At 38.8% G+C, this 72,089-nt stretch overlaps 2 protein-coding genes across 3 annotated transcripts; both read left to right on the forward strand.

Moving 5' to 3' along the window:
• Window positions 1–33,563: 33,563 nt before the first annotated feature.
• Window positions 33,564–36,754, forward strand: LOC147530678 (large ribosomal subunit protein uL3). 2 transcript variants are annotated; one of them, XM_086648177.1, is made up of 6 exons: window positions 33,564–33,788; window positions 34,326–34,419; window positions 34,587–34,697; window positions 35,065–35,369; window positions 35,781–36,190; window positions 36,317–36,754. In XM_086648177.1, exons 2-6 carry the CDS (start codon window positions 34,335–34,337, stop codon window positions 36,573–36,575), a joined length of 1,170 nt encoding a protein of 389 aa, XP_086504303.1. In that variant the 5' UTR covers window positions 33,564–33,788; window positions 34,326–34,334; the 3' UTR covers window positions 36,576–36,754. The 2 variants fall into 2 exon arrangements, with proteins under 2 accessions (XP_086504303.1, XP_086504304.1); XM_086648178.1 differs by having other exon boundaries at window positions 33,785–34,132; window positions 34,222–34,419.
• Window positions 36,755–47,582: 10,828 nt separating this feature from the next.
• On the forward strand, window positions 47,583–48,185 carry LOC147530679 (uncharacterized). The gene has a single exon (XM_086646953.1). It carries the CDS (start codon window positions 47,583–47,585, stop codon window positions 48,183–48,185), a length of 603 nt encoding a protein of 200 aa, XP_086503079.1.
• The last annotated feature ends 23,904 nt before the right edge of the window (window positions 48,186–72,089 follow it).

The raw sequence follows: 72,089 nt of genomic DNA on the forward strand, positions 1-72,089 counted from the left end.
AAAACCATAAATTAATACTCATGCTTAATTAATGGATGCATTAATTATTTTATTTATAATGAAATAATCAATTTATAGACACCTTTCAAACTTTCACTTAATTATTTAGAATTCACGTGCGTACATTTATTAAATGAAGGGCTCGATGAGATTTGAACACAAACAAATCATACACACAACATGACTTCACATCTAAAATGTGTAAAAGAAACAACAATCGGGTGCTTCTAAAGGCACCGGGCCGAAAGACTGTAAGCATCCATCTCTGTTACACCAGGCCCAACCGCTCATTTCCCTATTAGCACCAACCAACTATATAGGCACCGGTTCCTTCTCAGTTAACCCTAACCCCTTCATCCATCTCTCACAAAACTAACCAGAAATCCCAATTTTAAACTTTCTCTCCCTAAGCAAACCGAACTCTAAGAAGAACAAGAAGAATCTTAACAAAAAAAAAAAGAATCAAAAGCCAAGATCAAGCTCTAGTTTCGGAGATCAACCATGACTTCTTCTAAAGAACGTGACAACTTCGTCTATGTAGCTAAGCTCGCTGAGTTGAGGCTGATTTATCACCCACACATCCAATTCGATTGGGTTTAGCTTTGAATTTACTCATGGGAGAGAAACAGAAATCTTCCTTCTTCTCCTCTTCTTCCAACTCTCTTTACCTAAAACAAAAACCCGAATCTTCGATTCTCAACCTGACGAATTCTACAGTAACAAAATCAATCAGCAAAACCATATTTCTTCCTTAGTTTTCACTTCATTTCTCATTCATAGAAACATCAGGGCTATATAGAGATTAGGTTTGTTCTTAGATTCGGTTGCACCTATCATCTTCTTTATGATTAACAACTACAACGACAACAATAGCATCAGCAACGGGAAGATGTCTTCATCTTCTACAAACCCTCAATTACCAGGTTTGAAAACCTATTTTAAAACAGCGTAAGGAAGCTATAAACTCCAATTTGATAAAACCCATCCTTCTAGTTTCCTTCATTATAACAATAGCAAATCCATAACCCAGGTAACAGAAAAATTATTTCTTATTACCCTTTATTTATATTGTTTAATTGACACCAGAGTATTAATTATGAACTCCCCTCAAAGGGCTTGCTACCTTGCTAAGCAAGCATTTGATGAAGCTATAACAGAGTTGGACACCCTGATTGAAGAATCTTACAAGGATAACACTTTGGTTCTGCAACTTCTAAGGGACAATCTCACCTTGTGGACCTCTAACATCCCTAAAAATGGAGACGCCCAAAAATTGGACGGCTCCACTAGAACTGGTGCAGGCGATGATGCAGGAGTGATAAAGCAAAAATAAGTTTAAATCTAGCCAATGGTGCAAAACGGTAGAGAGAGGCTGCGTAAAACAGGGATTGAGATTGGCTTCTTATTAGTGAGGGAGATAAGAGAAGGAAGAAGCAAACGAAGGTGAATGTCACCCACATTAAAAACCGGTGCTTATAGAGAACTCGGGTCAATGACCATAGTCAATAAAATTTCCGGATGCTAACGGCCTTTTGGCCCGGTGCCTTTAGAAGCACCCGAAACAACAATGACCGATGAGATTCGAAGAGCATTAACAGTAAATCATTCATGTAATATGGACTATATAAGGAATTATTAATTTATATTTTATATTGAGTCAATAGAAATTATCAAAAGTGTATTATCTTATAATTTTAGTGAACTTCTAATTTAGAACTCTATCTCTGAATTGGGAGAATGTTTAGAATTTTAGTGAGGGCTAATTCTATTTTGACTCTTAATTTGTGACTAGCTGACCGTTTTGGCCCTCATATGCGTCCTAATTTGTGACTAACTGACCGTTTTTACTCCTAATTTGTGACTAACATGACTTCACATCTAAAATGTGTGAAAGAAACAACAATGGACGATGAGATTCGAAGAGCATTAACTGTAAATCGTTCATGTAATATGGACTATATAAGGAATTATTAATTTATATTTTATATTGAGTCAATAGAAATTATCAAAAGTGTATTATCTTATAATTTTAGTGAACTTCTAATTTTGAACTCTATCTCCGAATCGGGGGAAAGTTTAGAATTTTAGTGAGGGCTAATTCCATTTTGACTCCTAATTTGTGACTAACTGATCGTTTTGGCCCTCATATGCGCCCTCAGTTCGTTTTGGGGAGAAGGGGAGAAATTGTAGACATTGATGTTTTGAAATAATTTAAAATAATTACATTTTCGCCCTAAACGGTGTTCTCGTAAAATTCGAAAAAAAAATTTAGGGGCGTGGCGGGGGGTAGCAAATTGAATTATCCAACTCTAATAGTAATAAGGGCTAAAACGCTCCCTAAGTCAGAAGTTGGAGGGTCAAAACAGAATTAACCCTTTTAGTAATCATTGTTTCATCACAAACAACTAAAAGTTCCTTAACAAGGTATTTGCCAAATTGACCTGGCATTAATATAGCTACACGACCTTTCAATTCCAAAAAATCATATTGGTTTCTTCTTTCTATAAATTTATCTGTATTGACAACTCATCTACCACAATGTGTTCGAATTCAAGCAATGAAGATTTTCATCGTGAAATGGGGGATTTCAAAGAAGTGATAACTTTGTGAGTAGATTCTCAAATTGAAATGATTAGTCTCTTCATTTCTCTTTCTTACTAGGTGGAAGAGATTAATCTGAAAGCCATGATTGACCATATAATCGAGAAAACGCTAAACTGCCAAACCCTAAAGAGTTCACATTTTTTAATTAGACGATATTAAATCGATTCTCTATTAAACGCTTGTCTATAACTAAATTCAATTATTGAAAAAGCCAAACAAAATAGGATGTAAGGAATAAAAGTTAACTCGAAAATGAAGTCCGTCGATTTTGTGTAGCCGTAGAATAGACCTTGGCTTGGAGCCTGTTCTAGCCTTCCTCTAATATTTTAGTGCTGCAAGAACTAAACTTTTTTGCTTAGAATAAATATTTTTCATTATAGCATGAATAAGCATATCATAGAGACCTAGACCAGAAACCAACTCTCTCAACAAAAAAAAAAACCAGAAACTAACTACTACACTAAGACAGAAAACCATAAACCCAGACACAACAAAAACAAAAAGGAAACAGTAAACTAAAAAAAACTCATAAGAACCATAATCATCTTCAAAACTCATTAATGCCATCTTCTTTTCTCCCACATACCTTGATGAATATCACATCTTCATTCTTCAAATCTTCAAGACATACTTCAATTGGTAGGGTTTTTTCGTAAATCATGCCTACAAAGAGGACAAGTTAGTTTTTGTTTGTACCACTCAAATAAACAATCGAGGTGAAAAATATGTGAACATTTTGTAATTATTCCATCTTCATATTCTTTGATTTCATCGTAACAGATCGTACAAATCTCTTCACAATCTATTATTATCATCTTTTTTGTTAAGTACCATGCCATATCAGATTTTTCCGTTTCCAAAATTATTGACATTATGCGTTGCAAAAGACTATTACCATCATATATATCAAAAGAATTTTGTATCATTGGACCTCCTGATTGCAGCGGCTGATCATTGTTTGAACTCATCATGCAGGTGTTAAGGCTTCTTCTTCTGCAATATGATAGCGTATGACGAATATTTACTTATATGGTTATGGGTAATTTAGACCTCTCTCTGTCTATATATATATATATAAATAAGTTTCTCTCCCTAACACTCTACTTTGTAAATTTTGATTCAATGAATACTTTTCGTGAATTGAAAATGCCCTTCAATACGTTTTTTGGAAAACAAAAATTAGAAACTGATGAACTTCCAAGAAGAAAATGTAGGCTTTACTAACTGTACTTGTCCCGTTTTAATTAGTTACTTATGTAATAAGTTAGACTTTAGGGTTTGGCATTGGAATAAACTTAAATTACAGTATCTTGGAGTTTGGACAGTCTGATAAACTCATGTTTACTGCTAGGAGTTTTTACTGCTAGGGCTAAACTCATGTTTCCCCATCAATTCCGTAAGGCAACATCTAAGGGTTTGTTTGTTTTTTTAATTTTTTCACATTTAAAATCTCAAATGTGTGTTAATTTAGATTTCAAATAGTATATGCTTTTCAATTTTTTTTAAATTTGAATACATCAGGTTGGGGTCTTAATGGGATGAAAAGGATGTTCTATATTTTAAGTCTTCAAAACAAGTACTGTATGAAACAAAGGCTCAAATGGTAAAGTGGGTCAAATGACATTTATACCCTTGTGATTTAGAATTTTTTTTGTCTCATCCAAAATATTTCACACAGCCACCATAAACCAGACTACAACCACCGTCGTTGCCGCCACCGCCATAGATCATTTCACCACCTCAGACCACAATACCACCACCAAAGATCCAAAGCACAATCAGACCACCACTATCAAAGAGCCATAACAGAGTCAGACCACCAACACCAAAGACCCATAGCAAAGTCAGACCACCACCACCAAAGACCCATATCAGAGTCAGACATTCGATTAGAGAGAGAAAGGGAGAAAAGGGGACCCTCGCTAGATCTGTCACGTGTTTAGCTTCTTGACCTTCGGTTAGAAAGAGGGGGGAAAAGGGAAAGAGAGAGATCTGTCGCGGGTAGAAAAAGAGAGAGACAAAGAGGGAGATGGAGAGGGAAAGAGAGAATCATTCAAAAATCTGGTTGTTAGGTTTAGAGTTCTTTTGTTTTTATTCAGAGAAAAGAAGAAAGTAAATTAGGTTTTCTTTTTTTGTCAATAATTTTTTAGCAGACAAAATCTTAGATATAATAACAATAGTCGGAAAAACCAATGACCAAGATTTAGATTGGGAGATTTAGTTATTGACCCCATTTATTTAGCGATATTAGGACCTAGGCGTTAACACCCAATGACATATTTTCCGTCAAATGCATGTTACATAAGAAGTGTGCGACTCACATGCCTCTTCTCAAACGAAATTACCCCCTCTAAATCTGACAGACAACAAGTACCTAAGAAAATCAGCGACCAAATATATTCTACTTGGAAATCAGTCCAGTGGAAGCAGTTGAAAGAGAAGAAAACCAACTCATCCGCCATTAAAGCTCTGAAGAAAGCTTCCTAAGATCTCTTTACCAAACCTAATTAGAGACAGGAAAATGCAAGAAACTCATCTGCCATTAAAGCTCTGTTAGAGCTCGAAACTTGCAAGGTCATCATAGTGTTCAATCATTTTTTAGTCGTAGAGTTTCAAAAGACGAAATTTCTTGAGATAAGCAATCAACTGACAGAGATTCAAGCACGGATTAATAGAGAGATTGTTGAAAATCTCGTTAGGGTTCTAACAAAATCATCAGTTTATGAAGATGAAAGGTAAGACTTCTTAATCAATTTGAAAATCGAATTTTACAGGGTTTAGTGACTCGAAACAGAAGGTTTTAGTGAATCGAAACCTTGCTAGATGAGGGTTTAGTGAAGAAATAAGAATGGGTTCAACACTTATAACCCTAATTTTAATATCTTCACTGTCTTTAATTCAAGTTCTCTATAGTTTAATCAGATCAATTAAAAGCCTCGTTGATGAACTTGAAGCAAATGGTGAAATCCGTAAAATCATTAGTCTTTTAAGCTCTAAAGATCAATTAAAGTTATGGTAATGGATTGTGCTCTTGAAATTGGGTATTATGGAAGAAAAGAAGCAATGGAAGCTACGGTAGAAGAGGGTTTAGTGAAGAAAATTGGCCCTTCAGAGATCTGAATTGGGTGGGTGCTTTGTTGAAATGGGTAGATTAGAAGGTGAGGAAATATAAAAACAGTGGAGTTTGTGTTGGAGAGGTAGAGATTGAAACTAGAAGAAGAATATAGAGAGAACATTCTTTAAGAATCGTCCATTTGCAAGCTATGTAGCTAAGGTCCTGGATACAATTAGGGTTGAGACAATGAGAGAAGAGCACTACAAAACAAACGCCCAATAGGGACAAACGTTTTTACGTTTGTCCCTACAAAATCAGTAATAGGGACAGTTTTATTATATGTCCCTAATAGAATAACAATTGGGACAAATTAATCATACAGACTAGTTTTTTCTCAACCAGTTAGGAAAAAATTAGGGAAATTTTACACCCCAAAAAAGACGTGCAAAACGTGAAAAAACTTTTTCCTTCTTCCCTCCATTTTTTTTCTTTCTCTGTTTTTCCCCCTCTTCTCTCTCTCTCTCCCCTATTCTCCACGATTTTCCTCCATGATTGTCTTCTCTTGCAGAGTAAGCACGATTGATCTTCTTATCGTTTTAGGGTTAGTCGTTCTAGGGTTTCAGTTGGTCCATCTTCTTCTTTCCTGCTGCAGGTTTAGGGTTTCGGTTCCATTTTTTTATAGGGTTTTGAGTGAAGAGGGTTGATCTTCTAGGGTTTCTGTTACGAGGCTTCACATCCAGGTGTTTTACTTGAAAGAAGGGTTTTCCGAGGCGCGTCTGGTCTATCGTCTTTAATGCTGCTGATCTAATTCGCGAGGTCTCCTGGTTATCCTTTCTTACTATAAATAGCTTGCTTTGGCCTCCTAATTCTTTTCTATCGAAAAGTTTGAAAAACATTTTTAGATCTCTTTCCTTCTGTTGTTGCTTCGTTGTTTCTTCCTGTTTATTTCCCTAAGGTTCGGGATGAAGCCTATGTTTGAGTTCATGCCAAGCGTTCGCCTTGATGGATGTTGTAGACGGTAAAAATGTCTACGGGTCGGAAAGTCTGATAGTCAATGGGTCAACGGTCAAAAGTCTTGTCGGGTCGGGTCAGATGCTTCGAGGACCAGCTACGTGTCGAAAATAACCTGCACACAGAAAGAAAGAAGAGATCGTGAAGCCTCGGAGACACCGGGATGGTGCCGGCCTAAGGGGGCTCCGACGGTCAAGTCAGATACTCGATCAAATATAAATAAAGTGAAAGTGGGCGATAGGGAGGTAAGCGTCGTCGGAGTGCTTAGGTGTCACGGCTCGTGGAGTTGTCGGAACAGATCTCCACGATAGTGATATCGTGCCGATAACCTGCTGGTCGTAAATGGATTTTGCAATAAGCCGCTAGTCGTACGTGGGGTTTGCGGTAAGCCGCTGGTCGTAAATGAGCCTTGCGATAAGGCTCTGATCGTAAGTGGATTGAACGATGATGATTTGTAGGTGGACGGTGTTGATGCGCTTAGCTCCTTGTCGCTAGATGAATGAAGTAGTAAGAGGGTGGTCGTATAAGGATGGTGTTACCACCAGCTAGTTACTGTCGGATGGGTGTCACGGTCAGCTAGGTACTGCTGGAGGGGTGTTACGATCAGCTAGTTACCGTTAGATGAGAGGTATATGAGACCCGAGAGCTTTCTTATGCGATAAGGTGGTGGCGATAATGGTGTCGATACGGCTAGCCAGTTACTGTTCAATTCGGGACTACCAAGCTCTTATCTCCCAACTTCTAAGACGATGAGTCAGAGACTTTGGAAAAGTAGAGAGCTCTTTGAGAGGCTTATCGAAGAGAATGGTAGTGAAGATGGATTGAATTACTCGAGTATTGCTGTCGAATATTGGATGCCGTTGTCTGAGTGTCGTTTCTCGTATTTATAGTGGTGGAGAGGGATTACCTTGATGACGAACAGATAGTAACCGACGTACTTATTCCGTGTAATTACTCCTGAGAGATACGTTAAGGGCTAGAGGATCTGACCAATAGATGAGTATTCGAATTTCTCGAGGGACGGCCAGGATATTACCGCGTGTGCGGTAAGCTACTGGCCGGTAACGCCCGTCTTTAAGTGGCAGATACGGATTACTTACCACTAGTGCGGTTATGGATTGCGCAATAACCTTTTGGCCGTTAGATAGCTTAGTACTAAGAGGTGGCTATCGCGTGACACGTGTCAGATACGCTTAGTGTTAAGCAGGTATGGATTTGGTGACCGGAGTAGCGACTCGGGCCGTTACCGGGCCTTCTTATCGAGCCTCGCGGATTTTATCCTTACGAAGCGGTTGTTCTTTTATTATACAGGCACCTCGTGGGGCGAGTATTTGCCCATACAGATGTTTCTTCATAATGACCCTGATAAAGGATGGGTTTCTTCATAATGTCCGTGATAATTTCACGCACTGTTATGTTTGAGCTCGGAGGAGGGTAAGGATCACTAGTAGTTCCTCCCGCTTAAGTGTTCAGGACAAGGTGATGATGCCAAGAGGGTTCTTTTGTCTTTGGTTGTCTTCTGGTTTTGCCTGCACTTCTGGGAAGGGGTACCTGGTAGACTTTCGTTTCCTCTCCAGCCGAGACATGTGATGTTTTTGTGGCTCACGTCTCTTGGTTTTTTCTTTGCCCTTCAACTATTGAACTTTTTGTAGTTTCTTCTGTAATAGACCCAAATGCCAGTGGTGGTTTTGGATGTCCTTTTCTGTAATTTCTCTGTAATAGCTTCTTCTTATGGATTAATAAAGAATTACCTTTTCTTCATTACTTTTGTACTTTCCTTTATTTCCCACGCTTGGGTCCGCTAGTTTCCCACGACTGCTCGCCGCGACTCTTCGTTGATCACGCCCTATCATCATTGCCCTTTTTGCCCTATAAATAGATGTTTTAAGGCAAGAATAATTTTTCCAAATCTCACCATGTCTCTTTTAATGGTTAGCGGAGCTCTCCCTGATAGTGATGTTAGGGTTGCCTTCTACATGGTTTTGAACCGCGATGATTTTTCCATTGAGCACTTATGCATGGAAGTGGCTGGTGAAGGTTTTGTTGACATCCTTCGCCCGCGCGGTCTTATGAATGTCGATCATCTTTCTACCCTCAGTTCCTCCAGGCCACTTTATCCTCTGGTTTATTCTTTGACTGGTACTACCAGCGGTTCTGAACCTGCTCTCCTTTCTGCTGTGGGTTTTCTGGTTCGTCGCCATGGGGGTGGTCGCCTTCTGGCCGTTATGATCAGGACTTCGGTGGATATTGGTGGCCCTTCGTCCTCTTCTTCTTCTTCTTCTGGCGAATAGGAGCTTGCCGCTGAACTACATTTTCCTGTTTTCCCATATATGTAATTAAAAGTTAATATAATTAGCCCTATACTTACTAATGCAATTTTTCTTACGCTTACTACGCATGCTTCGAATGATCCCTCCTGCAAAAGAAATAATTTCAGACCTAATCTAGCATGCCTTAAGCTTACTATTTCCTTCTGCAAAATAGAACCCGAATTAGTCCCGTGTAAAAAGTTTTGAATGGTGTTAGAATTCTTAGCCCTGCCTCCGGTTATCTATTCCAGAGCAGTCTTTGCATGACTAGTTTCACCAGGACTCCTCCTTAGACCTCTGTAGTGGTAAAAAATCGTATCAAGTCCACTTCGCCTAAGTGATGGCTAGGCCCAACCTACTTCGAATAAATGCCTCTTGGGCCCAGCCTAGTCGCTTGCTAGTTGGACACTCTCCAACATGGAATTCGACTCACTAGAAGTCCAGACGGCTCTAAGCCCTTGCGAACGCCCATCTAGACGAACAATAACCCATCAAAAGTTATAATGCTCCAAGCACCCCTTGGTCGCCCTCAACCGAGCCTGCCGGTTACTGAGTCAACCTCAACTCCGGAGACCTCGCCACGTACTCATTTGACGAAGTCGCTCTAAAACCCCACGTCGCCTTAAGTACCGTGGGGCGATCTCAGACTACAAAGGGTTTAAAGTCGAGACGGCGTAATCGTACGATCGAGTTGCTCCAAACGATAGATCGACGGTCAAGAACGAGTCTCCCTTAGGGTTTGGGGTCACCCTCGACCCCAATTACCTCGGTTCTGATAGACTCCACGAGTCCATCAGTCGCCTATAAATAGAAGGAGACTCAGACTCCAAAGGCATCGAATACCGACTAGAAAATTACTGAATACTCTTCTCTCTCTCACATTTAGTATCCTCTGATCAGTGCTCTAGACAACGATAATCGACTCTCGAATTCCAGTAGACCTGAAAGATAATCTTCTAAAGGATCACTCTAGACGAAAATATTATACATTCGAGCTCCATCACTCTGGAAGTCCTTCTAAAGTCTCTGCTACATCTCACTTCTCCATTACACAGAATCTCCGATCGAGACGACCTCTCGACCTGCTCCAGGAGACCAATCCGACCAACTATCCAGTAGACCTGAAGGATAATCTTCTAGAGGATCACTCCAGACGACAATATTATACCTTCAAGCTCCATCACTCTGGAAGTCCTTCTAAAGTCTCTGCTACATCTCACTTCTCCATTACACCGAATCTCCGATCGGAACGACTCCCGACCTGCTCCAGGAGACTAATCCGACCAACTATCTGATGGGCCTAGAAAGTTTCCTAAATAGGTCTACACCCGCAAGTGCACGGGTGTCAAGTTGTAATAAATTCGGTAAGACCGGTTCGTTCCTCAGAGACTAAGTGAAATCTATTCTAAAACTAGGAAGTAATAAGACTTTGAAAATGGTTTTGGTTTTGGTTTTGGTGATAAAATAATAAAGAACAAAATAATAAAACAAATAATGATACAAGGAACTCAAATGGGGGAGAGTCTGGGTTTTCTGAATTCACCATATACAATCTATTTAAGAACCAATAATTAGACGACTTGAATCTCTCTTTTTATAACTCAGAATTTCGGATAATGAACCATCCTGATTCCGGAAGATGTTTTCGTTTAAAACCAATAATCAATACAAATGTAATTGTTTTATTTCGAAAACATAAATCTCTAAACTACTATTTATCAATTAATAAGTATGCATCGTCAAATGATTTAACCTAAGCACGATGCATCAAATTTAAAAGCATAGATAGTGAAAAGAAAATCGATTTAACAAACTAAAACAAATTAAGCTTTAAGGTATAATCAAAGAAATCAATTAGAAATATGTTTCTAAAAGATCGAATATGGTTTCATCCTAGCCATATATTAAAGAAAATTAGCTACTCATACTGAAAGAGATAAATACTTAAACATATATAAGTAAGAGAGTAAAGAGAATTAACTTTTCTTGCTGCTTTTCAACCAAACAGACCCTAAGGGAAGTGTTTTCCTTCTGATTTGCAACCAAACAGACCCTAGAAGATGTATTTTCTTGCTGTTCTTTCCGAAATTCTGCCAAACAGACCCTTAGGAAAAATAATTTTCTCGTCTTCCCAGAAATGATTTCCTGGTGAGAAAATTATTTTCCTCGACTGGTTTTTCTCTCTCTATACTGTTTTCTCTTTCTTTTTCACTTTAAACTTTGTCTTTCTCTCTCTATAACAAGAATATAACTCTCTTTATCTCTCTAATAGGAACAGAAAAGGAAGAAGAAGAAAAAGATGATTTTAATGGTTTTTATAAATAATTCAATCTCTTTCTCTCTCTACAAAACAGTAGCCTCTCTCTCTCTCCAATTCTTTCAATCTAATCCTCTCTCTCTCTCACAAAGAGAAGAATAAGAAGAAAAAGAAGAAATAGAAAAAGCTCCAAACTTCCTTTCTCTCTCTACCTCGGATTTTCTTCAATGGACGAGTTCCCCTCTCTCTCTCTCTAAACCTTTTTCTCTTTCTTAGCCGTGGAGGAGATCCCCCATTCAGAGATACTCCTCAGCCTCCGTTTCTGGTTTCACTATATAGATGAAGATAGTAGCCGAGTCCTCCATTCTTTGAAATCTTCAGCTCAAATCATCTCTAATCTTCTTTCTATACTCGGATTGATCCCCAATCCATCTTCTTCCCTTGTTCATCTCTCAGTTTCTCTCTCTAAAATATTTGAGCCGAAATCTCCTTCTCAATTTACTTGATTCTATAGGATTTCCCACTCAAAAATCGAGTTCGACAGCTCACTCATCAAATCTCTTTCCATCTCTGTTTTCTTTCCCTCCCTAACGTTTTCAAGAGAAAGAAACTTTTCTTTCTCTCTCTATCATGAAAACGTTAGAGAAGGGAAAAAGATAAGATGATTCCCATATATTTGGGATTCTAGCCAATCGAGAAAGCCAGGCTGTTTTGGCTATCAAGTGGAGCTACTCAGATGCATTGCGGCCAGATGAAGAGAGATGCAGCGCGTGTTCCTGATGTGGCCATGTGTGCGGAGTAATTTGGGACCGTTAGATTCTTCCCGATGTACCGTAGCCTTTTGCTTGCTGACGTACAGAAACTAAAGCTCTAATGGACCCTGAGATACCTCCTCTCTGCCCGAATATATCCCGTGAGGCTTGGCGGTCGTGCGATTAAGTTCCTGCCTGCGTGCCATGTGTCCTCCAGTTGACTTGGAGAGTGGCTTTTGAGCCAAACTTTGACTTGCTCCTATTTTTGCATCCGGACTCCGATTCCACTTCCGCTTTCGCCGATGGATTCGTATTGGAATCTACTTTCACATGAGCCCTAATATTGACCAGAATACCCTTGTCATTAAAATGACGAAAATGCCCCTCAAGTATGTCTTTATCACGATGTTTTCGCATCGAACTCCGTAAATGAGACCTGAGAAAGAAAATCAAACAAATCATCAGAGTAACCGCTCGAACTGGACTAACTAACCCGAGTTAAGAGATTCAAATGAGACATTTTCATGTCTCATCACTATCCCATAGAGTCGATGCTCCGGCCACTCTACGAGTCGAGCCATCCCCCGACGATACAACAAGGTGACACCCTCAGCATTCGATCGACTTATATTTATTTCACTTATAGTTTGCTGACTTGACCGTCGGAGTGCCCTTGGCAAGACACCATCCCGGTGTCCCCAAGACTTCACGGTTTCTGCTCAGTTTTGTTTGTCTACAGGTCCAACCGGAACTTCGTCCGTCTCGAGCTCTAAAGTGAAGTTGTCGGTGGCCCGCCAATCGACGATCTATTTATTGTGTGATTTTTTACCGTCCACAGTTTGGCTCCCACCGTGGGGCCCCTTCGACTAACATCTCGAACGACCTCATCAATAGAAGAAGGAATGGTAGCCTCACCAAATGATGTCTCGACCCAGATCGCCGAACTAACAGCTCAGATGCAAGAAAACTCCCAAAAGTTTAAAGCCTTGGAGGAGGAGAATGCTCTAGTTCGAGCAGAAACCCAACTACTTCAAGAAAAAGTTACTGAACTCGTCATGGTGTATCCAACAGGACCTAGGTTTCGAACTCCAGTCAACCCGATGCAATCCTTGGTGACCCCTGAAGCAGGAAACACCTCCAGCCAACCAACCGTCCAATCTGGCACCATTGGCGTCTCGATTTCGAGTCCAGTGACTAATACTACGACTCCGGCAGCGACGTTATTATCATCTTTCCAAAGCTCAGCTCAAACCAATCAACAATCGCAGTCGATAACTGCCCCTCTTTTCTCATCTTCATTTATTGCTCCTACTTTACTACCTACTAGTCTACCTTTTAGTATGTTAACTGATGGTCTAAACTCTGGCTTTGCATGAACCCCCTTGGAGCAGGTGATGGCTAAAAAATTGGCGGAGATGGAGGCTCTGATCACTCGCATTCCAGGAGTCTCAACCCCCCTTAGAAAGAGTCTACCACAGAGTTATGCAGACTCCCCTTTCGTCGACGCCATCGCCTTAGTGGAGATGCCGAGGAAATTTTCATTCCCAAGTATGAGAATGTATGATGGCACCTCAGATCCAGACGACCATGTTGCATCCTACAAGCAAAGGATGCTCACTGCAGCCATACCCAGGGACCTTAGAGAGGCTTGCATATGCAAAAGCTTCGGGTCGAGCCTCATTGGTCCAGCTCTCCAGTGGTCCAGCTCTCTAGTGGTACACCAACCTGCCGAACAACTCCATTGCCTCATTTGCCCAGCTGACAGACACGTTCGTTGAACAGTTCGCGAGTAGTAAGAAGTTAGAGAAGTGATGCACCCGAAAGGTTACACACCCAAGCGGAGGTATCAAGTAGTAATCCGGCAAAGCCGGGATCGATCCAAGGATAGGAAGGTAGTTTGGATATCGAAGGGTCTTGTCCCTCGGTCTAGATATTTCAAGCTAACTTAGACTAAAAAGGAAAGGAAACAAAGATAAATGAGGGTTTGATCGAATAAGGTGATAAGAGAATAAAACAAACAAGTAAAATAACTAAACTAAACAATAAAAGTAAACGGGCGAGAGAGATTCGAGAGAAGTATCGGAGGAACAAGAGTCGGGAGGCAACAAGAGTCGGGAGATAACTAAGTGAGAGAGGTGTCGAACCGGGAATCCATAATGATAAATCTACAGCTATGTATGGTCCGATCTAATGTTCCTAAGTATAATCGATGTTCGACTCCTAAGGTGATGTCGATAAACACTACGTATATCCGGAGATCATACTTAGTCAAACAAACGTCATAATCGGTTAATTCCGAGTCAACGAAAGTGTTGTCTAGTCGCCTAACTATGTGAAGTGCATGACAAGACACATGAAATTATGACTTAGACTACGATCGATATCGAATACTTTGTTTCGTCTATTAACTATGCGAAGTGCTTGACAAGACACATGAAAATACGATCAAAACGATAATCGAAATAAATGAACATCAATTTATAATCAAAACATCAAATCATATTAAATATAATCACGAATTCATCACATTTCATCTCATATAATCGACACACTAAAGTTAGCTAAACATGGTGATTGAATAAGAAATGGAAAGGAAATGATGAGAGAATCCCCCTTTTTCGATGTGGTTCGAGGCTAAGATCGTCGGAAAATATGAGTCTTTAAGGTGCAGCCGATGTCCCCTTAACAAAATCTGGGTTCCCCATAGCGACCACCATCATCTTCTCCATTTAGAACACAACCTCCATTAAAGCTAACCCTAGCTTTCTCTCTCTTACTTGGTATTGTTAGAATGAAGAAGGAAGAAGATGAATAGTGTATTTGACTCAAACCCTAGACATAGTCAACCTTGACTTTGACTCAAACTTGAGTCCATTGGGTGCCTCCAAAATCTCTTCCTTCTTCCATCTTCTTTAGGCTTGGGTTTTAGACTTCACTTGGAAATCAAGAGGGTGCCTTCTAGAATTATAACCAAAGGAGGGTGCCTTCATAGAATCCTTGTTTTAAGACCGAACCTCGACTTCTTTCTTTCACAACTTCCCCGTCCGAACTCGGAATTGACTTCCGTTTTCACCGTTAGGCTCATCTTTGACTCCTCTTCTCATATGATTTGCTTGAAGTCTTTTTCTCTCATTTTGGGCACATGAAATGATAGTGATAATTCGCCCCCTTTATTCCGAATTCCATGTTTAGCTCCAAATATGGTACCTAAACAAGAAAAACACATAAAATATTATTGATAACACTCGAAAATGACTAATTAGTCTAAGTTAGGCTCTCCAAATGTGACATTTTCGTGTCACATCAACAAGCTCTCTGGAGACCTTTACTGACTTAGCCAGAGGCGAGGTGAACCACTTCGAGCTTATGTAGGGAGGTTCAACAGAGAGAAAGTCTCGATCCCTTATTGCAACCAAAAGACGGCAGTGGACGCATTTAGAAAAGGGCTACTTCCAGACAACGAACTCTACAAAGAACTCACCAAGTTCAACTGCAACACTATGGAGGATGTCCTTGCTTGAGCTTGGGTAACGATCCGTTGGGAAGAAGACAAGTACCATCAAAACAGACACTACCATAGGGATGAACGATCTCGAAAGCGTCATTTGAGGCGAACAGATTGCAGATCAGAGGGTAGACACTTAGAGCCCTACACTACCTCAAGGCGACCTCAAGCCCGAGACGACATGAAACCACTTGGTCCACCGGGGCGAACTGCCGAATGAACAAGTCACACCAGAGTTTCTGAGTACAACTTGAGCATCGAGCCAGCTGAGTAGTAGGGCAAGGTGGACAAACTACGAGTCGAAGATGGACTCAACATTAATAAGAGTTGGAATGTAGCATATCTAAAGTTGTACTGTTTCTAAACTCTAAACTTTTTTTATTACATTTCATCTTGAATAAACTTACTGACTTAAGCATCGGAGAGTCGGTGGCTAACCCTCTAGCTCGATTTTTTTGCAAGTTAGAGCATCTTACCCAGACAAACAGACGTCTCGCCAGAGGTGTATCTCTAACCTTCTAAAATTCTACCTTAAAAGTTTACACTGTCTTAAAAACTCTACTTAGTATCTTTTGTACTGGAGGGTCGATGATTCCACCATCAACCTCCCCTCTTACCCAATCGCAGAGCGACTACACACGACCGGGGGACAAGCATGGCTGGAAAAAACACCTCCATCATCCACCAACTTTAGTCGACTCGAAAGATAACAGTTTGGAAAAGTTTATTCAACTTCTAGACCGAAAGGCGTGAAACATTCTCCACCTTCAGTCAGTGGCACAAGAACTGCCAATGACCCCCTGGAAGCACGAACAAACCAAACCATTCTCGAGTCTTGCACAATCCTAGACTCCATATAAGATTAAGCAACGTTCGTCTCAACTTCCTTACGAGCAACAGGAAGTATTGAATGTATTCACCCCTTACTTCTATCCTTTCATTTATAAGTAGGACATTACTGACTTGGGCGTCAAGGGGTTGATGGCGCTGCCATCGACCATCATTTTTATGTGTGCAGGTCGGCATAAGCTCATGGACAAGCAGGAGAATCACAACCTTTACCCATCCATTGAAGCTAACCGATCGATATTCAGCCTAAGCCCAGAAAACTATGTCTCCACACTTAGGCTGGGGGGATAAATGGTGCCTAAAATGCAACCTTGAACTCCCTAATAGCCAGAGGAGACTAGAGCTATAACCTCAAACTTCAGATGAAGAACATAAGACTTCAACGAAAAACTAAAACTTTCTAGAAGTTTACTGTCGCTTCAACGAAGCAGCAAGGTTCACGCTCAACCTCCAGTTGGCCTAATTAGTGGTGGCCAACGGGTCGTGCCGTGTCGGCACGACCCGTTTGCCAGCCGTGGCGTGTCAGACACGCCACGGCCACGCCAGGCACGGCTTGAGCCGTGCCGTTCCGTGCCGTGCCCAGACCACAAAAGTCTGGGCACAGAAACGGCCCGCGGGAACGGCCCAGCCGTTCCCGTGGCGTTTCTGTTGCGTTTCTGGCCGTTTCTGTGGCCGTTCCGTGGCGTTCTCGTAGTCGTTCTCGTGGCCGTTCCGTGGCGTTCCCGTAGTCGCTTCCGTGGCTCCGACCCATTCATAAATATTTTTTTACTTGTCAAAAAAAGTAATAAAACAAATATTACATTTTTTTTCAAGTAAAAAATTGTGATGTACAAAAACTTTAGAGTCTATGTCATACCTTTGTTTATTTTATTGGAAAAGAGTTGTATAAAGACTCTCCACATTTACTTTATATTTTGTGGTTTAAGTGTGGGACTATCTTTACCACTTTATTTGTTTATTTTTTTGAAAAAAAGTTTTAGTTTGTTTCAACAAAAAAAAAATCTAAGTAAAAAAAAATAAAGTAAAACCTCTTTTGTTAAATTCAAGTATTACTTTTTTTTTAAGTAAAAAAGAAATCTAAGAAAAAAAAAATAAAGTAAAACCTCTTTGGTAATGCTTAAAAATTTAAAATAACTAAATTGGGTCGTTGCTAGCGTGTCGTTGTTGCCGTTTCCGTTCCGTGTCGTTCCGTGCCCACGGGTCGTGTCGTGTACGATCCGTTCCGTGTCGTTCCTGCGTGTCTAATGGGTCGTGTTTAACGGGTCTGGGGCTCTAAAATCCCAGCCCCGACACGGCACGCCAGACCCGTGACGGGTCGGCACGGAACGGACCGTTCCGTGTCCTCAAATAAACGGGTCGTGCCGGTCCGTTTCCGTGTCGGCACGACCCGTTGGCCACCACTAGGCCTAATAGAGACAAACGATGCATCGAAATACAAATTGAACTTCCTGCATAAGCACACAGAAGACCAGAGCAACCAACCCCAAACTTCAGACGAAGAACATAAGACCTCGACGAAAGCACAATAATTTCTGGAGTCTTACTGTCACTTCAATGAAGCGACGTGGTTCACACTCGATCTCCAGGTTGACTAACAAGAAATACTACTACATCATACACCTTCTTGCACCCCTATTTCAGCCATACAATACACAAGACGCCACTTATCTCACTTCCTCTATTAATTTCTTTTATATAACTTTCTTTGCAAATTGCAGTTCATGCGGGCCAAGACGTCTCCCAGACTCCACCCTGCCTAAGGAAGGTTCGAGATAAACACAACCCGAGGAACGTTAATGTCTCAGATGTTACCTAAAAACAATTAAAAAGCTCGAGACTTCGAAGTCATCAAAACAATATAACAACTTGAAAACTTCGCCTTCTTCCCGAAAGAATACGACCTCGAGCTCTACATGGCAGAATGACGCCTCAAGGCCCTCAACTCCAACTACAAAGTCTCAGAAGTCTACCATTCCAGAAGAACGCATTCGAAAATGCTAGCCCTAGGGCCAACTCTGTAGACGACAGCGCAATCCCGATGGTCAAGCTCAAGAAGAGCACCCTCAAAATTCTAGCCACTAGGCTCTAGATGACAAACCTCAAGTCTAAACTACTTTGTAATACTTTTTACTCAACTCATTTTTGTTACATTGCAATATTTTCTTATCAGTACCTTTTTTCAGTGTTTGATTAAAGTGACTTGACTCATAAAATTCATCGAAGAGATTACCATCCTTTCAAATATTCAGAAGTTCAACACTACACTTCTATCAAAGGAATATAACCAAAGTATGATTAGAACAACAACATAACACTACAAAAGCCCCATGGGCTTTCGAAGTCATACATGTCTCTGAAGGCATTCAACACATGTCTAGAAAATGAAACAACGTAAAAGCCCCATGGGCCCTTTGTAAGATTTTCTAGAGTGTCAACTCTCCTTCTAACTCTCATTTTGTACGAAGCCCTTTTTGGTAATTCTCCATCATCTGAGCTCGAGCACGCAACTCGACAAAATTCCCTATCCCAACAAGGTCTAACTTTCTAGAAGTATTCCCATTCCATTAAAATGGGGCGAGCTTCCATTAAGTCCATCTAGACTTATTGTGAACTTGAATGAAACGAGCCGATCATTAGGCCACCTAGACTAGTCTAGGCAACTTCATGGCTAAAATTCCATCAACTGTAAAAACACGGATTTCGACAAGTCTACTACCCAGAAAAAAGGTATGTGTTTCACACATTGGTCGAGACCTTTGAAAATAAATGTGTCGCATAGTTGTTGAGACCCCCCACAAAAAACATGTGTTGTCTACATGATTATATGTCACTTAAATAAATATATATGTATATATGCACACATGTGTGTATATATATACACACATTAAAAAAAAAAAAAAAAACGAGGTGGATTCCCAAACTAGCCAAAGGCTTTTTGGAGAATCCTACCTCCAACCTACCTTTGGGCGGTCTGGAGGGTTTTTCCACCAAACTGCCTTTGGCCGGTTTGGAGGGTTTTCCCTCCTCCAGACTGCCTACAGGCAGCTTGGAGCCCCCGAGACCGCCTAAAGGCAACTTGGGGATATCTCCTCCAAATTGCCTTTAAGGCACGATTAGACGGGTCTTTCTCCAAACTACCTTCGACCAGTCTAGAAATTTTCTTTTTCAATTTTGATTTGGAAATCTTTCTTCTAGCTTGAAAAAGTTATTTTAGACGTCTCATTTAGATACCCAGATAGTGGTCTCGAGTTATCTGGCAAACAATCAAGTTCTCTAGGTCGACGAAGTAACGGTTGGACTTAGTCGAATTATGACTCCAGTACGACACTGTACATGGACGCTCCCTCGACGCTACCAATCTACTCTCTAAGTAAGCAAGTCACTAACTTAGAGAGTGGGGGACAAATTGTAGTGGTCAAAAATCGTATCAAGTCCACTTCGCCTAAGTGATGGCTAGGCCCAACCTACTTTGAATAAATGCCTCTTGGGCCCATCCCACTCGCTTGCTAGTTGGACACTCTCCAACATGGATTTCGACTCACTAGAGGTTCAGACGGCTCTAAGCCCTTGCGAACAACCATCTAGACGAATAATAACCCATCAAAAGTTATAATGCTCCAAGCACCCCTTGGTCGTCCTCAATCGAGTATGCCGGTTACCGAGTCAACCTCAACTCCGGAGACCTCGCCACGTACTCATTTGACGAAGTCGCTCTAAAACCCCACGTCGCTTTAAGTACCGTTAGGCGATCTCAGACTACAAAGGGTTTAAAGTCAAGGCGGCGTAATCGTACGATCGAGTTACTCTAAGCGACAGATCGACGGTCAAGAACGAGTCTCCCTTAGGGTTTGGGGTCACTCTCGACCCCAATTATCTCGGATCTGATAGACTCCACGAGTCCATCAGTCGCCTATAAATAGAAGGAGACTCAGACTCCAAAGGCATCGAATACCGACTAGAAAATTACTGAATACTCTTCTCTTTCTCACATTTAGTATCCTCTGATCAGTGCTCTAGACGACGATAATTGACTCTCGAATTCCAGTAGACCTGAAAGATAATCTTCTAGAGGATCACTCTAGACGACAATATTATACCTTCAAGCTCCATCACTCTAGAAGTCCTTCTAAAGTCTCTGCTACATCTCACTTCTCCATTACACAGAATCACCGATCGAGACGACCTCTCGACCTGCTCCAGGAGACCAATCCGACCAACTGTCCAGTAAACCTGAAGGATAATCTTCTAGAGGATCACTCTAGACGAAAATATTATACCTTCAAGCTCCATCACTCTGGAAGTCCTTCTAAAGTCTCTGCTACATCTCACTTCTCCATTACACCGAATCTCCGATCGGGACGACCTCCCGACCTGCTCCAGGAGACTAATCCGACCAACTATCCCGTAGAGTCGAAGCTCCGGCCACTCTACGAGTCGAGCCATCCTCCGACGATACAACAAGGTGACACCCTCAGCATTCAATCGACTTATATTCATTTCACTTATAGTTGCTGACTTGACCGTCGGAGTGCCCTTGGCAAGACACCATCCCGGTGTCCCCAAGACTTCACGATTTCTCCTCATTTTTGTCTGTCTACAGGTCCAACCGGAACTTCGTTCGTCTCGAGGTCTAAAGCCCAAGTTGTCGGTGGCCCACCAATCAACGATCTATTAATTGTGTGATTTATACCGTCCTTAACCTCTGGTTGTGGCTTTATCTACCAGAGCTGGTTTCGTTGGCTTTAGCGCAACTAGTTTCGCTAAGGCTTCTCCTTATACCTCTGGTCGTGGCTTTCGCTACCAGAGCTGGTTTCGTTGGCTTGAGCGCAACTAGTTTTGCTAGGACTTCTCCTTAGACCTCTGGTCGTGGCTTTCGCTACCAGAGTTGGTATTGCCAGCTTGAGCTCGGCTAGTTTAACTAGGACTTTTCCTTAAACCTCTAGTCGTGGCTTTCGCTACCAGAGCTGGTTTCGCCAGCTTGAGCTTCGCTAGTTTAACTAAGACTTCTCCTTAGATCTCTGGTCGTAGCTTGGGCTACCAGAGTTGGTTACGTCGGTGCGAGCACGACTAGTTTCGCCGGGACTCCTCCCGTGCCCCTGGTCGTTGCTTGGGCTACCAGGGTCGTCTTCCTCATTTTAAGCATGAATAGTTTCACAAGGACTTCTCCTTATACCCCCGGTCACCTTCATCGGGGCGATAGTTTAACTAGGACTTCTCCTTGGGGATCCACAGGGACCACGTTTCACTCGAGTAAAGGGTTGAGTTTAGCTATGACTCCTCCTTGTGAGGCCTTGGGTCGCAGCCGTAGCTACCGGAGCTACCTCCTTTGCCGGCTTGAGCCGATCAGTGTAACTAGGACTTCTCCTAGGGACCTTGGTGAGGGGTTGGTTTTTACTCGAGCAAAGTTCAGTTTAACTAGGACTGCTCCTTAGGGCCCTCGGTTGTCGCCGTAGCTACGGAGGCTATCCTGTCCCTGATCGTGGCTTTCGCTTAGCAGGGTTGTTTAAATTAGGGCCCTTGGTTGCTGCTTTCACCTACCAAGGCTGCCTTTAGGTCCCCTGGTCGTGGCTTTCGTTGTCAGGGCTACCTGCTCGATTCAAAGCGAGATGATTTTAATTAGGACTTCTCCTTTTACTGTGTTTCTGTTTAAAAATATTTTATTTTGCTAGATAAAATAGGTAGCTAGTTGCAGAAAATATTTTATTTTATTAGTTAAAATATGTAGCGAGCAACGCTACTTTTCTTGCCTAAAGGCTAAAATAATATATATATATATATATATGTATATAGGTAAAATATGTAGCTAATAACACTACTTTTCCTGCCTAACGGCTAAAATAGTATATATATATATATAGGTACTCGATGTGAGCAATAGTGACCTTGGCGGCGCTATTCCTGCATGTTTACGGTGTGATTGAAGTTGGTAATTTTTTCGGTGTTTGGAAGGGTGGGAACCACTGCAAGTCGTCGACAGTGCCGAGCTAAAACGGCGTAGCATTCCCTGGCAGCTGCTTGATCCCCTTTTATTGTTCCTACCAGGTTCGTTCCCGGAATTGGGAATTTTAGGGTTAAGCGGTTCAATGAGATCACAGCTTGCGATTCTTTCAAGAAGTTCCTTCCCAGTATAATGTTGTACGCGTGTAGTTCGTCGATGATTACGAACTCCATTAGTGCTCGGCTGGGCGTTCCTTCTCCGATGAGTATGGGTAGAGTGACCTTTCCCCCAGCTCGTAGTCGATCTCCGCCGAAACCTGTCAAGTAATGATCATAAATCTCGGTATGATGTGCTCTCACCTGTAGTTTTTGGAGGCATGCTCGACTTATGATTTCTGTGGAGCTTCCTGTGTCAATCAGGATACGCCCTATTCTTCGATTGGCAACCAGTGTTGTTACCACCAGGGGGTCTGCGTGAGGCGCGATTACTCCTTTCATGTCATCATTAGTGAATATTATCGGAGGTGTAGCCTCGTCTCGGATCGTCATGATCCCCGGATTTTTCCGTCGTCGTTTGTTGCTTTTATCCTCTGTATGAGTTTGTCCTCCAGCTATAACGTTGACACTTTCTTCGCCCTCGGATTCGGACTCCGTTTCTGCCTCAGCGAATATTCCCGTCAGAGTTTCTGATATTTCGCCGAGCTCTTTTGCCAGTACTGTCAAGCGTCTGATTGTTGTTGCTACTAGGGTTGTGTCTTAAGTTCCCCGGCTATCAGTCTGGCCTTTTCGATTTAAGTTGGCGACCCTTTCGTCGGAAGGCTTTCCAAACGCATTGAGGAGGGCTTGGGTGAGATTAGTAAAGTTCCTCGTCTCTGAGAGTGATTCTATTCCTGGGAATGTAGGACCCCTCAGATCGTCCGCCGTTCTGGGATTTTTACCTATTAGGGATTTCAACCTAGCTTCTGCTACTTCTAGGTTGCTCTGAAGTTCTGTTATTCTCTCTTCTTGTTTCCTTCTTTCAACCTTAAGCCGCTCGAGAGCTGCTGAGATCATTATCAAGTATAAAGATCCTTCTCGGTCTTCACCGGGTGTTCGTTTTTCTGGTGGCATGTCTGCCTGAAGGTCTTTAGGAAAAGGTGATTAGTTCTGAAGAAGTATTAAGTAGGATTCGAGTTACCGAATGTGAGGATTTGTTGGAGAGATCCCCTCCTTCTAGCGCCAAATGCTGATGTCGAAAATTGGCTCCCGGTTAAATCAGCATGAAAAAGGGAGTTGATGCATGACAACCTCCGTTATGATGGTATATTCTGTTTAGAGAGGGGAGATTCCCCTGTTCTGCTCTGCTTCTCTATTCTGCTTCGCTTCTCTGTTCTGTTTCTCTACTCTGCTCCGCTGCTCTGCTCCTGACTCCTTGCTCCTATTCGTCAGTATCCGAGGGGGGAAAGCCTGCAAAGGATTCGAAAACCTCTCCGACGCTCAAGACAGTCAGGGTTCTCTTTGCAGTAAAAGAATGAATATTGATTGATCTTTTTTGGGGGGCGAGTTATGTGAACTTTGTTTTGAGGGGTGATCCTTCTGGTGTGAAGGGATCTTACTTTCAGGAGAGATGGTGTGTTTGTTCTCCAGAGGTCGTCCTTTTTGAAGGCCGATGTGGTGGGCCTTTTATAGGCGAAGGTAGGCCGACTGTCCTTAGTGGCGGTGGTGAGGCGGTGGCCGCAAGACCGTAATAGAAGATACCTCTTTTACGTATCTAGGGTTTCTCTTCGAGTCTATCCCGGATCTTTGATAAGTGAAAGTTCCTAAGTTCAAGGATACTTCGTTGATATCTTGTCGGAGTGATAGACTATAAAGGAGAAGTTTCCTCCTTTAGATACGTGGAGTCCAACCGGGCTTAAGCACTTCAAAATGTGTAACCGATTGAGATCTTTCTGGAAGGTTCGGGATTAAGTCATTCGGTTGTGCAGCGTTGATATCTTCCCAATTCTGGGCGTAAGATATGGGCTGCACCTGTGGAGACCCCCCTTATTCCTTTAGAGATCACAGGGCTGATCTATCCATGCCAAGGGTATTTTGTGCAGAGCTGGTTTCTTCTGGCCGACCTCCCGGTTATGGGAATGTGTGGTGGACCATCAGGGGTTTTTAGCTGTCCTGCTGCCTTAAGCCGAGCTGTTCTGAGAGACTTCTGGTCTGACCTTTGACTCTTCAGACGTTGGTCAACGTCTAGACATTTTATGCATCGTCACTTACCATATGAAGAAGCATAGTCAGAGATAAAGATTTCCTCAAATTTTGGTTGGGAACTAATCACCATTAGCTGTCAAGATTAGGGATGTTGTGCTGCTTCACGGAGTAGCTAATTAATGACGCAACAAGCACCAGAGACACCGGATCAAGAAGAGCGAAATCATCAGCCGTTAGATCGATTTTCGGGTCGTAAGGAGTATGGTTGCATCTTGCGCTCGGATACACACAGTCACAGACTCCTAGAGAATCCCGAAATACACTCGTCATAGCCCGTGTGTATACCGACATTTTACTTTCGCCGTCAGATGCACACCACGTGTTATCGAGCTGATGTGGCCAATCGATGTCGATCCCAACTTTGACCTGCTCTAGTTTGTTCATCCGGACTCCGATTTGACTTCCGTTTTCGCCGTTGGATTCGTCTCGAACTCCACTTTCATTCGAGCATCAAAATCAGCCACAAATCTCATAATACCCTTACCACCCAAATGACCAAAATGCCCCTCTTTTATCTATTTTTCAAGCTCAATTCCGTATAAGACACCTAGACAAGCAAAACACGTGGGAGGGTTATTCACCTTATCATTATACTCAATTCCATAGAGTAACTGCTCGAACTGGACTAACTAACCCGAGTTAAGAGATTCAGATGAGGCATTTTCATGACTCATCACCGAACCTTGGGAGGGTTATTCACCTTATCATTCTTAGGTTCGGTACTATATATCTAGTTTTTTTTCACACTTCCGGCTGTAAGGGGATTATCTATTATTTCTTTCCCATTTACTTGTGTGGGATAGACGTTGGTGGTTTCTTCAAGAACCATGTTTCCCATTTGTAATATTATTTCCTTCCATGATCATTTAACAATATTGCATGTGCTTCGGGCATACGTACGAACCCAGTAGGTCGAGTTTCATGGTTATGCAACAACTGGTTGTTCTGTTCAATGACCAAGGAACAGGTCAGTAACTGGGAGAATTTAGATAAACGTCGTTCAGTTGGTTAGAGCGAATCGTGTTGATAATGTGTTAAAAGATGGTGTAAACCAGCCTTCTGGACTGTTATACTATCCGCTTTTGCACACTTGGGTCTCACAGTTATAAAAGGGCTCACTAGAGAAGGTGTGAGGGTAGGAATGAAGGGAATTATACCCTTATACTAGTGTTTATAGCGGATAACAACATCTAATGTCTAACACTAGTATCCCCAAGATCATCATGCAAAACTAGTAATTAACTAATAGGAAGATAGTAGATTATCTTAATCGCTATTTCTCTCGAGCTAGTTGAATAGATTAAAGAAGACCAAAAGCTTCAAACGTAGATCCTCTACTTGGGACACCGAACGGTGTATTTAATTTCCCTCCTTGAAAGATCGCTAGCACTCCAATGGTGGTTTGATAATAAGAAGACCTTCTTCTTGCTTGACTAGAAGATAGCTTGGGAATTAGCTCACTTTCTCCTCTCTACTTGATGTGGTAGAGTAAGAAAGCTTAGAGAGAAATTTCACACCTTATTCTCTGCCCTAAGAGTGTTTATATAGAACCCTAATGAGAATACACCTCCTCAAAGGCTTCCTAAAACACCCTTTAGAATAAGATTTAGAGAATAAAGTCGAAAATAAAAATTAATGATATTTTCTCAATTCCCTAAGGAGGAGGTGTCCAAACTCCACGAAATTTTTCGTGCACACTACTGGGTATGTCATCAACCCACCCTCCAAAATTCAGCCCAATCCGAGTCTCGGAAGTACCCGAACCGGCTTAGGCCCAAAACCTTTATTTTGGGTCTTTTTGCTATCTTTTGCCCAAATTCTATTTAGGCCTGTGACATATGTTTATGGGACATTCCCAATGTTATATCACACTCCCACTAGTCATATCATCCGATTAAATACCCATTCTTATGTGTAACCCGATGTAGGATCCGATCGATGTTAGCCGCGAATTACTACGTAATTCGACGATCGTAGTTGGTTTCTAGCTAAACACTACGACTCCTAAATCAATCGGACTTGATGATATTCTTCACCAATTTCCCTAGCCTACATATTGCTCGCATTGCCATCTTGGTCGAAGGACATCTCCTTCAACTCCTTCAAGGAAATCGCGGGTCAAGAAGTCAGCGGGACCCGACCGTTGACCGGACGTCGAACCTCTACCTGTTAATAATTTTGCGGGCACCGACGATGTCTTTTGGCTCAACCTATGACAAAAGAGACAACAACACACGTAACCGTGAGGTCTTAGAGGACACCGGGATGGTGCCGGCCTAAGGGGGCTCTGACGGTCAAGTCAGTAAGCTTGCAAGAGAAGTAAAGTGTACGTGGATATTAGCCTTGGAATGTTACCGTTGGTTGGATAATGGTCGGAGCTTAGGCACGGCTCGTGGAGTGGCCGGAGCTCACTCTCTACGGATGACTGACTTAGTTGGAGATTGATTATGACAACCTATGAGGTCTGTCCTTGAGTGAAGCAGCCCTGGAGTGGTTTGCCTTATCCAGGGGTATGTATCGTAGATAAGTGGAAAGCTTTAAGGACCTGACCTTGTAAATATTCACGTGGGTGAGATAAGGAAAGCCTGACTTCCAAGAGAGATAAAGTAGCCTGCCTATTTGATTCGTCAGGATAGATAATGTTAGGTCGCCCTTCCTTGGTTGTCAGGTCGCCCAAGAGAGAGAAAGTAATGGTCGACCTTCCTTGGTTGTCTGGTCGCCCAAGAGAGAGAGAAAGTAATGGTCGACCTTCCTTGGTTGTCTGGTCGCCCAAGAGAGAGAGAAAGTAATGGTCGACCTTCCTTGGTTGTCAGATGATCGAGTGTTTTAGTCGCGAATTCGATGACGATGTTGAGTCTGTACTCGATGTGTTTGCTCGGAATCAGATGATCGAGTGCTTTAGATGGGAATTGGATGATGCTTTAGTTGGGTGTCTTCAGTGATCCCCCTCCTCCGTAACATCTTCCTCTCGGTCCTTTTATAGCGTTTGTGGTCGACCGTCACCTGTCGTGAGTTGTCGCCTTCAATGGGGTAACGCTTAGACCTGTCACCATTAATATGAATATTGTAGCCCATTAACGGGTATATTCGGGATCTTCAATCATCATAACGTCTCCCAACGGATATGCGAAGGGAGGTCTGCTAGTGAGGAGGGTCCCTCTTCTTCCAGGGCTGGAAGTGGTCACGTATTTCAGCCTGGTGAGGAGGCGAGGGCGGACCTCTTCCTCCAAGGCTGGAAGTGCTTCTTTACTTTGGCGTTGCTTCGGGGTGCCCGAAGATAAATGGGTCGGGCCCATTAGCCATTAGTTCATGGGCTTGGTCGCTAAGTAAGCCCATTAGTCGCGAATTTCTTGGGCACTCCTGGTGACGTATTTTGGCCCATACAGAAGGGTGCTCAACCTCTTAAGAGGCGCACCACACTCCATCTCACCATCAATGTAGAATTGACTTACAACACACCCTCCCAAGACCACATTATAGTATAGCGAATCGTTCTGATAACATGTTATAGGATGGTGCGGACTAGCCTTCTAGGTTGCTAGTGATACTGTCCGCTTTGGCACTCCTGGGCCTCACGATTTTAAAAGGCCTCACTAGAGAATGGTGCTTAACCTCTTAAGAGGAGCACCACACTCCATCTCACCACTGATAGGCCCAAAATAGGTCTATTCCCGCAAGTATACGGGGTCAAGTTTTAGTATAATTTGTAAATCGGGAAATCGTCCCAAGGAATAGGTAGGTAACTTCGGATATTGACGACGAGTTTAGCCCAATAATCAAAATATCAATAGCTAACTTAGACTAACACACACACACCCCACTTCATAGATTTGATGATTGATATGTAAGAAATAAGAAAACGAATAAAACTAAATAAACTAACAAAGAGAGAGGTAAGAAGATATCTAAGTTTATAAAATCCACCGCATAATTTCACTTTATAAAACAAACACTTAATTACTTAAATCTCTTTTGTATTTACTCGGAATCCAATATAATGAACTATTTGGATTCCGGATGATGTTCTAGATAAAACAATTTTATAATTATGATGAGACATGAAAATGTCTCATTTGAGTCTCTTAACTCGGGTTAGTTAGTCTAGTTCGAGCGGTTACTCTGATGATTTGTTTGATTTTCTTTCTTAGGTCTCATTTACGGAGTTCGATGCGAAAACATCGTGTTAAAGACATACTTGAGGGGCATTTTGGTCATTTTAATGACAAAGGTATTCTGGTCAATATTAGTGCTCATGTGAAAGTAGAGTTCAAGACGGACCCGTAGGCGAAAGCGGAAGTCAAATCGGATTCCGGACGAGCAAGATAGACTAGGTCAAAGATCCGGAGTTAACGAAGGTTGACCAATCATACAGATGACAAGTGGCACGCAGTCTGACGCTGAGGGATGTTTTCGGTACCCTGGTGGGCACAATGGGTATTAACCGGACCCACCGTAGGTACTCATACCGTGTGTCCCGAGACATGATATTAATATAGGCCCGCATAATCCGACGGACAAACCACGATAGGGCGGATCTGACAGCTTTTCTTCTTAGGCGCGCGAGTAGTTCAGTACTCCCGGTTACAGCGAATCATCCCCACGATTTTCAATCAGCAACCATGCGTATGGATTTAAGAAAATCTCGTTCTCTCTTATCTTCTCTTTCAATCTACTCTTTCCTCTCTTATCTTCTAATTAAAAACAGAAATAAAGAGAGAGAGAGAGAGGGAATGTGATATTATAGAGAAGGAAAGAGTTAAAGAGAAAGGAAGAATGAAAACAGAGATGGAAAGTGAACTCGATTTGTTGCGTGGTGATCAGATTTTCGAGGGAGAGAGAAAGGAAAGAAGGGCTCGGTTTTGGAAAGCTCTCACGACTCACAACAGGAGCTCGGCTTTAAACAGAGGGGAAGGACGGATCATCTGGATCATCTCGGATTTGGGAAGACAACCTCTCAAGCTCAACTAACAAGAAATTACAGAGAGAGAGGGAGATAGAGAGAGAAACCATCATCATCATTATCTTCATCTTTTCTATTTCTTCTTATATTGTTTCTTTATTTTTGTGAGAGAAATCAAGAAACAGAGATTGATAGAGAGGGATTGAGTGATTGTATAGAGAGAGAAAGAGATAGAGAAATCCAATAAAATCAAAGTTCATTATCTTTTCTTCTTCTTTTGCAACTGTTTTCTGAATTTTTGTGAGAGAAATCAAGAAACAGAGAGTTATAGAGAGAGAAAGGAACATTTTAGAAGGATTTAAAGAGAATTTCCAGAAAGTAGAGAGAGAAAATCAGTTGGAGAAGATGAGAAAATCAGTGGGAAAATCATTTTCCAACAGAGAAATTGATTCCGGGAAGATGAGAAAATCGTTTTCCCTAAGGGTCTGTTTGGTCTGTTCTCCTGGAAAATCGTAAAAACAAAAGGAAAACTCTTCCCTAAGGGTCTGTTTGGCTGCCAGACAGGAAATCAGCAAGAAAAGTTATGATTCTTCTTCCATTCTCTCTTTTACTTTTCGTATTTATTTTAAATCTCGATCATGATTAATTAATAATCTCTCATCTAGGATTTTATGAAGAAACTAATTCTTGATCTTTTAGATATATTCTTGATTGATTAATTCTTTTGATTGAATGATAAAGTTTAATTTGTTTTAATTTGTTAAATCGGTTATCTTTTCACTATTTATACTTTTCGATTTGATGCATCGTGCTTATGTTAAATCATTTGACGGTTCATACTTATTAATTGATAAATAGTAGTTTAGAAATATATTTTTCAAAAGAAGACAAATACCATTTTATGATCTAAAAACCGATTTTATCGAAGACATCTCCCGGAATTAGGATAGTTCATTATCCGAAATTCTGAGTTATAAAAAAGAGAATTAACCATTTTAAGTATTTGTTTCTAAAGGTGATTTTATGTGGTGAATTTCTAAAATCCTAGGTCCTTTCCCCCATTTGAGTTCATTTTTATTTCCGTTATTTTATTTAAATATTTTTATCACCAAAAAAAACCCCAAAACAATTTTCTAAGCAAAACCGATTTATTTCCAAGTCTTAGAATAGGTTTCACTTAGTCTCTGAGGAACGAACCGGTCTTACCGGAACTATTACTTGACGCCCGTATACTTGCGGGTGGTGACCTATTTAGGAAACTTTCTAGGCCCATCAAATTACTAATTCTAATTATCTACCTTATAGAGATTCGGATTGCTTAACTATTATTCATCATCTAAAAAGCATACTCCATCTAACAACTTAACGAAAGTATGAAATATCTAATTATGAGGCATGAGTAATAGAAAGAAAATCCAATCCATATAGATAAACAATCAATAGACATTAAAGCACATCAAAGGATTTAATTAATCAAGAACAAGTATTATAAAGATCCAAAATGGGTTTCATTCACAACCTTAGATTGCTAAGTTAACTATACATGAAATCTAGAGTAACATTCATTGAATTTATAAAGTAAATGAAAATACTAAGAAATTAATGGAAAGAAATCACCAAGAATGTTCAAAATCCATATTCCCATGTATCTCCATTTTATCCAAGATTTGCTCCATTTGTGCTCAAGAATTTTACTTCAAGAAATCCAAGTAATAGTTATTTTATTGCCACCCAAATAAGAAAAAGAAAGAGAAGGAAGAAATTAGATCTAGAAAGAAGTTGGAAAGAAGAGATGATGAGGGTAAAGATGATAAAAGAATATGGAAGGAAGAAGAAGAAGACTATTAATGGAAGAAAGAATAGTGGTAGAGAAGAAGTAGTAGTAGAGAAAGATGGAAAAATAATGGAAAAAGGTGGATTTGGTAGAGAAAATGGGTTGGAGAAAGAAATAAGTAAGAGGGGATTGAGAATGGAGAAGAGGGAGATTGAGTAAGAAGAGGTATTGAGAGGGTTTGCAAGTCTAGAGAGAAATGAAAGAGATAGAGATTTATTTATAGATGGGTTGATGGCTAGGGTTTTAGGAGTTAATTGGGAGAAAATGGGAGAAAGAGGGTTAAAATAGGAAGTTAGGGTTGCATTCTACTCAAGGAATGATTTCTTATTGGTTGAACATAAAGTGAGACAAAAAGGAGGGGCATAAATTCTGGAGGGCTTAGAAGTGAAAAGAGGGACCACATGCTGCTGTCCGTTTTGTGCAATCAGGACGTGCCACGTCACCTGCTATTTGCCCACCAGCCAGAATGGTGCCCGAAAGTGTCCCACTAGTCTACATTGTTTGACTCCAACTTTGACTATGCATATCTCACTCTTCCGGACTCCGAATTGAGTTCCGTTTTCTCCTACGAGTTCGTCTCAGACTCTACTTTTCACTCGTCACTGACCTTGTCCAAATTTTCCAGAATACCCTTGACTCTAAATGACCAAAATACCCTCCGTGTATCTTTTTCTCATTTTTAACCATTTTCACATCTAACTCCGCAAAACACACCTAATCAAGAAAACCAACCATTTTATTATAATAAAGACTCGAAACGAACTAACTTGGCTAAATTAAACGACTTAGATGGGACATTTTCATGACCCATCAACCACCAATGTGGGATTGCCTTACAACATTAATTTTATTAAAGCAAAAGTATTTTTACTAGCAACAAAAGAACTTCTGCTTTTGTTAGTCAAACGACACGCAAAACCCCAAGGCCATGTTTAGCACGCGGGAATCACGTGGAAATGGAATGTGATTTCTGGGAATCACATTCCCGACTACTGTTTGGTTCGCGGGAATACATGGGGAATCCTATTCCGGGAGGAATGGGATTCCCCCCCAAATGGGGGTAATAACAAACCCAGGGAGGGGGTGGGTTTGTGATTCCCATTCCCGGGAATGATTTGATTTAATATTTCTGGACAAAATAATCTTTGATAAAATATTAGAATGACTAATATTAAAATCGTCATTCTCATAATATTTTAACTAAAAAATTATAAACCTAGGGTTTCAACCACCACCATAGCAACACACACTCTCTTTCTCCCACCATCTCTCTCGCTCGAATGTAACTTTCCCTCTCTCTCTCTCCATATGTCTAGTTTTTTTCTTCTTTATTGCTCTTTGATCATTAAAAATTGATTTCTTAAAGTTAAAAAAATAGTCGAGACCTTATTTATTTTAAATAAATATTTAAATACAACTTAAATTAGTTTATTATGTTACTATTTTATATCTATAAATTTAAATAGATAAGATCAATTAAAATATATATAACAAAAGGATATAATTTATGGAGTTTAACTAAAAGAATATAACAGGACTTTCGTAAAAATTTACATTCCTATTCCTAAACAAACCAAACAACAAGTTAGGAATCTATCAGGAATGGAATTCCTATTCCTGGTCGTACCAAACATTAAATCAAAATAATCTGATTCCCGGGAATGTTAGAGCAAGTCCAGCCCCAGCCCGGCTGAGGCCGTAATTTTGAAATTATGGCCTCAGCCACCCGCTCCAAGCCCAGCAGCTTGGAGCGGAGGCTGGGGCTCCTTCTTCAGTCGCCCCTAATGTTAGGGGCGACTGAAGGGAGGCCCCAAGTGACCGTTGGGGCCCCAACGGTCACTTGGGGACAGATCTTGGCCGTTGGTTTATCCAACGGCCAAATCTACCTCTTTTTTTTTTGTAAAATAAAAAATACAAAAAATTAAATACAAAATTAAAAATAACAAAAAAAATTAAAAATAACTTAAAAAATCAAAACTAACATTAAATGTAAATAATATTTTTGTAATTTTAATTAGTTTTAATTTTTTTTAAAATTCTAGAAAAACTTAAATATTAATAATTAAAATATATTCACCAAATGTCGGTCCCCGAATAATATTTTTTCGAAAAATAGTTCAAACACGTGTTTTATATATACATAAAGTCACACACGTTTTTCGCACACCAACTAAAAGTGCACACACGCGTTTCCCACATGAACAAATTTTCGGCCTCAAGAGAAGCTGGGGCTGGAGCTGAATTTTAGAGGCTGAGCTGAGGCCAAAAATTTTGAGTGAAAAAGTGGTTTTTTCGGCCTAAGACAGACTGGGGTTGGACATGCTCTTATTACGGTAATGTGATACTCGGGAATGACATTCCATTCCCGTGCCCCAAACATGGCCCAAGTGATTAAAAAACAACCGAGGGCATGACTGTCATTTAAATAAGAAAACTGCCACTCAAAACCTACAGAGAACTTATAATAACCCCTAGCTAGGGTTTTGTTCGAAGGTCTCTTGGAGGTACGCCGCTGGAGTGAGAAGAATTCGCAGGTGAGAGTGAGAGAACTCTTCTCATTTATCCTCTAGCCAATGTTAAAATCTTCATCATCTTTTTACGTCACAGTTCAATTCGTCCTCATAATTCTGTTTCTATTTGTTAATTCATGATTCTATATTTGAAATTTGATCTATTTGTCCAAGCTTATATATTTTGATTGAGTATGGTTTTTTGTGTTAATTTCTGTCACCAAACTTGATCTCTTCCATAGTTTAGTCGTATTTTCCTTGTTCGTCGTTTTCGTTTACCCATGAAAGTAGCAGCAATTCTTGAATGGATATACTTGTATTGTTAATATCTCACAGATCTAATAAAGTTTATACTTTTTCTATCTTAAGTATGAACATAGTAGATTTAGAACCTGTAATCTTTTGTTGTTTATGTCTTTCTCCGGTCATAAATCCAGATAAAGATGATTTCTCTCAGTGATGAAGAAACTAATTTGAGTGTTCTTCACATTATTGTGTACTTTTGTTCTGCATTTTTGTGCTTATTCTGAAAAGTTTGTAATGTGGGTTTGTGTTTTTCAGGGTGGAAAAATGTCTCACAGGAAGTTCGAACACCCAAGGCACGGTTCTCTTGGTTTCCTTCCGAGGAAGCGAGCTGCTCGACACAGGGGAAAGGGTAATTTTTCTCTTTAATCATTCTGTAATCTACTAGTGCAATCTGTGACCCTATGCTCAACTTATATTGATTTATTTGCATTTATGTCTCAATTAGGGAACCTTTTGAAACTATTATATGCTTTGGGAAATTTTCTTAGACGTAATTGGTGATGAATAATTTTGCAGTGAAGGCTTTCCCCAAGGATGACCCAACTAAGCCGTGTAAGCTTACTGCTTTCCTCGGTTACAAGGCTGGGATGACCCATATTGTAAGGGAAGTCGAGAAGCCTGGTTCCAGTAAGTGTATCTAACTTATAAGTTTTGTAAACGTAAATGTTCCAAGTGAATATGAAAGTTATTAGGTCTAATACCTACGCCCTACCATATGCTTTATACTTAGGGTCCCTAGGATATTTGTGCAATGATCTTTTTTTTAATATTTATTTCCATCGGTTCTTCTTTTGGTTTATGGTCTGAAATAACTTTCGTTTCATTGAGGGACTTCTTTAAGAAATGCTATTTTGGTAGTCCAATTCATTTTAGTACTAGGTGTTTAACTGGAATATTTCAAGGGCTGTATCTTCTGCCCCTTTTATCGTTATAATTTGTGTGTTTGTAATTGGTCCCTGTGGTTCTCATATCATTATTGTCATTCTGCTTTCAGAACTTCACAAGAAGGAAACTTGTGAGGCTGTGACCATCATTGAAACTCCTCCAATGGTTGTTGTCGGAATGGTAGCTTATATCAAGACTCCTCGTGGTCTTCGTTCTTTGAACACTGTATGGGCACAACATTTGAGTGAGGAGCTGCGAAGAAGATTCTACAAGAACTTTGCCAAGTCTAAGAAGAAGGCTTTCACCAAGTACTCAAAGAAGTACGAGAGTGATGAAGGAAAGAAAGACATAAATGCCCAGCTTGAGAAGATGAAGAAATATGGAACCATCATCCGTGTTTTGGCACACACTCAGGTATTAAATTCATTTTTCTAAAGTTAAATTTTTTTTTTAATTTTGTTGTGTGATCACACACCGTTATACCAACCAGGGTCTATGGTAATTGATATGTCTAAAATTTCTATTTATTGCTTAAAGCATTGAATAGTTATGAACTCAAAGCTATGTCAATGTAGGTTTTGGAAATATCTGTTATCAGAATAATGATAACTAAATAAGTTTCAACTTGATAGATTGTTATGTCATTGCCCTTTTTCTTTCGATAGTCGAAATTTAGCAACACAACTAAACTATCTCTGGTTCTCTTTTTCGATCTGGCCTTACTTCATATGCCTGATAACCAGTGAATGTATTGTATCATAGTAATTTGACTCTTTTGTTTTTCTGAGTGAGCATGTATATTAAATGTTGTAATTTAAATTTCAGATTCGCAAGATGAAGGGTCTGAAGCAGAAGAAGGCTCATCTGATGGAGATCCAAGTGAACGGAGGAACCATTGCTGACAAGGTGGATTTTGGATATGGATTCTTTGAGAAGCAGATTCCCATTGATGCTGTTTTCCAGAAGGATGAGATGATTGACATCATTGGTGTGACCAAGGGTAAAGGTTACGAAGGTGTGGTTACTCGTTGGGGTGTCACCCGCTTGCCGCGTAAGACTCACAGGGGTCTCCGTAAGGTGGCTTGTATTGGTGCTTGGCATCCAGCCAGGGTTTCCTTCACAGTTGCCAGAGCTGGACAGAATGGATACCACCACCGTACCGAGATGAACAAGAAGATCTACAGGCTTGGAAAGTCAGGGCAGGAATCTCATTCAGCTATGACTGAATTCGACAGGCAAGACTTCTTTTGCTCTTATCTTGTTTTTTGAATTGAAGAGGATGTTCCTCCTTTCTTTTAGTTTAGTGTTTTGAGATGTAATTCTGAGGAGGCTGAATCTGTGTGTTGTAAATGATGAACCAGGACTGAGAAAGACATCACTCCAATTGGTGGATTCCCTCATTACGGTATAGTGAAGGATGATTATCTGTTGATCAAAGGATGCTGTGTTGGACCAAAGAAGAGAGTTGTGACTCTGCGCCAGTCTCTGCAGAAACAGACGTCTCGTGTGGCTCTTGAGGAGATCAAGCTCAAGTTTATTGATACCGCATCCAACTTTGGCCATGGTCGCTTCCAGACCACACAGGAGAAGCAGAAGTACTACGGCAGACTCAAGGCTTGATTGGTTGTAGCAGCGAAATCATCTTGGAGGTAAACAGTTTTTTTCTGCACCATAGTAGAGCTTAGGGTTCTTTTTATTCTGTGACAGTAAGTTTGACAAGTAAACTGTCTGTGAGAGGCTTAAGACCTATAACAGTCGATTTTGGATTAATCGCAAAATTTGGGTTTCATTTTGCTTAATGATTATCTTTATGTTGATGCTGTGGTTCTTTACTATTTATCTTCCCTTGGGTGTCAACATGGGGAACCTGCGCTTTCATTTCATATCGTGGTTAGTTAATATTGTTGTCTCATTTTAGTTTAGCCTATATAACTTTGCAAGGAAAAGAACAATAGGCTGTTTAAAAAAGGGTTAATTCCATTTTGGCCCCCTAAAGATGACCAACTCACCAAAATGACCCCCTAAAGATGACCAGCTTCCATTTTGACCCCCTTTTTCATATTTCCGTCAGTCAACTTTAACAGCTGACTTGCCTTTTCCTTTTTTATCCCTCTCTACAAACTCTTTCCCTTCCTATCCTTTCTCATTATTTCTTGCCGGTCATCGAAGGTCGGTCGTCGGAGGTCAGCCGGTCATCGGCCGACCACCATTAATTTTTTTTCTTCTTCTCCCTCCCCCTACAGTCATTACTTCCTCCGCCACCATCTCTCCTCAATTTCATCTTCTTCCCTCTATGTTTTTGGTTACCTGTTGTGAGAGGGGCTTTAAGATCTCCAATAAACAAATTAAAAGAAAAGAGTTGTAATGACAGATGAAGAACAACAAGAGGAAGAAGACGCTCCCTCTTATACTTTCTCTAATCAGGTACATCTCTTTCTCTCTCTACTTTCTCTCTCTAGAATTTGAACTTGTTTTATGAAATTTGTGATTATACCCAAATGAGCTACAACTCTACTCATAAATGAAACGTCACTGTTGTGAAGGACATACCAATACCTTCTAGAAACATGATGTTCACATAAAGAACTTGTTTAACTCTTTATTAAGGGACTTCATTACCATAGAATCAAAAAAGAAAATCTGGCAAATTCAGAAGGCAAATTGGAAAGCACCAATGTGATAATTAAAGCCATCTAATTCCTAAATCTAGACTCATATTCTCACAAATGTGGGAAGTTCCTATAGGCCATCATATATACAAAATTCTTTAAGAAGAGAAACACCAAAAAAAGAAGCAGATAATTATCAATACCTTGCAGCGTCCCTGCACAGATTCGTAAGAGAACAATTTCTTCAAAAGATCAAAATAACCCCCCATTTGTCTCTCTTTCATGTTGATGTTGTTAAATAGAGATAGTGAGTGACTAACACTTTTAGAGAAAGAAAAAGAATAAGAAATAGAGAACAATGATGGGTATGTTAGAGCAGATCAAATAGATCTGAAAAGTATAGATGAATCATTAGAGAAACATGTGATTTAGCTTGATCTCTTCTTTATCTTCGAAGATTCAAAGAAGTAGTTGATATACTTCAAGAATACATACCCAATTATAAAATAGTTTCAGAACAATCTTTTCTCTCTTCTAAAAACTCATCCTCCCAACAACAACATTCTAGAGAGAGAGAGTCAAACTTTTATAACTCATCTTCATCTAACTCATTAGGTGAAGGTCTTCTTACAAATGCTTATCTGTTCCAGATCTGAAGGAAAAAAAAAGGTTTTCTCTTTATGATAGTTGCCGGCCGGTGACCGGTCGGCCACCGACGACCGACGAGAAATAATGACAAAGGATAGGAAGGAAAAGAGTTTGTAGAGAGGGATAAAAAAGGAAAAGACAAGTCAACTGTTAAAGTTGACTGACGGAAATATGAAAAAGGGGGACAAAATGGAAGCTGGACATCTTTAGGGGGCCATTTTGGTGAGTTGGTCATCTTTAGGGGGCCAAAATGGAATTAACCCTTTAAAAAATTAGCCACTAGGTCCAACTGGTGGTATCCAGACGTTAGGCGCCACTTGACCAAAGTGTGTAGGAACGACTAGTCATTTTATAAAACAATTATATCTTGGACTAGGGAGCTGAGTGGCCCAAGTTTGGTTTAATCGGTTTATTTCTCTTTCTTCAATTTCTTCTCTTCTTCAAGGCCGCGGCTTTGGGGAATAAAAAAAATTCTCCGGGAATAAATTCTCAAGGGAATCCGGATTTTTTTGAAAATTCTCCGAGAAATACATTTTTATGGGGAATACAAAATACATTTTTTTTGAAAGTTCTCCTCCATCTCATCTGTTCTGACACTTCATCTTCTCAACACCTCATCATCTTCTCCGGCGAAAGTCGCTGACCAGCCAACTTTTCGGCTTTCAAACATAAATTTTTTTTTATTTATTTTCTCTCTCCTCTCTCTCTCTCTAAATTTTTTTTTTTTTCTCTCTCTCTAGAACAGATCTAGAGAGAGAAGATATGTTCGTGAGAACAGTTCTGCGAGCAGATCAGAACTGTTCTCACGAACATACCTTCTCTCTCTAGATCTGTTCTAGAGAGGTAGAGAAAAGAAAAAATTGGCCGCCGACTTTCGTCGGAGAAGATGATGAGGTGTCGAGAAGATGAAGTGGTAAAGAGAGGTAATGAGATGGAGGAGCCTTTTTTATAGCATTTTCTAAAATTAGAAGTCCCTTAGCAATAAAAAGAAATATAAAAAGTCAATCTTATTTGACTCGTTTTAAGAAAGTCTTTATTCCCCGGAGAATTTTCTTTATTACCCAAAGCCGCCGCCTTCTAACTTCTTCTCATTCTTCTGATGCTTCAATCTCTATAATCAATTTCTTCTATGTCATCTCTTCTTGGTCTAGGTATTTTCGTTTCTTCTTTTTCATCTATGTTTTAGAGTCCGTTTGATACACGAGAAAATATATGGGTAAGAAAATGGTTTTTTTCCCATTAGAAAGAAAATGAATTTCTTACCTCGAAGTCAAATTTTAGGTCTTTAGTAAGGTGAGAAAAAGAGTGTCTTTAGACAAATGTTCATTGATTAGGTTTTATTTATTAATTGGGCCTTTAACAACTATATAAATGTTAGGCATTTAAGGGGTGCCTTTAGAATTTAAGGAGTGTCTTTAGACAAATGTTTATTAATTAGGTCTTATTTATTAATTAGGTCTTATTTATTAATTGGGCCTTTAACAACTATATAAATGTTAGGCATTAAAGGGGTGTCTTTAGACAAATGTTTATTAATTAGGTTTATTTATTAATTGGGTCTTTAACCAATATACAAATTTTAGGCATTTAAGGGGTGCCTTTAGAATTTAAGGGGTGGAGGGGGGGGGGGGGGGGTTGTCTTGAGAATTTCAACTTAATTATTAATTCGGTCTTATTTATTAATTGGACAGATACGAAGAGAGAGAGTTGCAGTATGAGAGAAATAGAGAGAAAAAGTAACGGGAGGAGAGAGTTATGGGAGGAGAGAGAGAGAGAGAGAGAGAGAGTGAGAAATCAACTTTCCCATCTAAAAGGTGGGAAAAAAATTAGACCATTTGCATACTTTTTTTCTTAGGAAATCGATTTTCTTACCAATGTGGGCAACAAAACAACGAAAAATTGGAGAAAACAACTTTTTCCTCACATTTTCACACTATCAAACGAACCCTTAGACAAAATGAAATGTTGTGCAGAATCACTATATTTTTTTTTTTGTTAAGGATTGTGCAGAATCACTATAATCTCAGCTAACCTCAGTTTATAAAAACTTATTCTTATTGTTGGTTGATGATGGTGATTTGGTTGTCTAAGGTGTTTTTTGTTTTTTGTCTTTTATGTTCGTTTTTTAATATGAGGAAATCTGAAACAGGCTGAATAAGAGTCCACATATTTCAGACTTCAAAACAAGTCTGAAACATAAGCATATTTGCTGAAATTCGTAAAAAGACAATTCTGCCCTTCTGATTTTGAAAAATCTCATATTTCATTTTCAAAATAACACCACTGGAACCACCACCACGTAACACCACTACCACTGGCAACACCACCACCACTAACACAACCACCACTAACACAAACATCGGCAAACTACCACCACTAACACAACCATCATCAAGTCAGACAATCACCACCAACACAACAACAACACCACACATCGGTAGATCAGAGGGTCATCTACCGATCAGGTCGGCGGGTTTAACTTTCCCATCTTTAGGGTAGAGAGAGAGATCCGAAGAGGGTAGGTTCCACACCATCTGCTAGAAAGAGGGAGAGGGATCTGGTGGCTCGGTCTGAGATAGAGAGAAAAATTTGACGAGGGTAGATTCAATACTTACTGTTAGAGGGAGAGAGATCTGGCGGCTCAGATAGAGAGAAATCCGACGAAGGTAGATTACACTCCTTCTGTTAGAGAGTCAGTGTATGGGCAAATATCCGCCCCACGAGGTGCCCGTAGAATTTGAGAACAACCGCTTCGTAAGGATAAAATTCGCGAAGCTCGATAAGAAGGCCCGGTAACGGCCCGAGTCGCTAGTCTGATCACCGGATCCATACCTGCTTAACACTAAGCGTATCTGACACGTGTCACGCGATAGCCATCTCCTAGTACTAAGCTATCTGACGGCCAGAAGGTTATTGCGCAATCCATAACCGCATTAGTGATAAGTATTCCGTATCTTCCACTTAAAGACGGGCATTACCGGCCAGTAGCTTACCGCACACGCGGTAACATCCTGGCCGTCCCTCGAGAAATTCGAATACTCATCTGATGGTCAGATCCCCTAGTCCTTAACGTATCTCTCAGGAGTAATGACACAGAATAAGTACGTCGGTTACTAGCTGGTCGTCATCAAGGCAATCCCTCTCCACCACTATAAACACGAGAAGCAACACTCAGACAAGGGCATCCAATATTCGACAACAGTACTCGAGTAGCCTAATCCATTCTCTCCACTCACTTGCTTTCTCATAAACGTCTCAAAGATCTTCTGATCCTCTCAAAGTCTCTGACTCATCGTCTTAGAAGTTAGGAGATAGGAGTCTGATAGTCACAAATCAAACAACAACTAGCTAACCGTATCAACACCATACGACCACCACCTTATTGCATAAGAGCTCTCTGGTCTGATATATCTCCCATCCAACGGTAATGAGCTGACCGTAACACCCATTCAGCAGTAACTAGCTGGCCGTATCACCATCCTAATACCACCACCTCCTTACCGCATCACTCATCTAGCGATAAGACGCTAGACGTATCGTCATCATCTATCCAACGATCCTCACCGTCCGATCCACTTACGACCAGCACCTTATTGCTGATCCCTTTACGACCAGCACCTTATCACAAGTCCTACTTACGACCAGCAAGTTAACGACAATATATCTTCACCATCATCCTCTTCGTTACAGTAAGTATATCACTACCGTGGGGATCTGTTCCGACAACTCCACGAGCCGCGACACCTAAGCACTCCGACAACGGTTACCTCCCTATCACCCACTTTCACTTTATTTATATTTGATCGAGTATCTTACTTGACCGTCGGAGCCCCCTTAGGCCGGCACCATCCCGGTGTCCCTTAGGCTTTACGATCTCTTCTCTCTTTTTGTGTGCAGGTTCTTTTCGACACTTAGTCGGTCCCCGAAGCATCCGACCCGACCCGACAAGACTTTTGACCGTTGACCCGTTGACTGTCAGACTTTCCGATCCGTAGACATTTTACCGTCTACAGTCAGAGAGAGATGGCGAGATCAGCAGCTTCGTAAAAGAGAGATAGATCTGTCTAGTTTAGCACCGGCGGCTAGGTAAGAGAGAAAATGAGAGGAAGAGATTTTCATTTTGAAGGAGAGAGAATTAAACCCTAATCTTCTTCTTTTATTCAGTCAAAAAAACAAGAAACCCTCATTTTTTGTCAAATATATTGTCAAGGGGGTATAAAAGTCAAAATATTTATTCAACTTAGTTATTCAGATTAGAAAACACACATCTGGTTAATAAATAATTCAACCAATTCAGATTCAGTTAATTCAGATTCAGCTAATTCAGATTCAACCATATAAAAAACAAACAACACACAAACAACAACTAAGGTTGTGTTTGATATCACATATTTCCATGGAAATAAAAGAATTTCTTTGGAAATAAGTATTTTCACAGTTCGGTACAAAGTATACTTCCATGGTTTTAATTCCCTAGAGAATCTATTTCCATGAAATAGTCCACTTTTAATTCCTTGTCCCCCCCCCGGAATTAGCTTCCACAGAAAGTAAAAAATAAATATAAAAATATTTTAATATATTTGGATACTTAAAACCTAATATTTATTTCCATATATGTTCAAAATGACAATTTTACTCGTACATTTACCAAAACATACTTTTACTTTATATATTGGGCAAATGACATTTTTGACCTTCTTACCAGATGACATGTTTACCAAGTTGTAAATATGACATTTTGGTTTTATGTAGTTAAAATGACATTTTTACCCTTTTATAGTGTCAAATTGACATTTTACCCTTATGTTGGCAAAATGAGATTCTTACCCTCGTATAATGCCAAAATAACATTACCTTTATGTGGTATGACTGACATTCTTACCTTTATCTTGTAAAAATAGTTTGTCTACGCTTTACTATTAAAATGACATTTTTACCTTTTTATATTAGTAACATTTCTTTGCACAACATAAGGGTGAAAATGTAATTTGGACAGCATAAGGGTGAAAATGTTATTTTAGCAACATAAGGATAAAAATGTCATTTTGACTACATAAAGAGTAAATAAAAACTCTTAGGGTTTTTTAGTGCATGACCCCTAATTATTTAGCTATATTAGGGGGACACCCCTAAAAACATTTTCGTTTAGGCGTTAACCCCCAAAACTCATTTTCCCTTCAAATAACCGTTATGTGAGGGGCGTGCGAGTCACATGCTTGATCTCTGACCAAAATACCCCCGTCCTAATTTTTAGTATATGGCCCCCATTTATTTAGCTATATTAGGAATACACCCCAACCAAAATACCACTTGGAGCTTCACAACCACCTATTTCTCAAGTATCTTCTTCCTCTCAACCATCAACTTCACAACATGTAGTATCTTCTTCTCTTTTTGGAATAAGTGATTCTTTCATTATTAAAATTTTCACTACAAAATCCAGAATTTTCTTCAGTTCGTGGATCTGCTGAATCTAAGCAAATGGGTTCTGGTTTCAATCTAGGGTTCACTTCAATTTCTCGTTCTTGATCTTCTTTATTGTCAACTTGGACTCTGTTTTTTACTCTGAATCTTGGTTAGTTGTTGAAGGAGAATCTGAAAACAGATTGAACGTGGATGAATGAACAAGGTATTTTGGTCGGGGGCGTAGTCTTAATATAGCTAAATAAATGGGGGTCATATATTAAAAATTAGGAAGGGTATTTTGGTTAGAGATCGAGCATGTGACTCGCACACCCACATAACGGCTATTTGACGGGAAAATAGACTTTGGGGGTTAACGCCTAAACGAAAATGTTTTTAGGAGTGTCCCCCTAATATAGCTAAATAAATGAGGGTCATGCACTAAAAACCCCAAACTCTTAATTGAATATAACATTTGTAGAAGTTAGTTATCAACCAAATAACAGATTTGTAATTCCATAGAATAATAAATAACAACCAAACGAAAGAAATCTTATTTCCATTGAATAAATTCCATGGAAGACTTTCCATGGAATCTAGTCAGCCAACTCCCTTGGTTGGTTAATGATATTAGGTTATTTTAGTGACCTTGAGAATCTTTTCTTTATTCATTTGTTTATTTTTGTTCGAGTTTTTTCGTCTTCATGTGCTCTAGTTTTAGGTCATTTTGTTATGTGCGACACAAAATTAAGAAGAAAGGAGAAAATAAAAATTTTGTTGCTCCAAGAAATTTGACTAACACTCTAATATCTACTTAAAATTTTAAAAGCACAAAGCTTTCTTGAAATTCTAATAAAGGTATGGATAATTCAATTCAATCCTCCTCAAATCAACATTAGTGTTTTACTAGGGGTGTTTAAAAGGCCGTGCTGGTCTGGGTTGGGTTCGGGACTGGCCTGATCCGTACAGGCCCAACTCGTACGGAAAGCGGGTCAGGTTGGCCCGGATTCCTTCCCGATCTCTAGCGGGGCCAATGTTTTGGGCCCGACGTGCCAGGCCCAACCTGACTAAAGCTCGGATTCAAACATGTTTTTTCCTTGGTTCCTTAAAATTCTTTAAGTTCATAAAAAATAGAATAAAGATTTCATCCCAAAATATCTTTCTAACAAAGTCATTCCTAAACAATCTTTCCAACAAAATTTCTAAAATCACTTCCAAAAAATCAAACTTTAATAATTATTTCCAAAGATTTTTCAAAGTGATTTCTTAATCACGTGTTTTATTATTTTCATAAAATCATCCTAAAACAACACTAAGTTTTACGTTACCCACAAACCATCAAATTCACCACATGAAACTGAACTGAAGGGCTTGCCCAATGGTTGCAATACATTTGTCTTGATTCTGAGGAAAAACTCTAAAATCAGGGTAATTTGGTTGATTTTAATACTACCTTTATTTTATCTTCTTTAAAATGTTGATATATTATGTCAGATTAGTTACGTACATGTTGACTTAATGGTTTATGAGACAACTAATTTTCAACAGGTTTTAAGTATAATTATAGCAGGTTCTAAGGTCGACAATTCAAAATTTTGTTCTTGGTAAAATTTTAACCTTTGGTTCAGTTATCCAACTGAACGAAATCGTTCATGCATAGTTTGGTTCGGTAACTAAACCAAATCATGAACAGATTGGTTCGGATCGAGATTTACAAAAATCGAACCCTTTAGATCAGACACTGGATATGCTCAAAAATCGATTACCAAATCGTTGTACACCCTAATGCAAACGAGGAGCTCGAAGTCTGAACGGGGAAGCGACAATTTTGAACCTAAATCGGAATCCAAGCTTAGATCCCAAATTAAATACGAATTTGGTCAGGATTTCAAATATAATAAATGCCTCGAGCTTCAAAAACAACAACAAATACATCGAATATATAATGGTTTGATGTTGATATTTTGTTTGGTTGTTATTCCTTTTATAGATGTCCCAAAATATTTGTGATAACTTTCCTTTTATAACATTCATTTAAATATTAATACAATGCCACTTCAAAACTACCATTTAATTTTAATACCAATAAAAGGTTCAAATTGGTTCTACACTTTTACGACGGTTATATTTAAGGGGCCGTAATTCTTAAGCCCAAAATAGGGGGTATTAGGAATCTGGGCCCAATGTTGAATATTATTTTACAAAAATATAACTCATGTATACTTTTCCAAACTCACGCCCAAAATTAACTTATTAAATCAGAAGGGGTGTTTCTCTCTCTTCTTAAGTTTAATAACAAAGTTTGAGTCATCAAACTTTTACATCTTCTCGTTCGCTCTCTACATTTTTCAGCAAGCATTTACATGCTTCTCTTTCTACATTTCTCTCATCAGGGTTAAACCTGCTTATTCCCTCTCAAAATTTCTTACGAACCCTAGAGTAACCTCATAAATCTAAAAGCACCGGTTAGGGTTTCAACTTCTTCTCTCTACAATTATCCACACCACCGAGATCTTCTTATCTATTTCTCTATTTTCAAATTTTCTTCTTCAAACCATAATCATTTTCACCCTCTCTGTTCATATATTAATCTAGTTAGGTTTTAGAGATATAAACATTTAAATTTTAGATCTTGTAATTTGAAGGATCATTAATGAATTTTTCTTGTTTTATGTCTTTTTTATCATCACGTTTTCAGGGTTGGTTCTTCAGATCTACAACACGTTTTCCTTCGATTTAAAATTTTGAGGGTTGGTTCGTCAGATCTACAACAAGTTTTCATGTGTTGTAAACATTTCTGGTTTTTATGTAAACCAAAGAGAGATAAAGATAAATACCTGGGAACCCTATTGTTAGGTAACAAATCAAAGACAAAAAGATTCCAACCTCTAATAGACAAACTCCAAAGCAAGCTAAAGACTTGGAAAAGCAAGTTATTATCTCAGGCAGGCAGAGGAGAGTTAATTCGAACCTCAATGGCGGCCGCCCCAAGATACCAGATGGCCTGTTTTGATCTACCAAAGAAGACAAAGTAGACCATAACAACCCTGCAGAGGGACTTCAGGTGGGGAAAACAAGAAAACAAAACAAGCTTATATCTCAAAGCATAGAGTACAATTACTAAACCTAAACAAAACAGGCAAAACAGGTGTGGAAATTACAAACAGAACACACCAATATCTGTGCGAAGTTTCTTAAAGCGAAATATTATCAAGATAGGGAACTAAATCAATGTCGCACAAACAACTGCTCGGGCATTTGGAAAACATTAACAAAGCATGTGTCAAACATCGAATCACACACCAGATGGGAAGTGGGAAACGGAACAAGGATAAACATATGGGAGCATCAGTGGATACCAGGATACACAAAACTTGGGCAACCAACACAAGAAACAACAATACAATGGGTACACCAACTAATAGACGAACAAAACCAATGGAACACCACTCAATTAGCTCAGCTGTTCACCACAGATATAATCAACTGCATCCTAATTATCCCAATAACAGGAGGGCAAGACATACCTCACTGGGAAGGAACAACAACAGGGAAATACAGTGTATCTTCTATGTACAATTACATTTGCCAAAACAGATCAATGGAGAACATAGATGAAACAATATGGAAGAGCATTTGGAATTCAAAAACTCATCCAAGAGTCCAGTTGTTAACGTGGAAGCTAGCACATGATATAATCCCTTTCAGAACAGTGATAGGCAAATACATGGATATCCAAGAAATCCAATGCCCACTATGCAATAACGATCAGGAAAGCAGAACTCACATGATATTTCATTGTCAGGTAATTCACAGGATCATGTTTGCTCTACCCTATACAATCAGATATGAGACACTACCAACTACATCATTCGCAGAATGGTATCATGAAATACAGACTCAATCAGCAAAACCCTAGTTTCATGGATATAATCTTCATAACATTATGGTTTATATGGAAGGTACGATGCGAAATAGTGTTCCAAAGGCAGAAACTGAACATTACATCTCTCATACAAAGAACTTGGCGTTCATTCAAATTATCCAAACCCAGAGCACGCCAAATATGAGCAAACAACAGGTTAAAGACCAATGGAAACCACCACCTGCAAACTATATTAAGATAAACTTCGATGTCTCCTTTACAAACGTTATGAAGCAAGCAGCTATAGGATACACAGCATATAACTCTACAGGAGATTGCCTCGTCAGAAACGCTCAAGTTCTGAGAATAAGAACAGTGGACGAAGGAGAAGCTAGAGCAGCGCTCGCTGCAATCCAATGGGCAAGGGAGAGAAACCTCACCAAAGTTATTCTAGAAGGAGACTCAAAGAAAATTATAGAAGCTCTAAGAAATTCAGAACACCATTGGACAGCGAAGGTTCCAATAGACCAATTGATGAACAGTCGAAAATATTTTCACGAGTTGCATTTTAACCTCATAGGAAGAAATGCAAACAATAGAACGGATAGGTTAGTTAAATTAGCTAGGAAAACAGGTCAATCTATCCATGTGGATGAGATACATCCTGATGACCATCAAGTTGTAATGAACAATAATGTTATTTAATAGATTGATGGTTACCTCAAAAAAAAAAAAAAAAACCAAAGAGAGATATATCTTTGGTTTCCTATTCTTTGATATTGTTAAAAAATTTTGGTGCTGGTTAAGTTCTGGCAATTCCACAACAAATTTGTCTGTGTTGTGAACATTTAGATTTTACTAAAAAACATAAAAGTTTGAGTTGTTTGAATGTCATTTTTTGGGTGTTATTTAACGTGATATGTTTCTAAAATTTGTTTTTAAGCAGTGAAGATTATTTGACAGCATTTCTTTTGTTTCTATCTGCAAGTGCATTATTGTTTTGAACATTTCAAAACATGTTTAATTTATACAGAGGAATTTATATGTGGATAACTATTTTCAACGCTATTTTCAGCATTATTTGTTTTGAACATTTGTAAATATGTTTTAGTATTTCATGATTATGAAAACTTTTCACAGCATCTAAGTTTATTCGGTTGAATACCTTTCATTGGTTTCACTAGATTATGAACTGTTTTGAACATTTTTATAACATGTTGTGGTCTAATTTTGCATGATGAGTATAAGGTGAAAAACATTTTTAAGCATTGATATAAGTATGTTTGCATATTTTGGATGACTGTCGTAAAATTTTAATGTGTTGTGAACATTTTTTGATATATTTTACAATGAAATGGTTGACCTAAGGTTGTTCATTTTTCACTTCATTGAATCTTAATTGTTTGCATATTTATGGTTGGTCTGAGTAAATTTATTTTCTTGAGAACATTGGACATAATGTTTTATCCTTTCATGATGAGTTGTTTAATGGAATAATTTTTTCAGCACATATCATATTTTGTTTACATACTAGCCATAACCCGTGCCTACGGCACGACGTGTTCGGTGAACACTTTACGCATTCAAATGCAGTAAATATATATATATATATATATATATATATATATAAAATAGTATGTTATAATTCATTGTTCTTACATAGTATAACTGAGGTAAAAATATGACTATGGTAAATATAAAGATGAAATCATACCTTTATGAATTTACATAAACAATGAAAATATAACAAAATATAACGGTTCATGAATTAAACATTTATAACTAAAATAAATTTTAGTTTTGATATAAATAAAATATTGATTTTTTGCGATTTAAGTTTACAATATTTAGAAAATTTAAGTGAAAACATCATCGTACCAATAGTGAAAATAAGAGCCTCTCCGCAAAATCAAATCGTATAAAATTGCATATATATGAATAGATGTAGCAATTTTTCCTGTTAATTTGTCGACCTTTAGGGTCTTTTCATTCACGATCTTTATGATCTTTTCATCTTTCGACCTTTAGGGTCATTTTATTGAGTCGATGTCTAGTCAATTTCTTTCTCTTTATGAGGCACTTTACATTTAAAGGTATGTAACTCTCATGAAGTTTTCAGAGGAGAGAAATAAAACTTACCATTCATGTAACATTGTGATTTAATCACTTATGAATGAAAAATGGTTTCGCTTGGTTTCAAAAAAAAATATTGACGAAAAAAAGATCAGGAGTCTTCGATTAAAATTCACTACTAACAATGTAGATCATTTTAGAGATTTTTTAGAGGTCAGAAATATGGAACGTGTTCTCTATGCCTTTTCAGTTTCACCTGGTTATAATGAATAGGTTAATTAAATACTCTTATTTACTGAATTGAAGAGACATGTAATGAGACAAGAAGATGAGATGAATTTTATCCTACTAAGGTCTGAGCATGAAGGATACTCATTTCCTTTCGGTGCATTGAAACAATACTTCAATTTCTATAAGAGAATTGTTCTTCTATACATAACAAAACAAATAAATAATAAAGGAAACTATTCCCCCTCTTTCATCAACAAATGAAAACAAAAGTGAATGAAGGTCAAAACAACATATTGAATCCACAAAATTGACGTAAGAACATCAAAGTTAGATAACCAAATACCTTAATAACACAAATTTGACGTAACCTTAGAGATATAATGTCTGAACTGGTTGAGGACTTTCATCAAACAACTACAACTCCCAGAATTTTCAAACTTTGCTAGGGTTTTAGGATTATTTAATAAGTAATTTCGAATTTCAAGGAAAAGAATGAATCTATTTACTTATCGATTTCAATTTTTAATTAAGTTTTTGTGGTGTTTTGGTAGTGTGTTGAGAAGAGAATGAATGAGTGGGGTAATATAGTAACCTTAGGCTCAGCTAAATGAGGAATAAAATTGGGTGGGATTTGAAAGGAAATTAAAGAGATTGAGAATAACTGAAATAATTATTTGAAGATGGAGTAATCAAGACAACAATTGTCGAGATGGATTGAATAAGAATTGCTGGAAAAGAGAGAGAATCGATGAAGAGAGCGTTGGATGAAGAGAGGGAGAGTTTTTTTTATTAAAGGTAGAAGGGGAGTTTCAGATTTTGTAACTCAAAGTCTTAAACTAATTCATTCTTGACTTGACTGATTTAAGACAAATCAATGATTTAATGGGAGGTTATTATTGATCTGTAGAGTAGGTGAACAAATTAATATTTTTGTTGAGAAGGTAGGAAATCTAAAGGTCGAGATTAAAGATCATTATCTCTGGATTAGACATAGTCAACACAAAACAATCTAGCTGGCAATTTTTTTCTCTTTTTTGTCCTAGCCAGCTTGTCCTACTCACAACCAATCTGCTTTGTTATATAGATTTAAAAATACACTAAGTCATTTATGCTTGTGATGCTAACATAATTTTAGATGTCGACGCCGTTTCCACTTGTGATGTTAACATAATTTTAAATGTCCTAGGCAAGGGTGTGCCTGTTATGAACAAGGGTAAAGAAAAATCAGATGATAAAGATATTGAAGTCGTTGAAGGTGAGATTGAAGTATTTGTGATTCACATATCTGGTTTATTTGGAACATATTTCGGTACACATTTTGATTTTTCCTTCTTGTTTCTCTCTTATCTGTTTCTATTTTCTACGTTTTCATCCAAATCCAGAACATAAATCAATGTTCTAGAAGGATACCATTACGTGCTTACATCACAAACAGGGGCGGCCTAGGCCCAAAGCAGCCAAAGCAGCTGCTTTGGGCCCCATATTTCGAAGGGCCCCAAGATCCTGATTAGTTAAAGGCACCCAAAGATAAAAAGGTAAAAACTAAAAAGCCCAGCCACATATGCCCAAACCCAAATGAAACAAAACAAATTAAAAACTTGGGGATTGTATTAGGTGACAGCAAATTTAAACTTGGGGCCCACAAAAACAATTAAAAACATAATCTAACCTAAAAACCTCGTCTTACTTTAAATTTACTGGACTTAAAGCTCTCAAACCCTAATTGCTTTTTCCTCTCCCTTTATGAAGTTAGTAAATTACTAAATATTTACTCGTCTCTTTTTCTATAAATTTTTGGTGTACTCATTCTCTTTCTAGGTTGTATAAAACGCCTAAGATCTTAACCATTAACAATTTTTTTTTATTTGTTGAAGGTAAACCATTAACAATTATCTCTCTGAACTCTAAGAAAAATGATATGGTTCTTTATTTTATACTTTTTTTTTCTCTATTTTCATGATTATATATTTTTTTTTCTATTTTTTTTTTCCATTTTTGTAATTTAGGATATTTATAAACTATATTTGATGTTATTTCTCTTTAAAAAAAATTAATTTGTATCGTATTGTTAAAAACTATTGATTTTATCAATTTCAAAACTAGGTCTCAACGAACAAGAATTACATTTTCGGATTCTCTCATATTGAGAATTGGGATCTCTATATAAAAATTTGATCTTCTTATGTAATAGTTCTAGTTATGATTTTTTGTTATGCTTTTCATACTAATAGAACAAATAATTAATTTTTTTACACCCAGTGTAAAAGGGCCCCAAAATTATTTTCGCTTTAGGCCCCGCAATTACTTGGGCCGGCCCTGATCACAAACCAATATTTTTTAACACAAATAGTTATGTTTTGGGCATACATGTAAATGCTCAACGTAACCAGTAGACACTATCTTCCTTTTTGTTGTTTTATGTTTTGAGCATAAACGTAAAAATATTTTCCAAATTTCTTGTAGAACTTAAAGTTGTTTGAAACATCGAAGCAAGGTTGTTTGGTAAATATCTGTTATGAACATTATTTAAAATGTTCTATGTCATTAAGTTTTAGTTTGAACATTTTCGTTAATGTTTTAGAATTTATAAATTTTTCATAGGTAAGCTTTCTGGCTGCATATTGTTATTTGCTGTATCTGAGTGTTATTTGTTGTGAATATAAATCATGAGTTAATTCCTATTTGGCCCCCTACTTTATGACCAGCTTCAAATATGGCCCCCAAATTTCTGTAAATTCAAATATGGCCCCCTATTTTCATACAAATGCCATAACTATCCCTCCTATTAATGTATTTTCAAAATAAAATAAACAAGAAAACCTAAATTCCACCTCACTTCCCTCTCCACCACTCATCTCTCTCCACGTCACCTCTCTCTCCAACTCACCAGTCTCTTCTCCGATGAAGGTCGCCGGCCGGAAAATTTTCCTGTCGGCGACCTTCAAACTAAAAAAAAAATTTCTCTCATCTCTCTCTCTCTAAGAACTCCAGCGAAGGGAAACCCCCTTCGCCGGAGTTTTTAGAGAGATATGAGAGGAAAAAAATTTTAAGTTTGAAGGTCGCCGGCCGGAAAATTTCCGGTCGGCGACCTTCATCAGAGAAGAGACTGGTGAGGTGGAGAGAGAGAGAAAGGTGAGCTAGAGAGAGAAGTGACGTGGAGAGAGATGAGTGGTGAAGAGGGAAGTGAGGTGGAATTTATGTTTTCTTTTTTATTTTGAAAATACATTAATAGGAGGGGTAGTTATGGCATTTATATGAAAATAGGGGGCCATATTTGAATTTACAGAAATTTAGGAGCCATATTTGAAAGTGGTCACAAAGTAGGGGGCCAAATAGAAATTAACTCATAAATCATCATGTTGACGACATATGTTGTAACATACTAACATAGTTTTGTATGTGCTCCTAAGGGTAATTATGTTGGGAAAATTGGTATAGTGAAGACAGATGATAACGAGATTGAAGTAGGTGCCAAGTAAGTATTCTGAACTTTGCATCTTCGATATTTACATAAGAATTATCTATTATTCTCAAGACATTTCTTAGTATGTTTACAAAATTTTGTAATGTGTCTGAGACATACGTATGAATGTTCTGAAATTATTTGTTTTTGTTGTCACATCCTTGACTGTGGACTCTTTGTCATTCTTCGCATGGAAGAAATGATATGCAATTTGATTCAATGGAGATTGAAGCAATAGTTTCTAGAAGTTGTAATTTTTTTTTGTAACAACTGTTAACTATGTTCTTGTACTTTTGTTCAGTTTCCTATGCTAATGCTACATGTAAGGAGATTTTCTATGTTAGTTTAAGCAAATTTGAAAATGATCTGGGGAATATTGCTACTGTTCCTTACGTAACTAAAAATTAACAGAGCAATTTTGTGTATTGTCGAAAGTATTTGACATTATGTTGTATGAAAATTCTAAATGCTGGAAGCATCATTTTGGGGCATATTATTTCTATTACTCCTTCCTTTTAATTAAATGTAATAATGTTTTATACTTATATAAACATTTATTTCTGAACAAAATCAAAACATCTGTAGTAGTATCAACAGGGCCCCAAGATGATAAGTTGCAAAAGGTCAAATGTCTTATAAACATTTATTTCTGGCAGTTGCAAACATAAAAGGTTATGCAAAGGAAAAAAGAGTTACTGCTGCAAACACATGTGTAAATGCTGTAATATGTGATATTATGTTTCCAACGGTTAATTTTGAAACATAGTAAATATCTTTTGCTCTTAAAATTGTTAACACAAATGTAAGAGTTTAGGAACATAAAAGTTTATGTTCAAAACTGTGCAATTGTGTTTGTTGCACGTAATACTCTTTTTTAAAAAAATTGATTTGTGTAACCATATAACTGAAATGTGGCTAAAACGAAAAGATGAGAGAGAAACAAAAAAAGAAGATCAAATTTTCTACGGAAATTTGTTCCATAAAAACAAAAACAAAAAAATTTATTTTGCAAAATATATTTTGCTTAGAGCAATTTGATAATTGTCGGAATTATTTCGATATGTTCTATATAAAATGATGTTTTTCTCGTAGCATTTCATTTAATGTCCTCTACAACTTCGTTAGTGTTGACAACATAGATGAGTTGAGTAAACAACAAAAAAAATTCAACTATTACTAACAAAAGTTTTGTTCCTATTGCAAAAAGATATAATGTCACGAAACAAAAAATAATTGTCGAAGACCAAACAAAAAATTTACAAACCATACCTGATAACGGTTCAAAAGCTTTTAAGAAAAACCGAAAGTACATTTCATTGGTGCGCTTCCATGAACTTTCTAATTACAACGGAATTTTGGGCAATGGTTGTTACACAGAATGGTTCGTTCTTGATATATTTGTAATTATTCTTTGTAGCTATTCTATATAGCCCAGAAGCCTCTCGAAAAGCTTTCACTACTGCTGGTTAAAAATCAGTAACAAAAAGAAATGGTTTCAATAATAAATCTTATATGCACAGAGAACAACGAAAAATTTACTAAACATATGTATGCATGTCAAGCCAATACAGTGAATGCTATAAAATATGATGGTTGATCCCAGAACAATTATATATGTTTTCTCATATATATTAGAATTGCACGACAAAGAATTTTGCTGCAACAAAATGTCAAAAAACTTTTAGATCATGCAGAATATGTTCAAAACTTATAAAACTTAAAGCACACCCAAAGTGATTTATGTAGTGATTTATGCACAGAGAAGTAAGAATTTGGTGAAGATATTTAAGTGTGCATTCAAAACAGATACTTGTATGCAAGGAAGTTTATAGTATTACCATAAACAAGTACGAATATGTCATGCCAGTAGTGATTTATGTACTGAACAAAGAAGGTCTGATTGAAGCATTAAACGTGATGTAAACATTAATAAAAAGAACAGTATGGTGGTTAAAGTTAGGTTGAACAATTTTGTTTATGCTTACAACATAGTAATAGTAGTCACGAAGGTGTGGTTTGTGCAGCAAACACGAGCAATTGTGCTTACGAATGTTCTCTTTGTCCGGGTTTACGATCAATCCGTACAAAACCAAAAATGTCTATAAAAATGACGAAATATATAAAACATTTTCCAGTTTGCTTGTTGCATCGACATTGTTTCTATAACAAATTTAAAATGCTTAAAACACCAATCAATATATGGAAGAGACAAAATCTGGGTTTTGGTGGTAACATATATAAAAATTAATAAAACATTTTTAAGTTTGCTCGATGTATTAAAATTGAAATAACAACATATCTTAAAATGCTTAAAACACCACTCAATTTGTTTATTAAAAATCAAAATATGCTAAAAACGTAATTTCTAGAGAGAGAAACTTAAAAACAGATCTAAAATTTCAGGGGTTTTTTGAACTTACCCCCTCATCACTAATTGGTAATTGAGTTTACCCCCCTCAATAATGAGTAATTGAGTTTACCCCCTTAGATTTGCTATTTTTGACAAAAACACAAAGGTTGTGTTTGGCGTACGTGGAATAAATGTGACTACCAAGAACAATTATCATTTAATATGATTCCTCGTAGTTGTTCCACTTTACTTTTATTGTTTGATTTAGTCGGTAATAAAAACTAGTAAAGATTGATTTTGGTTGTAATTTGTGATTTTATCATCTCATGCCAAACATGTCCTTAGTAGTTTTACTAAAAATACAAAATTCAACGGGGTAAGCTCAATTACTAATTACTGAAGGGGGTAAACTCAATTACTAATTAGTTTTGAGGGGGTAAGTTCAAAAAACCCAAATTTCAGGAGAACAAGAAATTTTAAACAAAACAAAAATTTCAGAAGAACAAAAAGTTATGATCCATGAAGTTACTGAGAAATTTTGTTGGTTGTCCAAGATAAATTTCGGACCTGAGAGATAGAGAAAGAGAGATGGTTAAATGAAGATGAACAAAACATGGTGTTGATGATGAAAGCTAAAAGAAAAAATAATTAAATGAAGATGAACAGAGAGAGATATAGATTGTTAGTATGAAATGAAGGTGCAATGAAGATGAATCTAGAAAGAGAAAGTTTACAGAAAAAAACAAGTTTAAACAAAATATTTTCTTGTTTAAACAAAACATTTTCTTGTTTAAATAAAAGTTATGATTAATAAAGTTATTGAGAAATTTTGTTGTCGAAGATAAATTTCGGATCCGAGAGATAGAGAGAGAGATGGTTAAATGAAGGTGAACAAAGAGAGTTGGTATGAAATGAAGGTCCAATGAAGATGAATCTAGAGAGAGAAAGTTTAAAGATGAACAGAGAAAGATTAATAAAATGGAAAAAATATGTTGTAGTTTGAAGAAAGATTAAAGTGTAGATGTTAAGGAAGCAATTACCTGAAGATGGAAGGAGAGAGATTTCCGGCGAAATGATGGTGATCGTGCAGTCCGGTTCCGGTGGGTGAGTGATATGCTTTTGCCTTCTTAATCGAGAGAGAGAGGGAAATAATGGAAGGAAACTGATTTTGTGGAGAGGGAAAGAAAATTTATACCTAATTTTTTTTAGGGAAACTTGGCATTTATAAAGGGTAAAAGAGGGAATATCTAAACTAATGGGTTCCTAGAGATGGGAAAATGCACGTGGGGATCCGAAATTGGGTTTGATATTGATTTATTTTAAAAAATAGGTTTTCTATGCATTATTAATGTATGGTGGGCCTAATTTTGTATTTGAGCCCATTTTTTGGGTTTTTAAATAAAAAATTATATATTTAATGAAGGGTTATTTCCCAAATAGCCCCTAACTTTGTGACCAGCTTCCTGCCTAGCCTCCTACTTTATAAAAAATACCCAGATGGCCCCCTTTTTGAGATTTCGTTATAACTCCGTTAACCAGTCATCATTTCTCTCTCTTCCAACTCATCACCTCTCTCTGCCACCTCATCTTCTCGCCACCTCATAGTCAAACCTAAAAAAAAAAGAAAAAAAAAATCTCTACTTCCTCTCTCTCCTGTTTTTTCTTTCTTTTTGTTTCTTTTTCTTTCTTTCTCTTCTCCTTTCGCTCTCTCTTCCCCTCTATTCTCTCTTTCTCTCTCTCTTCCCCTCTCTTCTCTCTCTCTCTCTCTCCCTCTCTTTACTGGCTGGCGAAGGAGGGAACCCTTCGCCGGCCGTCGGTCTGGTTTTCCGAGACCTTCGTCGGTCTGGTTTCCCAGATCGACGGTCGGAGAAGGGTTCCCCCTTTGCCGACCAATATATAGAGAGAGAGGGTGAGAAGAGAAGGGAAGAGAGAGAAAGGAAGAGAGAGAAAGGAGAAGAGAGAGAAAACAAGAGAAAAATAGAGGAAGAAGAAGAGATTTTTTTTTGTTTGAAGGTCGCCGACCGGAAATTGGTCGGTCGGCGACCTTCGCCGGTGAAGACGATGAGGTGGTAGAGAGAGGAGATGGGATGGAAGAGAGAGAAATGCTGACTGGTTAACGGAGTTATAACGGAATCTCAAAAAGGGGCCCATCTAGGTATTTTTGATTAAGTATGAGGCTAGGCAGGAAGCTGGTCACATAGTTGGGGGAAATAACCCTTTAATGAAATACTCTAAATTAAATAAGGGTAATTTGGGAAAGTATTTTTAGGGTTATTTCCCAAATAACCCCCAACTTTGTGACCATCTTCCTGCCTAGCCCCCTACTTTATCAAAATACCCAGACGGCCCCAATTTTCGATTACCATTATAACTCCGTTAACTAGTCATCACCTCTCTCTCCTCCATCTCATCACCTCTCTCTGCCACCTTACCTTCTCGCCACCTCATCGTCTTCACCGACGAAGGTCGCCGGCCGGCCAATTTTCCGGCTGGCGACCTTCAAACATTAAAAAAAATCCCTCTATCCTCTCTCTCTAAAAAAATCAACTCTCCTCTCTCTCTCTAGATCTGGTGAACCATGGCCATTGTACATTGAGAACTGTATTGGCAAAAAATAGCATTGGACCTTCCTTATGCGCCCACCCTCGTGTAACATGAGAGGAGTGCCTTCAGTAGCCTCTATGGTCTAGCAAGGAAGCCCAACTCGCCTCGCAAGCTCAGAAAGTCTAAGCAGGCTCACCCAAGCCCACGCTCTTGGCATGCAAAGATAAGGTCTACCATGACGATCCACTCACACTCCAGCTAGTTGTGCGTACACGTGGCCAAGTTGTTAGAGATTGAGTCAGTCCAATCCTAGCATTCTGCTACACGTTGGAGTCATGGTAGAAGACCGAGTCTTGCGCTACTTTAAAGAAGTAGTGGACCGTTTCTACTGGCAACGAACATGCTAGGGCAACGGGTATCGTAAGGCTACCCTTCCCTCTCAAGAGATCAACGGCTACGGAGGCAGTCTAGTGCGATCCTACTATTGCGGATCTAACGACCATGCGCCCCCAAGAGCGGTTACTATCCTCTACACTCTATAAATAGAGGAAGCCTCACTCTTGGAAGGGGTTCGGAGTTGTATGGGAAAATATCCGCCCCACGAGGTGCCCGTAGAATTTATGAACAACCGCTTCGTAAGGATAAAATCCGCGATGGTTGATAAGGAGGCCCGGTAACGGCCCAAGTCGCTAGCATGATCACCAGATCCATACCCGCTTAACACTAAGCGTATCTGACACGTGTCGCGCGATAACCACCTCCTAGTACTAAGTTATCTGACGGCTAGAAGGTTATTGCACAATCCATTACCGCACTAATGGTGAATAATCCGTATCTTCCACTTGAAGACGGGCGTTACTGGCCAGTAGCTTACCGCACACGCGGTAACATCCTGGCCGTCCCTCGAGAAATTTGAATATTCATCTGATGTTCAGATCCCCTAGCCCTTAACGTATCTCTCAGGAGTAATGACACGGAATAAGTACGTCAGTTACTAGCTGGTGGTCATCAAGGCAATCCCTCTCCACCACTATAAATACGAGAAGCAACACTCAGAGAAGGGCATCCAATATTCGACAACAGTACTCGAGTAGCCTATCCATTCTCTCAATTCACTTGCTTTCTCATAAAACATCTCAAAGTTCTTCTGATCCTCTCAAAGTCTCTGACTCATCGTCTTAGAAGTTGGGAGATAGTAGTCTGATAGTCACAAATCAAACGACAACTAGCTAACCGTATCAACACCATACGACCACCACCTTATTGCATAAGAGCTTTCTGGTCTGATATATCTCCCATCCAACGGTAACGAGCTGACCGTAACATCCATCCAGCAGTAACTAGCTGGCCGTATCACCATCCTAATACGGCCACCTCCTTACCGCATCACTCACCTAGCGATAAGACGCTAGGCGTATCGTCATCATCCATCCATCGATCCTCACCGTCCGATCCACTTACGACCAGCACCTTATTGCTGACCCCTTTACGACCAGCACCTTATTGCAAGTCTACTTTACGACCAGCGAGCTAACGACAATACTTCATCACCATCACCCTCTTAATTACAGTAAGTATATCACTACCGTGGGGATCTGTTCCGACAACTCCACGAGCCGAGACACCTAAGCACTCCGACGACGGTTACCTCCTTATCACCCACTCTCACTTTATTTATATTTGATCGAGTGTCTGACTTGACTGTCGGAGCCCCCTTAGGCCGGCACCATCCTGGTGTCCCTTAGGCTTCACGATCTCTTTTCTCTTTTTGTGTGCAGGTTCTTTTCGATACGTAGCTGATCCCCGAAGCATCCGACCCGACCCGACAAGACTTTTGACCGTCGACCCGTTGACTGTCAGACTTTCCGACCCGTAGACATTTTACCGTCTACAGGAGTCTGACTCGAAATCACCTAGCGCTCTAGAAACCCTATTCTGATCACTTTATTCATCCTCTACTAAACTCCTGCTACGAATCACCTACTCCGACAAACCCCTGATCTAAGCTAGTCTAGAGCAGTGGTTCCGGCTAGAAGTATCTACGAAATCATATCAAAGCTTGAGAGAGACTTTCTGTTTCCCTCGCAACCCTCGTGTAACATGAGAGGAGTGCCTTCAGTAGCCTCTATGGTCTAGCAAGGAAGCCCAACTCGCCTCGCAACCCCAGAAAGTCTAAGCAGGCTTACCCAAGCCCACGCTCCTGGCATGCCAAGATAAGGTCTGCCATGACGATCCACCCACACTTCAGCTAGTTGTGCGTAAACGTGGCCAAGTTGTTAGAGATTGAGTCAGTCCAATCCTAGCATTCTGCTACACGTTGGAGTCATGGTAGAAGACCGAGTCTTGCGCTACTTTAAAAGAGTAGTAGACCGTTTCTTCTGGCAACGAACAGGCTAGGGCAACGGGTATCATAAGATTACCCTTCCCTCTCAAGAGATCAACGGCTACGGAGGCAGTCTAGTGCGATCCTACTATTGCGGATCTAACAACCCTGCGCCCCCAAGAGTGGTTACTATCCTCTACACTCTATAAATAGACGAAGCCTCACTCTTGGAAGGGGTTTGGAGTCTGACTCGAAATCACCTAGTGCTCTAGAAACCCTATTCTGATCACTTTATTCATCCTCTACTAAACTCCGACTACGAATCACCTACTCCGACGAACCCCTGATCTAAGCTAGTCTAGAGCAGAGGTTCCGGCTAGAAGTATCTACGAAATCATATCAAAGCTTGAGAGAGACTTTTTGTTTCCCTCATACCTCGTTAGTCTATCCTTCTGTAAGCAGGAGTCTACCCTTACAGTAAGCAGAGATCTACCCTTCTATAAGCAGAATCCTACTCTTCTATAACCAGTAGTCTACTCTGCTGATTAAGTAGTCCAGAAGCTACCACAACTCATCATTCCGTAGAACCGAGCTCCGGCCACTCTACGAGTCGTGCCACCCCGACGCTACAACGACTCTACCATCATTAGTAACTCCATCTTCGGTTTATTCACTTTATTACATCGAACTAAGTTACTGACTTGATCGTCGGAGGATCCTTGGCCGACACCATCTCTGGTGCCCCCTTGGACTTCACGGTTGTGTTTCTCTTGTGCAGGTTTACAAGCTACTGGTATCCGTTTTCTACCCTGACGTTAGCCCGACAGTAGATGTTTCCTTCTCTGACGTGTGCCTACCCATCTGCCCGACTACCAGAACCGACCTTCTGCCCGTCAACCCGTCTACTTGAAGGCCCGAAGCCTAGTTGTTGGTGCCCACCTATCGATCTCTCTAACCGTGTGACTTTCTACCCGTCCACAAGAACCATGGCCATTGTTTCACAATAAGAACAACAACAATAACAAACTACATTCTTCCTCACAATATTGATAGATTTTACAAATACCCAATCTCTAAAATATGCATATAATTATACTTATGTTCTTCATAATCATCGTATCTTCTTCTACATAATCATCATAAAAATTTCACTTTTTCTTTAGTCAAAACCCATCTTCAACTTAAAATCTCAAACCAAAGAATTAATAACACAACCCACTTTCATCTCTTATCTTCATTATTAGATCAAATCATTCATTATTGAATGATTTTTCTCTAAGTCTTAATATTATTAAACTGGTCACAATTTCGACGAATTTCACCATTTCTTCCGACCTTCACTTCTAACCTACTAAGCTTCAAAATGCAGTTTGATTTGCTGCAAATCTCTCAACAAATGGTATAGTTCTTAAATCCCCAAATAACCCTGAATCAGATGATAATACCCTTGTTGGGTTATGGTGGTGTCTACTAATGTCGTATAAGTGGAATCTCAGACATCTAATGTCTTGACATTAGTATTGGTCCCATGATCATCAATCATAAACTAGCAATTAAACTATTGGAGATAGTAGATTACCTTAATCGTTATTTCTCTCGAACAAGTAGAATAGATTAAAGAAGACCAAGAGCTACAATCGTCGCTCCTCTACTTGGGCCACCGAACGGTGTATTTAATCTCCCTCCTTGAAAGCATGCTAGCACTCTAATGGTGGTTTGATAATAAGAAGACCTTCTTCTTGCTTGACTAGAAGATAGCTTGGGAATTAGCGTACTTTCTCCTCTCTACTTGATGTGGTAGAGTAAGAAAGCTTAAGGAGAAATTCCACACCCTATTCTCTGCCCTAAGAGTCTTGATATAAAACCCCTAATAAGAATCCACCTCCAATTAGGTTTCCTAAAAGACCATTTAGAATAAGATTTAGGGAAATTATCGAAAATAGCAACTAGTTGATATTTTCTCAATTCCCTAAAGAGATGATGTCCAAACCCACCAAAATTGGTATATTTAATGCTCATAACATAAGGAAATGTCCCTCCAAAAATCAGCCCAATCCGAGCCCTAAAAGTACCCGAATCGGTCTAGACCCAAAATCTCGTTTTTGGGCTTTTTGTATTATCTTTGCCCAAATTCTGTTTAGACCTGTAAGATATATTTATGGGACATTCCCTGTGTTATATCACACTCCCACTAGTCATACCATCCGATTAAATACCCATTCTTATGTGTAACCCGATGTAGGATCCGATCGAAGTTAGCCGCGGATTACTTCGTAATTCGACGATCGTTGTTGGTTCCTAACATAAACTCTACGACCCCTAAATAAATCGGGCTTGATGATCTTCTTCATCAATTGTCCTAGCCGACAAATTGCTCGCATTACAATCTTGGTCGAAGGACATCTCCTTCAACTCCTTCAGACTCCCACTTGGACTTAGAACAAGTGCAATTCTCGATTCCCGTGTCAATTTAGTATCCCATCTGATACGTCACGTCATTCAGACTTTCTTGATCTTCGAGTACAACTGTATAATACAAACAATTAATTCCTAATCCGTTTGAGCGCGGCCACACATTTTCAATTGTCACTCATCTAGTGGCCTTGAGACACTTTTGACCTAATGTGATTAGGATGACACAATCCATTCTTGCGCTCCCACTTAAACTTCATATCTATCCTGTCCTTCTCAGTATCCGCCTTTATAACCTCCTTTTACGGCGCGGCGTTTGACAGAACCAAAGTCAGACATTCCTTACATAAGATGAGTGGAGCACTCATGTTTTGAGGAATCTCTCTAATCTTGTCTTTTGAGAAGTATTTGGCGTTCATCAAGAGTGATGTACTTCTCATTTGAGGGTTATCCAATGTATAAACCTTTTACACACACACGTAGTCGAATTGAATACACTATTCTTATAGCCCATGAAAATGCGTTATCTCATCGACTCCTGTGCTAGTCTTCCTTAGTCGTTTGTTGTCCAAGCAACGACCTGGACTAGGGAGATGATAATAAATATTCCAAGTTCACTTAATAGGGTTTCATTCATCAGATCACGTATCTGACAAACCTATTCGGAATGATTTATTATCTGTGGGTTGTCGTTTAAATACTAAACCAAATTTAGACGACTATGAAATAACTCTATTATTTCCGATAACGAGAGTTGTAAATCTGAACCTCTTCCGTAAAACTCCTTTTACCCACTCAGTTTTACTTGTCGGGGTTTATTCCAAATTTATCTCATGCCTTAGATTGTGTATGAGTCTCATACTATGTCTTAAGTGACAGTTTAGTTCGACTACGTATGTAGTCCATTTTAAACTTTGCTAATTATCAATTAATTTAAAGATTGCTCTCTTCAACCTTGATAATTTCTAGTAATTCTTTACTAGTATTAAGGCTTTTATTCTTTATGTAGTATTTGCAACAGTTACCGGCTTAAACATCTTAGCCTACTTTCCTTCCATGTCTGGAAGTTTGCTACGATGACATGTTCAACTTTTGTACTACTTCATCCTTTAGCCTTCTAGGATGTTTCTATGTAGTGTTTCGGTTTTATATCCGAAATTTGGATATTTAAATGTTAATCATGTCCAACATGATTGACATAAATGTCACTCTCATGCTTGTTTGCTTCTTTGGTGTCTTTTAGACTCCGAGTTTTGCAACGCTCTTTGTCATTAGTTTTTGGGTCGAAATTCTTTTAGACTATTCCGAGTCTTAGATTTTCGGCTTCGGATCTCAAGCGTCTCAGCGTACTGAGTCTTTCTAATCCTATCATCCTTTTGATCTATGGTTATAGACCTTTAGATGTCCAAAATGGCATTTTATCCTTGTGCGTGGTCCTTTTTATTGAGTTAGTGCGTTACTGTTATACAACATCTTATGTCGTACTCAATCTTTTGTATGTACTCTGCATACGGACCAGGAAAGTTTGCTACTCCCACTTACCTTCTTGAAATTTCGCGATTCAAGAATTTCTTCATTCCTTAGGAATCAAAATTACTTTGATTACCTCTATGAATCGAAGATTCTAACTCTTGCGTGCTTTAATCCGTCGATGGATTCTTTGAGCATGCTTATGGACATAACTAGATTGGAAGAATCTTATTCTTTTTGTCTATTTTTGAGAAACATGATTGTTTCCATCCTTCTCAGTTTTCTTCTTTGGAAAACTAATTTAGGTCTTTCGTTGACTTAAATTATCAAGCTACATGTCTTGATGAGATATGGATTCCATGATGATTTTGGCTCCTAGCCAAAAACTAGAGTCAGCTTCCGTCTCTGCGCAGGTCTTTTATCTCTTCAGAAATAACATTTATTTTCTGAGTTTTTGAGATTACTTTTGACCTTAAGGGCTTTTGAACAACAATTTGGAGTACTCTCAGTTTTGTTGCTCTTGGTTAAATTTAATCGTCGTGTACAAGTTTCATGATTGTTCTTCATGACTCTTCATGATTTTTCTCATGATCGAATTAATTCGACTTGTACTTTTCTCCCACTTATTCTTGTAATAATTAGTACTTTTCTCCCAAAAGACTAGGTATGCTAATTACTATAAGAATACTATCATGAGCAACAAACGCTTTGTTCTCTTGATTGTTTGTGGAAAAAGCTCATATTTCTTCTAAAGAAATTGCGTCAGTTTTTTAGCTAAGTTTTGTAACGTTGTTACAAGTTTTAGCCTTAGACGGAGTAGGTTAAGTGTGAAAACAATCGTGTCTAGAATATATCCCAAGGTATTCGGAAGACTGGCTTAAACCCATCATTGATCGAATCATGCATAGCAGTGTTCGATTACTCCTACTGAATCCACCAATTGTCGGATGTGTTCCATGGAGCAGAGTTGGAAACTGTTTCTCAACTCTTTTGATGGTTATCAAGTGTTTGACTCAAGTTTTCACTATCTTGTCAAAGTGATTCTTTACTTCGGTTTGTACTTTGTTTAAACCTTTCAAACATTTCGACTCACACTTTATGATTTGTACGTTTCCATACTTCATGAAGTTTGTCGGAGTACGTATTGAAGTATCTCCCGTTAGCTTCTGCAAGTAAACTTATAGGTCTGCATAATTCCATATGGGTCCTAATAGGTTACCAGTCTTATGCCCTTTTGATAAGGTGACTTTGTCAATTAGTCCTAAGACCCAATTGACAATGTTGAAGTTAATGAGTTGGAAGCTCTTGATATCAGTCATTATCAATGTTAACCTTTAGTTAATTTTACCACTGATTTTTAGGATAACAAAATAATAATTACTAAGTTATAAGCTAGATCAGTGTCTAAAAGAAGACTTCGATCCCTTTCAGTATCCCTAGCATTACTGCTTCTGCTCCCTCTTGGATGTTTACTTCTTTTAGTCAAGTATGTGATTCCCTTGAGCTTTACCGAGCCGCACATCTGGTCTCAAATACCTGATGAAGGGATTCTACTATACTTGTTTAACTTTGTTAACAAGGATACAAAACCGGAATTCATAATTCCATTCCTTTTGTCCTTCAGGTGCTAAAGGTAGTTTCCTTTTTAAATGGTCTAGCCATTATTTGGAAACATTTACAGTATTGAGGAATACTATTGATCATGTACTCGGCAATTGCTTGCTTTTTCTTTGATCAAATGTTTTTCTCACTTGACTGACCCTTTGCCCCTTTGAATCTCAAGAAACACTTTCTTAGATTCGACATTCCCGTGTGTACTGCTCAGTTGTTTGTAACTAATGGTGGCCAATGGGTCGTGCCGACACGGAAATGGACCAGCACGGCTCGTTTATTTGAGGACACGGAACGGTCCGTTCCGTGCCGTGTCGGGGCTGGGATTTTAGAGCCCCAGACCCGTTAAACACGACCCATTAGACACGCAGGAACGACACGGAACGGATCGTACACGACACGGCCCGTGGGCACGAAACGACACGGAACGGAAACGGCAACAACGACACGCTAGCAACGGCCCAATTTAGTTTTTTGAATTTTTAAGAATTATCTAGGGTGTACTAACATTCTCAAAACACTTTTAATTTTTTTTATTTTAAAAAGTTAGAAGGTCAAGATTGAATGGAAGTCTTTACAAGCATTAGTTGTGTGGCAAGATTGGGGAAAAGCAAATTTATGAGTACAAGAGCATTTTGATGAAATTGCATATCAGTTGAAGCCTCAAGAGGTCGATAGTTCGGATACAGATTGTGATGAAATTGATGATAGTGATGATTTCTATTATTAAGTCAATTTTGTCTTCTTTTTTTTTGCAAATGATTGATAGTTAGGTGGGTGCCAACCTAGTTGAGATGTATCTAAACTATAGTGATGCAAATTTTAATCTTTTCACATTAATAAAGAGTTACTTCGATTTTTATTTTGTTTATAGTTCTACTTCATTCATCTAATATTCTAATGTGTTTACAAATTGTTAGATTTTCATGACAACTACTTTATATTACAAAAAGAAAAAACACTAAAAAAAAGTAATACTTGAATTAAAAAAGAAGTAATACTTAAAAAAAATGTAATACTTGAATTTAACAAAAGAGGTTTTATTTTTATTTTATTTTACTTAGATTTTTTTTTTTTTGTTGAAACAAACTAAAATTTTTTTCAAAAAAATAAACAAATAAAGTGGTAAAGATAGTCCCACACGTAAACCACAAAATATAAAGTAAATGTGGAGAATCTTTATACAACTCTTTTCCAATAAAATAAACAAAAATATGACATAAACTCTAAAGTTTTTGTACATCACAATTTTTTACTTGAAAAAAAAATGTAATGTTTCTTTTATTACTTTCTTTTTGACAAGTAAAAAAAATATTTATGAATGGGTCGGAGCCACGGGAACGCCACGGAACGGCCACGAGAACGACTACGGGAACGGCCAGAAACGCAACGGAAACGCCACGGGAACGGCTGGGCCGTTCCCCTGGGTCGTTTCTGTGCCCGGACCTTTGTGGTTTGGGCACGGAACGGCACGGCTCAAGCCGTGCCTGGCGTGGCCGTGGCGTGTCTGACACGCCACGGCTGCCAAACGGGTCGTGCCGGCACGGCACGGCTGCCAAACGGGTCGTGCCGGCACGGCACGGCCCGTTGGCCACCACTATTTGTAACAATCCGAGTGACTCATCTAAGGTCTTTATTTATCTTTGTTCAATCGACATTGAATTGGGTGATAGATGAATTATGTTGTCTTCCATTAGGATGACTTTCAGATTGCCTTGGAGGTCTCGTACCTCTCCATTTATGACTTCTGTAGGAATCTCTTCCTCAGTTTGTCTTGATGGTTTAGCTAGCATCCATTACTTTCTCAAAGAGAATGTTATATGATTACTTGCAAAAGGCTTTTGACCTTCTCCGGTATGAGTCAACTTTGGGATTGGGTATTCTAGTACGCTTTCCTTTTGAACCTGAGAACTATTCTCGGATTCATTCTTCCATTCTAGGAAGTTGATCAGCACCTCCCTTAGTGTGATTCAACGTTGAACTCGTTTTCTTGTGTCATCTTAAAACTACATAAAGAATTGCAAAGTTTTAAAACTCGTTATCGTTTTCTTGAAAAACATTAGTTTTCCCACATTATTCAATATAAAAACGTCCCTGATTGAATAAGTGATTACAAACCCCAGTTCTTCGGAGTAAAGCGGACTAGGGCCCTGCCCTTTAACTCCATAGTTCCGGGTGAGCGAACTACTTCACTGATCATACCTTATGACTCTTGGTTGATAGATTTCATTGATGAATGACTAATCTATCCTTTTGCCTCGAGTATCCAAGACTCTCTTGCTGATATCGTTGAGTAGAACCATTTAGACATGTAGGCCTCTTCTATAGACCCGCATTGTCCCACACAAAAAAATAATAATAATTTGAAGGTCGCCGGCCGGAAATTTGGCCGGTCGGCGACCCTGCCGGAGAAGATGATGATGTGTCATGCTAAGATGATGTGGCAGAGAGAGAAAATGAGATGGAGGAGAGAGAGTAACTGAATGTTAAAGATAACTGAAAAAGAGGGCCATACGGAAATTATTGGTAGAGTAGGGGGTCAGGCAGGAAGCTGGTCACAAAGTTGGGGGCCATTTGGGAAATAACCCTTAATTTTTTCAGAAATAATTCTATTTCGGCCCCCGAGGATAATTTAGTAAAAAATTTGGCCCTTTGGAGCCAAAACGAACTGCGGGACACAATTAGGGGCCAAAACGGTGAGTCGGTCACAATATGGGGGCCAAAACGAAATTAACCCATAAAAAATTAACTTCGACAAAAAATGCAAATAAATTAATTTTGAAATTAGTTTCGTGATTTATAGGTATGAAAGTGACGAAAAATATGAAGATAAATATTAGAATTTTTTTTTGAGGGATAATTCCGTTTTAGCCCCCAATTTGTGACCAACTGACTGATTTGGCCCCCATAAGTGTCCAGGCTTCCTGTTTGGCCCCCAATTGTGTCTGAGAGTTCAATTTAACCACCAAACTTTACTTAGTCTTCCATTTTTACCCTCTATGACATTTTTGTAATTAAAAATTTTCTTTTAATTATCCAATTCCTAGTATTTATTTTCCACCTCATCTTTTTCTTTCCTCTACTTGACCTTCTTTTACCCAATATGGTTGTCACTTGTCGGAAATAAAAAATTTCTGACCGGACCACTTTTTCTGGCGATTTTTTTCTTTTAACTCGTTCATCAAAAACCTCCACCACCATCTCCTCTCATCTATCTTCTCTTTCATCTCCATTCATTCCTTTCTCTTCCATTTCCCTCCCTCTCGCTCCCTCCCTCCCTTCCTTGCTCTTTATCTTTGTTCCTACAGGCAAAGAGGAAGCCCTTCTTCTCCGTAGAAAGTGCCTATTGTCTGGTTTTTATTGTCTGTTATTCTCCATCAATAGACTAACCATATCTGTAGAAAATAACATGTAGTTATTTTTTATGGAGGTGGGTTTGTTTCGGGCAGTAATAATTCAGAACAAGAGAATGATTTCTTTTGTATACGAATTCTTAGACACCATTAAAATTCTGAATTGAACGAGTCATCGTTTGTTCATTTTTATGAATATATTCAAATAAAGGAGCCCTAACTTCTGTCTTGGGCAAATAATTCCACCTTGAGGGATTCAAGAGAAAAAGTTTAAGAGAGAGAAAAACAAAGTGGGAGAAGGAGATATGCTTAGATCATCCATTTTCTAATCGTCTTCGTCACTTGGATTTTGACAGTTAGGGTTTTATCAATCTTCAAATCCCCAAAGGTTAATTTCATTTTAGCCCCCAATTTATGACCAACTGGCCGTTTTGCCCCAATTGTGTCCGGCAGTTCGTTTTGGCCCCCGATTTTTGTCAAATGTTCCAACTTCACCCTTATGGCATTTCTGTAAATAAAATTTTAGATTTCTTTTTTCTTTTCAAATTTTTTCTTTTTAATTTACAAATTTTTTTATCTACACTTACAAATCTCCATTTTCTCTTTCTCAAAAGCATTTTGTTTATCTCTCTACCACTCATGAAACCCTCCTGGAAACACTCTCTTTATTTGAAATTTGATGGAAATAATAAGGGAGAAATTTGAAAGCATCATGTTTCTCTTTACTACTTTAGAAATTTCAAATTTACTCAAAGTTCCTCCAAAGTCTACTTAAAGTTGTTGCTGGAATCAACACCAATTTCCCTGTCAAGCATATGATGAAGATGGAGATTTTGCCCAACTTTACATGTTCAAAATGGACAACCCTACTCACCCCACCTACCGTTATTCACGTTTACAACTTAGTTGAAGTGGTAGATGGTATTTCATATGCCATTAACAGTGGATATTAATCATGGAGTGGTTGTTCGTCTAGAGGCATCCCACCTATTACTCATCCCACCTACTGTTTCTCTTTCTGACAAAGAAGAAGAAGAAGACCCTCTTATTTCCAGACAAGACAATCCATCACAATTTTTTTGTCAACTAGTCAAATCTTTTATTTGGTAACTCTAAAATCTTTTCCAACCCCATTAAGAATATTTTTAGACCTAATTTTCATTCTGTGCATCTTACTGAACATTTTAGGTTTCAAAGAGATGTATAAATCAAGAGGGAAGAAGTCTTCAAAGAAGGTACATTTAGTTTAAATTCTGAAATTCTTTTTTTGGGTTATTTTATGTTTTGATTTCATTTTTTCATTTAGGTATTTCTTTGATTGTCATGGAGATTGAAGATTTATTGGGAAGTGCATGGGTTGATTTGTTAATACCTATATTTATTGATGACACTGAGACAAATAGGATTGGAAGCCATGGGAGGAGCGGAGCAGGGAACTGTTAGGGAGAAAGAAAAATAGATCGAAACACAGAGGATTTACTTTGGGTAGAAATTTTGATTTTTGATTACAGAGAAGAGAGAGAAACTAAGTATGGGAGCATGAATTGTTAGAGAGAGAGAGGAAGAAGGAAAAATGGGGAAAAAAGTTTTTTGCCTAAAAAATTTACTTGGATTTGTGTTTCTCAAATTCAAGTTAGAGCTCAAGAATTATTTTCCTACCGATTCTACTGGGATTTGTGTTAGGAGATTATTATGTTGTTTTTTTTTAACAGGTGATTCCATTAATCATAATATTCATTACAACAAGTAACGATAAAATTAACAACATTAATCAATTATTGAGAACCCGGGACTAGGATTCCATATGCCAATTCATGAGGGGCAGTATTGGCATTTCTAGTACAATAGTTGAAAGTAACCCGGTACTCTCTAGCTTTCTCCCTAATAAGCTCCACTTCGTGTTTCATCCTCCAAGGTATTGTGGGTGAGGTTTCTGTTAAAAGGGTAATCATAACCCTAGAGTCCCCTTCGATCTCAGCTTCAAATAATAGCAATTCCTCCACCATTTGTAGCCCTAATCCGAATGCTTTCATCTCGCTATGGAGTGCCGAGATGGGCGGAAATCTCACTGCACTTGTTCTCAAAGTTACCCCATTCGAATCCCTTACTATAGCTGTTGTCGAAGCTCCTTCAGATCTGAAAGCTCCATCTACATTCACTTTGAAGCCACCAATCAATGGTGGAATCCAGGTTTGGATTTGTTGATAAGCTTCACTCTGAGTCGGAATCATGAGATTAGGGTTTCGATTTAACTCTATCTTCGTCAACAACCAAACCCTCTCTAACTCGATGCTTTTGTCCCTAAAGTGCAACTCATTTCGATGCTTCCACCAGATCCAAAGCAGATAAGTAAATTTGTACCATACCTCATTTGCTTCATTGCCTTTATTTAGAATATCCTGTAGATTTATAATTGGGTCTAACCCTAGCTGTAACAGATCTACATCATTAGTAATACTAATAAGGTTAATAAAAGTAGGGCAAGTACCAAATAAGTGAGTAATATCTTCTACTTCCTGGATATTGCAGATCTTACAATAAGGATTAATATGTTGCATTCTTCTGTTGATTTTGTCCAAAGTAGCCACTCCATTATGAATGAGTTTCCAGATAAATTCTTGAATTTTAGGATCCATATTCTTTTTGTTCCATAGCTTTTTCCATGGAAAATTTCTTAAGGTATCTGGTAAAACAGGAGGAGAAATAATCAATGAATAGTAAGACTTAGTAGAGAACTTACCTTGTTTGGTTGGACACCACATGAGTCTATCTATTTCAT

The sequence above is a fragment of the Eschscholzia californica genome, unplaced genomic scaffold (assembly GCF_041429995.1).
Source record: "Eschscholzia californica isolate CP2 unplaced genomic scaffold, dmEscCali1.0.p SCAF_6, whole genome shotgun sequence".
NCBI classification, from domain to species: Eukaryota; Viridiplantae; Streptophyta; class Magnoliopsida; order Ranunculales; family Papaveraceae; genus Eschscholzia; species Eschscholzia californica.

What these genes read in the sequence shown, in the direction of transcription:
- LOC147530678 (XM_086648178.1), top strand. Translation starts at nt 34,305, where the DNA reads ATGTGGGTTTGTGTTTTTCAGGGTGGAAAAATGTCTCACAGGAAGTTC. An exon ending in TGCTCGACACAGGGGAAAGG is followed by an intron (nt 34,420 to 34,586) that starts GTAATTTTTCTC and finishes ATAATTTTGCAG; the next exon opens with TGAAGGCTTTCCCCAAGGAT. An exon ending in AGTCGAGAAGCCTGGTTCCA is followed by an intron (nt 34,698 to 35,064) that starts GTAAGTGTATCT and finishes TTCTGCTTTCAG; the next exon opens with AACTTCACAAGAAGGAAACT.
- LOC147530679 (XM_086646953.1), top strand. Translation starts at nt 47,583, where the DNA reads ATGCGAAATAGTGTTCCAAAGGCAGAAACTGAACATTACATCTCTCAT.